The sequence below is a fragment of the Lethenteron reissneri genome, unplaced genomic scaffold (genome assembly GCF_015708825.2).
Source record: "Lethenteron reissneri isolate LAM-NWPU_2019-01 unplaced genomic scaffold, ASM1570882v1 scaffold_1551, whole genome shotgun sequence".
Taxonomy (NCBI): domain Eukaryota; kingdom Metazoa; phylum Chordata; class Hyperoartia; order Petromyzontiformes; family Petromyzontidae; genus Lethenteron; species Lethenteron reissneri.
This window is the reverse complement of record NW_026891280.1, coordinates 1-51028: the sequence shown is the minus strand read 5'-3', so window position 1 is coordinate 51028 and position 51028 is coordinate 1. Positions and strand designations below refer to the sequence as shown.

Here is a 51028-nt window from a genome sequence, read left to right as displayed (position 1 = left end):
TCACGACCTCCTGTAGACCAGGCGAGGTGGTCAACATCTCATAGCCACCGTGATGATGATGAGAGAGAGATCGAACCCACGACCTCCTGTAGACCAGGCGAGGTAGTCAACATCTCATAGCCACCGTGATGATGATGGGAGATCGAACCCACGACCTCCTGTAGACCAGGCGAGGTGGTCAACATCTCATAGCCACCGTGATGATGAGAGAGAGATCGAACCCACGCTCCTGTAGACCAGGCGAGGTGGTCAACATCTCATAGCCCACGGAGCCAGCGGAACGGATAATTGTAATCGATGATAATCGATCATCAGAGAGAGGGGACACGCAAAACGATTATAATCGATGGGAATCGATTAGCAGAGAGAGACGCGCAAACCAACGATTAGAATCGATGAGAATCGAACAAACGATTCCCGGTGACGTCATCACCCGGAGACCATCGCCAAGTTCAAGATGGCGGCACCCAGGTTGGAGGTTGTTGTTGTGGTGGTTGTAGTGGTGGTGGTGGTTGTAGTGGTGGAGGTGGTGGTTGTGGTTGTAGTGGTGGTTGTTGTGGTGGTTGTTGTGGTGGTTGTAGTGGTTGTGGTGGTGGTTGTTGTGGTTGTGGTGGTTGTTGTGGTGGTTGTTGTGGTGGTTGTGGTGGTGGTGGTTGCTGTGGTGGTGGTTGTAGTGGTGGTTGTTGTTGTGGTGGTGGTTGTAGTGGTTGTGGTGGTGGTTGTTGTGGTGGTTGTTGTGGTGGTTGTTGTTTGTGTGGTGGTGGTTGTTGTGGTGTGGTTGTTTGTGTGGTGGTGGTTGTGTTGTGGTTGTTGTGGTGGTGGTGTTGTTGTTTGTGTGGTGGTGGTTGTTGTTGTGTGGTGGTTGTTGTTGTGGTGATGGTTGTTTGGTGGTGGTTGTGTGTGGTGGTTGTTGTTTGTGTGGTGGTGGTTGTTGTGGTGATGGTTGTTTGTGTGGTGGTGGTTGTGTTGTGGTTGTTGTTTGTGTGGTGGTTGTTGTTGTGGTTGTTGTTTGTGTGGTGGTGGTTGTGGTGGTTGTTGTGGTGATGGTTGTTGTTGTTTGTGTGGTGGTGGTTGTTGTTTGTGTGGTGGTTGTTGTGGTGGTTGTTGGGTTTAACGAGGCTGCATTGTGTGAGGAGCTCACAAATCCTTGAAAGATCTGGGCAAAGTCCCATCAGTGAGCTCCTCCGGCAGGCAAGGCTGCGTTGGCTGGGTCATGTAGCCCGCATGCCCAGCCACCGCATGCCTAAACAGCTTTTGTTCGGCCGGATCGAGGGGGCTAAACGGGTGCGGCACGGGCTAGAGAAGAGATGGAGTGATGTGGTACAGGAGGACGTGGAGCTGAGTGGACTTGCCGATGACTGGTACCAGCGGTGTCAAGATCGGCCTCTGTGGTGGAGGCTCGTGAAGGACGCTACTGGGCAGTTGGAGGCAGTCGCCCTCCAACAACAACGGAGGGCGGAGGAGCGACGCTCACAACAACGAGCGGAGCGCCGGGTGCCTAAAGCACGGCAAGTTGGTACAGTAGGGGGCACAGGTGGTGCATCAGCCAGTCATCTCGGTCATCTCAGTCGACCCGTGGCACCTGCTGGGTCTGCCCCGTGACCTGCCAGCGGGCGTTCGACACTTCACGTGGCCTCAAGGTGCACGTGGCCTGGCACAAGCGTCGTGATGACGTCACCGCCACTTAGTGGCGAATTGCGGTTGCTGTTGTTGTAATGTGTGTGTGTCTGTGTGTAATGTCTACACACACACACGCTCACCTCTCCCCACTCCCCCCCTCCCAGGCCAAAGGACTTTGTCACCACCATGGCCACTGCGGCCCTCCTGTCTGACGCTCCGCGCCCTGCCCCTGCTGCTGCTGCCCTGCTGCCCCTGCTGCTGCCCTGCTGCCCCTGTCCCTGCTGCCCCTGCTGCTGGTGATGTTGCCGGTGGTGGCGTCGATTGCGAGCAACCTGAGGAGTTGGCGGTGGTGTGGGCGGCTGGGAAGCTGCGCTCAATATTCACGCTGCTCGTTGAGTGTGAGGAGGACGACCATGTGAGACCACGGGTGGGGCGCATGGGGGGACAAGGATATGTGTCTGTGTGTGTAGGTCGACTCAGCCTCAAATGTGTAAACATCGCTGCTAGGGAGACAAAGGGCGAGGTGTTGGCCACCGACCCCCTCGTGTGCCGTGCCGGCCTTTACAGGTGCTACTCACTAACAGCACTTGCCCCTACAGTCTGTGAAGGCTACACGGGGGATCTTTGTGCACGGCACGGGCTAGAGAAGAGATGGAGTGATGTGGTACCGGAGAACGTGGAGCTGAGTGGACTTGCCAACGACTGGTACCAGCGTTGTCAAGATCGGCCTCAGTGGTGGAGGCTCGTGAAGGACGCTACTGGGCAGTTGGAGGCAGTCGCCCTCCAACAACAACGGAGGGCGGAGGAGCGACGCTCACAACAACGAGCGGAGCGCCGGGTGCCTAAAGCACAGCAAGTTGGCACAGTAGGGGGCACAGGTGGTGCATCAACCAGTCGTCTCGGTCATCTCAGTCAGTTGACCCGTGGCACCTGGGTTTGCCCCTTGACCTCCTGCCAGTGGGCGTTTTTGACACTTCACGTGGCCTCAAGGTGCACATGGTCTGGCGAATGGCAGTTGTTGTTGTTTGTGTATCTCCTCACCTCCCCATGCCCCCACAGGTGCTTGCGTGTGCATGCGAGGTGTTGCAAATCCTCAGCTCCAGCCATGCTGGCGCATTGGCATTTAACAACAATGGAAGCCTCGCGGCCTTAGCCAGCCTGCTGGGACGCACTCACAACCCTCACACCCTGGAGAAGATCACCGGTAGAAACCCACCCACACCACCCACACTCACCACCCACACTCACCATCCACACTCACCACCCACACTCACCACCCACGCTCACCATCCACACTCACCACCCACACTCACCACCCACTCTCACCACCCACACTCACCATCCACACTCACCACCCACACTCACCATCCACACTCACCACCCACTCTGACCACCCACACTCACCACCCACGCTCACCACCCACCCTCGCCACCCCTACCCCAGGCACGCTGTGGAACCTGTCGTGCCACGAGTCTCTGAGGGCTGCGCTGGTGGAGCTTTGCCTCCCGGCACTGGTGGAGCACGTGCTGGTGCCAGAGAGCGGCTGGAGGAGCAATTTTGGAGACTCACCCGCCTCACCCTCCCCACCCGGCTCGTCCGCCTCGCCTTCCGCGGCGTTCTGCAACGCCTTGACGTGCCTGCGGTAAGGGGTACCAAGAGGCGGACGTGACGGTGATTTTGCGGTTGACGCGACTGGGAACGTCGCAGTTGACGCGACGTCACGCGGTTGACGCGACGGGGACGTCGGGGGTTCAGACTAGAGGCTTCTTCAACCCGACGTGGATCTTCATCACCAGCAACACGAAGAACCCCGAGCCCCTCACTCTTTGGTCTGCATCAGCAGCAGGCCACGCTTTCCCACCTGATGACGGACACTTGCGTTGCGCCCGAAACGTCGTGATTTAATTGTTTTCATTTATTTTTTTTCGTGACTTTACCGAAAAAACCAAAGAGTATGAATCATCGCAGTCATGAAAACTTCAAATCTAGAACCCCTCGCCCCGCCCACCTTCTAGATCTCTCGAGATCTTTCCCGAAGGCTCCCCGAGAGCTGTTTTGTACCACGTGACTGCCCAGCAGCCCCGTCCCAATATCATCCGGTCACGTGTCGGCAGGTCAACCAGCGTATCGTGCCCCAACGTAACCCTGGCTGGCTGACGCTCCCTCTCGCTCCCTCGCCAGGATCCCGCACCGCATGCTCTACGTGGTGCCTCCGCGCTGACCAGCGCTCACCCAAGCCCCGCTAGGGCTGGTACTACGCCCTGCTAGCGGGCTACACGTAATGCCAACACATCATCCGCCGTGGCTTCGTAAGCCCGGCACCACGCAGTGACAATCACAGTCACTACACAGGCAAGAACATCTGCTGGACTACATTGTGACGGAACAGTGGATGCGGGCCCATGTCCTTGACACCAGGACCTACCGTGGAGCTGATCTGCCCTCTGACCATCGACTTGTCATCTGTAAGATGCGCCTGCCATTCTTCCACTCCGGTGGTGGGTCTACACCCAGGACCCCATTCCAACCTAAGGTGGCCTGGTCTCAGCTGATGAAAGTTTGAAGCGAGAATTTCATCATTGCTTGCGGCTGGGGTTGGCATCGTCCCTCATTCCTCATGTCGAGGGGAAATGGGCGAGGTTTAGGACTGTGGCTCATGCAGCTGCAATGGCTGCTTTGAGTACACGGTCCAGACCTCCTCAGAGAGCCTGGCTGACAGACGAGGTGTTCAGGCTGGCTGAGAAAAAGCGACAGGCCCACTCTCATCGTCTACAGCATCCCACGTCCGAGAATGAGGAGGCTTACCGCAGCCTTCGTTTAGAGGTTTGGAGAGCCTTAAGGCGCTGCAAGGATGGTTGGTGATTGCAGGTTCCTGAAGAGATGAAGTCTGCCTCAATGGCCTGCGATCACAAATCGTTTAATTCCATAAAAAAGTAACCTGCAGCACCACACCTATTACCATCATTAGGGGAAAGAACGGTGATCCAATCTCCGACCCCCAGGAACAGGTTTGCAGATTTGCTGAGCATTTCTGTGAGGTCCTGGGAGAGGGGAAATCTCCCACCCTGGAAAACATTGTGGGACAAAGAGAGGATAACCCTGCTAAGGCTACGGTGCCTCATTATTTGAAGAGGAAGTCACCCCCTGTAAGTGGCTGGCTGAGGTGCTTACCTAAGGAAGTACTGAAAGCGATCCAGAACCTGAGACGAGGAAAGGCACCGGGCAGAGATGATCTCTCAAGAGAAATGCTGAGGGAGGGTGGCGTTTGTGCACAGACTGCCCTATATGACATCATAACAACAGTCTGGACCACTGGACGGGTTCCGCAGGATTGGGAGGATGCCCTGGTGGTCCCCCTCTTTAAGAAGGGCGACCCTGCACAGACTAACAACTACAGGGGCATCTCACAACATCGCCTTGCTAGGCACGCTGATGAGAGGCTTGCGGAGCCCCAATGTGGTTTCAGGAAAGGGCAGTCCTGCACAGATGCCATATTTTCTGTCCGTCTGCTACAGCAGAGGTGTAGGGAATTCTAACAAGACCTACATCTCTGCTTTATTAAACTGGTCAAGGCCTATGATACCATCAGTAGGCCTGGGCTCTGGGTTGTTTTTCGTGCTTTCGGAGTCCCTGACCCTCTGCTCACGATCATTAAGGACCTTCATGATGGTGAGCGGGCCTGGGTAAAACTACATGGCCGGGAGTCAGAGCCATTCCCTGTACACCTTGGGGTGCGACATGGATGTCCTCTGGCTCCCACATTATTTAACATCTACTTTGACCACGTGGTTAGTGAAGCCTTCAACAGCTGTACCGGGGGAATTTCCATCTGGTACAGATTAATGGGAGGCTGATCGATGCCCCGGTGCGGTCAAGGGATGGCTCCCTATTGGTCAACCACGTTATGTATGCCGATGATTTGGTAATAGCTGCTCATTCAGAGGAGGAGTTGGAGACGCTGCTGCTGAGACTGGAGCGTGCCACTAAGAGGTGGGGCCTTACCATCAGCCCCACCAAAACTAAGCACCTGCCTGGGTATTTTGTACCATCGGACACTCCACCCCCACAACTCCCAATCGGTGATGGGGCATTTGTGGAGAGAGTGGAGAGTTACTCATACCTGGGCAGTGTGCTTATGACCATCTCCAGTTTAACAGCAGAGGTCTCACTCCGAATCAGTCGAGCGGCAATATCTTTTCATCGGTTGCGTAACGCTGTGTGGAAGCTACCTGGTCTGTCGCTCCGCACGAAGCTTCAGGTCTTCTCGGCCACAGTCATTCCCTCCCTTCTCTACGCTTGCGAAACGTGGACCCCCTAATGGAGCATCTTCGCCGGTTAGAAACATTTAGGCTGGCCTGCCTATGATCCATCCTGGGTTTAACCCACAGGCTGGATTGTGTGAGGAGCTCACAAATTCTTGAAAGATCTGGGTAAAGTCCGCGAGCGCTCACACCGCTCCTCATACATGACGGCGTTAACTATTATTCATCATCGAGGTGTTTGGGTTTAGATCACATTATCCACTATACACTACACTATACACTACACGATACACTACACTATACACTACTATACACTACACGATACACTACACTATACACTACACTATACACTGCACTATACACTACACTATACACTACACTATAAACTACTATACACTACACTATACACTACACGATACACTACTATACACTATACACCACACTATGCACTACACACTACACTACACTATACACTGCACTATACATTATACACGCAAATAACCCAGACAAACCCTCTATCATGGAGAGAGAGTGTGTATATTTATTGTTGTTAATGAAAACACTGAAATTCGACTCGTTTCTAGGGTGGCGGATCCCGCCGGCGAGCCGGAGCCCACGGCACCTCCTCCACGGCACCTCTCCACGGCACCTCCTCCCACGGCACCTCCTCCCACAGCAGCAGCTCTCGCAGCAGCAGCTCCACAGCTCCTCCGCGCAGCGGGGGGGGGCGACGCCGAGACCCGACCAGGAGTCCCCAGAGCAGATCGCCGCTGGCGCCGCCGCCGGCAGAGGCACCGGCCGCACGTCTTGGCTCTAGCGCGAGCGAGTTTCACCCTCGCCGCCGCCGCGGCGTCACCGGCCAATCGATTTTTGCCACCTCACGTTCCATTTACTCGCCCCCCCCCCCCCCCCAATGCACCGCCGCCGTTTCCACCGTCTCTTTGCTCAACGTTCTTCCGTCGTCAAGGTTCAATGGGAGGCGACCGTCTGTGCCTTTTGTAAAGATTCTAGCGGCAGAGCGCGGGCACCCCACTCACGCGACGGTGTGGGGGCGGCACGTCGGGCTCCCAGCCTCGTAGCTCGGGGGATTCAGCTCTGCTGGGTTTGTAGCCCAGAGTGTTGGGAGCAGAGGTCGCAAACGGGGTTTGATTCCTTAGCCGTACCCGGCCGCACCAGGGTCGCAAACAGGTATCTGTGTGTGTGTGTGTGTCTGTGTGTATCTGTGTGTGTATCTGTGTGTGTGTCTGTATCTGTGTGTATCTGTGTGTGTCTGTGTGTATCTGTGTGTCTGTGTGTATCTGTGTGTGTCTTTGTGTATCTGTGTGTGTGTCTGTGTGTCTGTGTGTATGTGTGTGTCTGTGTGTATCTGTGTGTGTCTGTGTGTATCTGTATGTGTCTGTGTGTGTGTCTGTGTGTATGTGTGTGTCTGTGTGTATCTGTGTGTGTCTGTGTGTATCTGTGTGTCTGGGTATCTGTGGTGTGTGTCTGTGTGTATCTGCTTACATTATCAGAGTTCTGTTTTTGTTGCATTATGGCTGCAGGTATTGTGGTCTATGCAAACATTGACTCCTTGGTAAAAAAAGGTGTCAGTTTTGTTGCAAGATAAAGGTTAAAAACAATTATCATATTTTCTACTGTAAAGGAGGTTCCAATGGTTTAAATGGTTACTCACCAGGACTCACGGCCTACCCGTACCCGGCCGCACCAGGGTCGCAAACGGGTACCCGTACCGGCCGGGTACGGGTAGCCGGGTATCGGGTAGGGTACGGGTATCGGGTAGGGTACGGGTATCGGGTAGGGGTCAGGTATCGGGTAGGGTACGGGTATCGGGTAGGGTACGGGTATCGGGGTAGGGTACTGGTATCGGGTAGGGTATGGGTATCGGGTAGGGTACGGGTATCGGGTAGGGTACGGGTATCGGGTAGGGTAGGTATCGGGTAGGGTACGGGTATCGGGTAGGGTACGGGCTATCGGGTAGGGTACGGGTATCGGGTAGGGTACGGGTATCGGGTACCTGGTTGCGACCTCTGATTGAGAGTTCAATCTCCTTAGAACGCGTTTTTTGTGGCATCGCGGCTTCCGCATTGGGCCAACGTATAAATGCACGAGTCGGGGTGGATGTTTCATAAAGCAACCAAATCTTTTTGTTACTTTAGCTAACTTCTTAATTTGCGTGAGTTTCTGTTTCTGTTTTAAATTTTTTCGTTATATTTCTCACTCCATCGGTTGGATACGAGGGCTTGAGTTTAGCGGGCGCACGTCCTTATTATACCGTAGCAGCCGGCTCGATTTATATTGACAAAACAAACGGCATTTAAGATGTTGGCTATGCGGTTTGTGAACAGCTGTGGCCAATTGAACAGCAGGTGACGTGGTGTTGTGTATATTGTTTTTTTGAAAAATATAAAAATTGGGATTAGAGGAGTCACGCGGTATTCTCATCCTCTTATCGGCGAGGTTATCTGTCATTTTGCTCCTTTAGCTGGAAGGTAAAGATTCGCAGATGGCCCCACAGATATAAGATCAGCAGCTCTATTGGTGTTCCCCCGTGTCACAGCGTATCACAGGAGTTCTGCATGAATTTTGCGCAGTGTTTGAAAGCTATCATTCAACCATTATGCACCAGATATACACAAAAACTGCGTTTAAACGATCTCCCTTGTACAGATAAAAAAACATACGCCCACAAACATCCCATTACCACACAATCAACGCAAATGCAGTGGGTTTCTCATCAGGCGCACGCCAAGACTGGGAGGCAGCAAGTTTTATTCTCTCACACACCAACACTATTCAACGTTCCAAGGTGATTCTAGATTTGAAGCTTTCGTGACCGCAAAGATTCTTAGGTTTTCTCGGCAAAGTCACCGTGTAGGTAAAACATTAAATTAATAAAAGTAAAATAAAATAAAAATCACGACGTTTCGGAGGCAACACAAGCTTCCGTCTTCAGGTGGAACCGTCACAGCCACGACAGCTGTATCAAGTAAATGAGAGATCGCAAGAGCTACCACTCCGTATATATAATGGTTGGAGAGGGGGGAAGGGCCAAGTACGGCACACTTTTATTAATTTGGTAAGGTGAGGCTTTAAGACTAGAATAGAATGCAGTCTATTGCAATCTCTCATTTACTTGATGCAGCTGTCGTGGCTGTGACGGTTCCACTGAAGACGGAAGCTTGTGTTGCCTCCGAAACGTCGTGATTTTTATTTTACTTTTATTGATTTCAACGTTCCCAGGTGAACCAAGCACATTGCGAGCGACTGCGCTCATCGCGGGCTAAGCACGTAAGGTTGGTGGCCGCCGTCCCTACCCACTTCGCCGTTTGAGCGGAACCCCTTCGCTACCGTTGGACGGGAACAGGCGACGCGTACGGAGGCTGAAAAGCGAAGATGGAAGGTGGACGACTTCTTTCCCGCGGTTGAAGAACCACGCGGGGGACTCCGCACCCCCCCCCCCCTCCCCGTCAGTCACACTCTGGGTCCACATCACGATCTTAAATTTGGAGCTTTCGTGACTGCAGGAATTACTCTTTGGTCTTTCGGTGAAGTCACGTATAAAGATAAAATAATAAATTAAATACTAGCATAATACGACGTTTCGATTGCAACACAAGCAATCGTCATCGGGTATAAATGAAATAGCGACATAAAATCTAACCAGAAAACTATAGACAAACATATAAGCAGACAGACATCACCAAGGTACACAGAGAGAGAGCAACACAGGCACAGAGAGGGGGGATCGTCTCTGTGGCGAGGCCTTAAATAGACAGAGGGGGGCGGAGGCAGAGAGAGGGAGGGGTTAGAGAAAACATTAACATGTCAATGAGTACGAAGAGACGCGTAGTAAAGTACGCAGGCTTGAACATTAGGAGAGAGGGGAGGAAGAACACACTAAATTAAATAACCTAGCAAAATATCGAAATGTTATGTAATACAACACAGAGAGTCGGTCAACACACAACGCATAGCCTGGTCGATTACGTATTCAAAGATTGCTGAGTCAGCACGTGGCCATCCCCTTCTGGGCCACGTGCTCCGTCACATCTGGAATGGCCCTCTAGTGAGCCCTTGTGTCTAGTACACCCCACTGTCGCCATAGAACAGCCCATTTATACTACAGGTGCAGTGCCATGAGAGGGGCCACTGTGCCAGCCCAAGAGGGGAGGGGCTGCTGGGGGCTCTGGGATCCCGGGCGGGTCCAGCGCTTAAGCTCTGGGCGCCAGGCGCTGGGTTCCCAGGGGGTCCAGACGCTTAAGCCTCTGGGCGCCAGGCGCTGGGTTCCCAGGGGGTCCAGACACTTAAGCCTCTGGGCGCCAGGCGCTGGGTTCCCAGGGGGTCCAGACGCTTAAGCCTCTGGGCGCCAGGCGCTGGGTTCCCAGAGGGTCCAAACGCTTAAGCCTCTGGGCGCCAGGCGTTGGGTTCCCAGGGGGTCCAGACACTTAAGCCTCTGGACGCCAGGCGTTGGGTTCCCAGGGGGTCCAGACACTTAAGCCTCTGGGCGCCAGGCGCTGGGTTCCCAGGGGGCCCAGACGCTTAAGCCTCTGGGCGCCGCCAACGGGGGGGGGGGCTGTGTGTGCTCTGTGGGATGTCTGGTGGCGCACACGGCCCCACCGCTCGTTGGACCAGGCATAAAAGGAGAGCTCCCTGGACGATCGGGGCCCAGTTGTAACTCAAGACCCAAGACCCACGACCAGCCATCTGAAGACCCTGGGATGCTGTGAGAGCCAGCGCTGGGACTCTGGAACTCCCGACTCTACGACCTTGTGAGGGCGAGTTCCGGAGCGTAGCCAGAGTAGAATATCTAGGCTGTGTAGCTAGGCTGTGTACCTAGGCTGTAACAGAGTATCAGGACTGTTGGAGAGTTGGACTGTTGGAGTGTTGTATTGTAATAAAGAAGTTACATCTACAAGTGTCTCCGGAACCCGTTTCACGTGTACCATTCTTAAAGTATCAGGAAATAATTTACGAGTCGCTTGATTCAACCACACTGACACTGCCTGCACACCAGCACACCTCCAACCATTAGGATGCTCCCTGCATCTGTGGAAAACTGCCAGCCTCAATTTCTTGCAGTGCACCACAGCTCAATTGTAGACCCTGCTGCTCCGGGAACATGCTTCACTCGCTCCGTTGAAAAACATTACACCAGCCGCCTGATACACGCACTTACCATTCTCTCTCCCAGTGCCAACTCCACAGCAAGGGGTACACCAGGGGTCGGGAACCTTTTTGACTGGGAGAGCCATAAAAGCCAAATATTTCTAAATATATTGCATTGAGAGCCATATAGTAATTTTTTACGTATAATAAATTAAATGTCTTACTTTTAATGCGACTTCTGGTGCTGCGTGGTTTTGCTGATGGCCTTGTGTAGTCTGGTTCGTACGTGGTGAGGCTGAGCTTCATGCAGGCGTTGAGGCCCCGTGACCCGTGAAATTTATCTTCAAAACTAATTTGTGTTTACTTTAAAATGAGACAGTATTATTAAGCAATATCACAAGTATTTTAAAATCAGTTCCAAACTGATTTTTATTTATTTTTTCAACTCAAAATTGTCTGGGAGCCATATGCCGTCACCAAAAGAGCCATATATGGCTCGCGAGCCATAGGTTCCCGACCGCTGGGGTACACGGTACAATGCTTTTCTCTAGGTGTGTGTGTGCAGCTTTGCGCCCATTACATGATTGTGTGTGGCCGGAGGAACAGCAAGCCTTCTACCCTACTATTCATAAAGCAATGCATCGTGTACCCCTGACCTCTCAATACACCTAAAGTAGGGTTGCCCAGACTTCTCAAAACGTGGTTCCATATTCATGCTTCAGTAGCGCTGCTGGTACTGTTCATCCCAGCGGGCCTGCTGTTGGAACTGCGGGTGCTGCTGCCGAAAGGCTGGCTGCTGCTGTCTGGCCCAACCTTTCTCCTCTCCATAGCCCTGCTGCTGGCCCATGCCGTGGGTCGGCTGCGAGGGCATTTGTTGCTGCTGCATCAGTGGCCGCTGTTGCTGCTGTTGCTGCTGCGGTGGCGACCGAAACACGGGTGCTTGCGGCTCCACCAAAGCCGCCGACTGCCCCTTCTGCGACACGGCAGCCGATGCCTGCTTAACGAGCTGCGATATCGCCGGAGCGCTCTGCATGAGCATGTCAAGCGCCTTGCGCACGTTGGGGTTATCCAGGCCGAGAGACGACAGGTTTACAGTGGTGGGACCGAATGTCGTGCTGGTGGTGACGCGCTCCTGCTGTTGCGGAGGCACCAGTTGCTGCTGCTGCTGCGACGGCATTCGCACGCCTTGGTCCGAGAAATCCCTGCCCATGTTGCCGTAGTTGCCGTAACCACCGACCTGACCCTGAGCTCCCTGCGCAGAGGTGGTGGCGCGCGGCTGCAGCGCATCCTCCATGGGTGCGTGGCTCAACTCGGACTGCGCGCCTACCGACGGCGTTCCTGGCAGCCAGCGCGAGTTGCGTCGCAGCGGGGAGAGAGGACGCGACGCCGCCACTTGCCCCATGTTGTTCGCCTGCTGTCTGCCGCCGTGTGGCCGATGGGGGCAAGCTCCCCTGCCTTCCCATCCCCGCCGCCATTGCACCTCCACCGCCGCCGTCGTTGTTGTTACCGCTGTTAAAAGCAGCGCCGGGCGCGTCGGCCGCCGCTCTGTTAGCGTACGCGCCTACGGCTTTGCTTGCCATGTTGGGCAGTTGTGGTCAAGTCTCGGTGCTAGCCGGTGGTGTGTTCTGTTGAAGATGGTGCATTCCAATCCCTCCCTCAGCCAAGCGTGGCGGGGCGGCTGGCTGATTACGCATTCCTGGCACACAATTTGAAATCAAATATGTGACGTGTTAAAGAGGCTACATTGACTATTTTTTTCTAGAAAATGTTTTCTCTTCGTCGTAGAGGAAAGCTGCTAGATGTGAAAGGATGTAACGCCTTACCAAGTTTTAGTTTCTGTACTGCAGTAATAAAAATGGTGAAATTCTAAAATCACCCTTGCTGAAGGACATAAGAAATGACAAATTGAAAAATGGGAATTATCAAAAAAAAAACTCTAAAATATATTCACATACCCTGAGCCAAAATGAATGCAATGCAGAAATAAGTATAACCCGTAAAACAAAGTTTTTCACTATAAATCCTTTATATGCGTGGCAGCGAACTTAATATAAAGGATTTAAAAATATATTCGCCTGTGGAGGACGCGGGGATCGATCCCGCGACCTTTGGCATGGGAAGCGAGGGGCGCTAACCAACTGCGCTACTCCGCCACGGCCTGTGGATGGGGTTACGCTCTGGCTCCTACACTGTGACGTTCAGCCAAAGCCATGAATGCGTTCTAGTTGAATATATGTAAATAATTTTTTTTTGCCTAAACAGTGTAAAATTGGAGAATTTTTGTTCACGAACAATAATTGGTCTGGCACAACGAGTCTGTGTGGAAAATGTCAGCTCGATTGGATCACGGGAAGTGGGTTAAAAACGACCGAAATATTTTGCACGGTCGTAAGCAAGCAAGCACGCAAGCAAGCAAGCGAACTTAATATAAAGGATTTTAAAAAAGACACTGAAAAACACACCATATGAAGACATCTTAAATTGAGCCTCTCCACCAAATTTGCCTTTCCTATTACAAACTGAATATTAACATTAGGGCTTGAGGCAGGTAATACAACAGCTTATGTAAACACTGCAAACATATTTCTTCAAGGCAGAATTCAGAATTTAGCTGAAGGAAAAAAACCTCGTGAGATGGGACATCTCGCTTACTCGGGTGTCCATTTAAAATGTTGATTTTGCACAATCGTTTCAATGTTGCGAATGATATCACAGGGTCTTTAACTGCAACATTACAGCATTAGGCAAAGACTGACAATTATCTACAACAGCGGTCGGGAACCTATGGCTCGCGAGCCATATATGGCTCTTCTGGTGACGGCATATGGCTCCCAGACAATTTTGAGTTGAAAAAAAAAATACAAAAATCAGTTTGGAACTGAATTTAAAATACTTGTGATATTGCTTAATAATACCGTGTCATTTTAAAGTAAACAGAAATTAGTTTTGAAGATAAATTTCACGGGTCACGGGGCCTCAACGCCTGCACGAAGCTCAACCTCACCACGTACGAACCAGACTACAAGGCCATCAGCAAAACCACGCAGCACCAGAAGTCGCATTAAAAGTAAGACATATTTAATTTATTATACGTTACAAATACTATATGGCTCTCAATGAAATATATTTAGAAATATTTGGCTTTTATGGCTCTCCCAGTCAAAAAGGTTCCCGACCCCTGCAATATACTATACCAACAATTAATCACTTCCTAACATGGTTCACTATTGACGAGATAATCAACTGTAACATGAGCAACGCTGCTGTGCTTACCTCTGCCACGCACGCACCTTAATGCGCAGCTACCGCTAAATTGTGGGTTAATTTCATGGAAACGGACACCCGGATTACCAAGTGGCCACCCTCAAATGTGAAGTTCACTCCTCTCCCAAGAGAAACGGAGCTGATGCTGCTGCTGCTGCAGCAGAAGCAGCGTCCATGGAAGTGGTGCCAAATCCCTGTTGCAGCCGACCGGGCCGGTGGAGTGGGAGTGATGACGTGATCCATAGCAAAAGCCAACGAGCTGATGCTGCTGCTGCAGCAGAAGCAGCGTCCATGGAAGTGGTGGCCAAATCCCTGTTGCAGCCGACCGACCGAGCCGGTGGAGTGGGATGATGACGTGATCCATAGCGAAAGCCAACGAGCGATGCTGCTGCTGCAGCAGAAGCAGCGTCCATGGGAAGTGGTGCCAAAATCCCTGTTGCAGCCGACCGACCGGTGGAGTGGGAGTGATGACGTGATCCATAGCGAAAGCCAACGAGCTGATGCTGCTGCTGCTGCTGCTGCAGCAGAAGCAGCGTCCATGGGAAGTGGTGCCAAAATCTCTGTTGCAGCCGACCGGCCGGTGGAGGGGGGAGTGATGACGTGATCCATAGCGAAAGCCAACGAGCTGATGCTGCTGCTGCTGCTGCTGCAGCAGAAGCAGCGTCCATGGGAAGTAGTGCCAAATCCCTGTTGCAGCCGACCGACCGGCCGGTGGAGTGGGAGTGATGACGTGATCCATAGCGAAAGCCAACGAGCTGATGCTGCTGCCGCTGCTGCTGCAGCAGAAGCAGCGTCCATGGGAAGTGGTGCCAAAATCCCTGTTGCAGCCGACCGACCGGCCGGTGGAGTGGGAGTGATGACGTGATCCATAGCGAAAGCCAACGTGCCATCCACGTCTGTAAATTCGCTTTTCTCACTACGACTTTTCGCGGCGTACACCGATCCGCGTCCTGCTTAGATTACGCAATGTTTCTGTGCCCAGGCCCCTGGCCTCCGTAACAAGATAATCTCACCTTTGATGTGGTAATGACGATGACTTCAAGATTTCTTGCCCTCTTCAATCTGGTAGGCTTATGTTGTTATAGATGTAATGTCATTATACTAATAACTTACAGCCGTTTGTAATAACTACACGTTTCGGTGATTATACTAATCTACTTGTAAAGTGTTCAAGTTATACTTTGAGTGTAAGGTTAAGTTTTTGTTTGTTACTATATGAATAGAGTGGTGCTCTTATTCATATAGTAGTTATACATGAAAATTTAAAGTTATTCTAGAGGTGGAATTCAACTTACGAGGTATTGTTAGTCTTATTTTATTGGTTTAAACTCATCATAGTATGAGCGTATGTGCAGTGTTCATATTATATACTGTAGTTTCGTAGTACATATATGCTATTCTCAATAGTTTCCTCGAGTGTTCCAGTAGTGCCGGAATTCAAGTCAAGTTTCATGGCTTCAGTCACAGTTAACCCAAAATATATTTTACAATCTTCCCGGATAATGCCTTAACATTGCCTACGAGACATCACCAATGCCTACCACTTATCTGCAGCAACCCCAAGACACACAGCACCAGTGCCCCTAGAGTCCCCGCACGCTGCCACCGTACCTCTTTCGTCGAGCGCCTTTCACGCAGAAAGCGCACTTGCCTCCGAGATGCGATCCAGCTCTTCCAGGGACATGTCCTTCGCCTCGCTCAGAGCGCTGCGTAGCGACGACGACGGCGAGTTGGCATGCTGCGAGTAGGCCGCTGCCGCTGCCGCCCCGCTCACTCGGGTACCTGGACGTGTTGCCGCGCGCGGGACCGGGCCGGTGAGGTGAATCTGTGGGCGACGCTCGCGCATGTAGCGGTGGGGCCAGGGTGTCCGGAGCTGGTGGGGCACGCGCGGGGGGGGCCTGTGTCGAAAAGCCAGTTCGAAATTCCGGCACTTGCGAGAAACGGTGCGGCCGCTGCTGGCGCCGCAAGACGCTGTCGGCGCGCTCGGCCGCTTGTCTGGCGATCTCACTCCGCCGCCGCCGCCGCCGCTCGCGTAGGTCGCCCATGTAAGACTCAAACTCGCGACCCACGAGCTCCATGGCCACGGGCAAAGGCGTGTGGTGGTGTTCCTGGTGGAAACGCGATGTTTATGGCGCCACATCGAAGCTACCCGGATAAAGTCAAACACTACAAACGCCACCTTCAGTGGCATCGAAACAGAGAATTTTTTTTTTCTCTGTAAGCCCAACAACATAGGTTTATTTAATCTTTGTTTCCATTATTTGAAAGGAACACAAGGCGAAAACGATATTGCATTGCAAATAAGTATAACCCGTAAAAACAAAGTTTTCCACTCTAAATCCTTTACATGCGTGGCGGCTAGAGTCCTCTCGTCCTCTGGCTTGAGATGGCTGCCACCTATGGGTCAGATGATTGCATTGCCCATTAAGCAATTGGTAATTAAATATAATATTTTTGTCCTAAAAAGTGTAACATTCGGAAAATGATTTTCACGAACATTAATTGTCACGCACAACGAGTCTGTGTGCAAAATGTCAGCTCGATTGGATCACGGGAAGTGGGTTTAAAAAACGACCGAAAGATTTGCACGGTCGTAAGCAAGCAAGCGAACTTAATATAAAGGATTAAAAAAAATACTGTCATACATTGCACCTATGGATGTACGCAAAATTATATTTTGCCAATCGATAATTACGTATAATTTGAAATTAAAAACGAACAATGCACGTGGAACTAAAAAATTCAACTTCCCTATTGGGTGAAAAACATTTTCCATCATGGCTGGTGACACCAAACGCAAGTTAACATTTTGCTGTGAAAAAAAAATTAGGTTTGCACAACTTTTACAAGACCAGCGTTCATCATCAGGCCTACAGAAAGCCTTCACCAATTTCAACGATTCTCCCATGGCGGAGTGCGATTCCCTTCGCACTTTTTCTGACTTTATGGAGCAGCAAGCTAGCCGGCCACATCCACAAATGAAGCTTGCCTTTCGGTTGCCACGATGCATACGGGGGTCGGAGGGCTTACGTTGCTTGTTCCCCTGAAGGACGTGGACAGAGCAACAGTTGTCCGTCACGTGTTGGGGCTTCACGGCGATGGCGAAGGCGGAGCCTCCATTCCTTACATCGTTCAGGGCCTGGCCCAGGAGGTTCTGCGAGCTCAGCATGATGAGATCCACAGTGAGGCCCATATTCCGAGCTTGCTTTCCTATATTCTCTGCATAGTCCCTGCAACACCACAGAACCAATAAGTCAGGAATGGAGCAATAATAAGTATAACCCGTAAAAACAAAGTTTTTCACTATAAATCCTTTATATGCGTGGCAGCGAACTTAATATAAAGGATTTAAATATATATTCGCCTGTGGAGGACGCGGGGATCGATCCCCGCGACCTTTGGCATGGGAAGCGAGGGCGCTACCAACTGCGCTACTCCGCCACGGCCTGTGGACGGGTTTACGCTCTGGGCTCGTATACTGTGACGTTCAACCAAAGCCAAGAATGAGTTCTATTTGAATATACGTAAAATAAAAATTTTTGCCTAAAAAGTGTAAAATTTGGGAATTTTTTTTCACGAACATTAATTGTCTGGCACAACGAGTCTGTGTGGAAAATGTCAGCTCGATTGGATCACGGGAAGTGGGTTAAAAAACGACCGAAAGATTTGCACGGTCGTAAGCAAGCACGCAAGCAAGCAAGCAAGCATGCAAACTTAATATAAAGGATTTAAAAATTGTGTCACATACTTAAATGAGTACTTGGTAGCAGTCATCGTCATAGGCAGTTTCTGAGTCAGTCTCTCTTCCGAAGATCCACCACCGAATTCCCAAAAACTGATACTATTTTACAGAACGCAGATGTCGTATGGGCTGAGTCTCTTTCTGACTGGGCTATCAGTTCGCAAACGCTTGATTGCAATGCGAGCAGACTTTACAAGATGCCCTCCCAGCTAAATAAGAAAAAAGTATAAGGAATTCATGACAATATAGATTTGAGAGGCTCTAAGGGTTAACGTGTGTTTATATCAAATCACCAACAATGATATTACAGTGGGCCTGAATTCCAGACTCTCACCAAAAATGTACCTTCAATTATAGTAAGTTTTCCAATTTCAGCTGAGTTGATAATTAGAAGGAAGCATCCATTGTAAAAGTTTGATTTTGCAATTCTGCAAATATTATTTCTACTGACAAGTGGTTGACCACGTCAGATACTCAAAGTTCCGTGAAAGAACTGGACTGAGATCAAGCCGGTAAGAGAATGGTGCACGGAGATGATAATTTTTGGTAATTCAAAATTCGCAATTTTTTTCAGTGTTGAAACTCCAGTCAAATAATTTTACTTAATTATTTTCCAGCAGGAATAGCCAATCCATTGCTATTTCATCATATATAAACGTTCAAAAGTATCAACTAATGACTTTGTGTAAAAGTCAAGCTTTTTTGTTTAAACTCAAAAGCGCTTGAAGCTTTCGTGAAATAGGAACGTGATTGTAAAATTTTACACGATAAAATATTAGGAGTTATACTTCGTTACGTGTGTAATTCATTTTCAGTTACGGAATGTAAAATTCTACATTTCCGAATGACAATTCCTCCAGCCTAAAGTCTCCACCTAGTGTCAATACAGCATCACTGTAAGAATATCCTTTTCTCATTACATGGGAATTGTAGCCAAATATGACGTAATCACTTACTTAATGGCAGGGTAAATAAAATCTTGATTTAAAGCTTTTGTGACTGCAGGGATTGATATTCTTTTTAAATCCTTTATATTAAGTTCGCTTGCTTGCTTGCTTGCGTGCTTGCTTGCTTACGACCGTGCAAATCTTTCGGTCGTTGTTTAACCCACTTCCCGTGATCCAATCGAGCTGACATTTTGCACACAGACTCGTTGTGCGTGACAATTAATGTTCGTGAAATTTTTTCTCCAAAATTTTACACTGTTTAGAGAAAACAAATTAAATATTTAATTACCAATTGCTTAATACTGGCAGACAATCATCTGACCCATAGGTGGCAGCCATCTCAAGCCAGAGGACGAGAGGACTCTAGCCGATGCCACGCATATAAAGGATTTAGAGTGAAAAACTTTGTTTTTACGGGTTATACTTGTTTCCCTTCTACGTGACTTTACCGAAAGAACTAAGAGTATGTAAATAAAATCCTGCAGTCAATATGGAGCAGATGCCAGTGGCAGATCCACACGAAATGTCACCACTCACTTTTGCTGCCGTGAAGCCACAATGACAACACAGTCCACAGGTCTCTCACTGTCATACTGTTTAGAGATTTCATCATAAAACTTTAGGTAGAGCTCTTCACGCTTGATTTCATCTCCTGACCAAAATATAGTTGAAAGCATTCAGCGCAAGACAACTGCACATAGTTAGAATATTACAATTTTCCTCAAATTTCTATGCTGTCTGAAGCAAGCTGCAATAATAATAAAAAAAATCCTTCATCACATTTGACTACATATCTAATGCACCCTAAATGTTAAAAACTGTAACATACTCGATAAATGTCATCTTAATAAGTGACAAGTTAGAACTGAAGAGTTTGGAGGGCAGAATTATAGATGGCACCAGCAAATAAAACATTAAAAACTGAACCTAAGTTAGTGTATGCACGAGAAAAAAGCTAAGCACATTACATAATGCGCGGTAGTCCCTTCATCTATATATATTTTTTGAAAACTTTTTGAATAGAATTTATATCTAGATCACACACATGAAATAATAATCTGACAGACCTGATGAAGGCATGTCTCTGGCTGGTCGCTGGTCTTCATCATCGTATGATGGCCCTCTATAAAATAAAAAAAACACCATTACACCATTTCTCACAATCAAAAACATCGCTCAAAATACCAATCGTGCTCTGTAATGAATACTCCAGTTACCTGAAAGGCGGCTCGTTCTGGTCCTCTTCACCCCACAGCGAAGTGTTGGGTCCCTTTTTTCCATAGCCTCCCCTGCCGGACATGCCCCCCCGACCGGGCATGCCCCCCCGACCGGGCATGTCCCCTCTTTCGTGCATGTCCCCTCTTTCCTGCATGTCCCCTCTTTCGTGCATGTCCCCTCTTTCGTGCATGTCCCCTCTTTCGTGCATGTCCCCTCTTTCGTGCATGCCCCCTCTTTCGTGCATGCCCCCTCTTTCTCGCATGCCCCCTCTTCCGTAATTATCCCGTCTTTCGTGCATGCCTCGTCTATCAATCATACCTCCTCTGCCAGCCATGCCCTCCCTATCGAACATGCTGCCTCTACCACCCATGCCCTCCCTATCGTGCATGCCGTCTCTTCCACCCATGCCCTCCCTATCGTGCATGCCGTCTCTTCCACCCATGCCCTCCCTATCGAACATGCTGCCTCTACCACCCATGCCCTCCCTATCGTGCATGCCGCCTCTACCACCCATGCCCTTCCTATCGTGCATGCCGTCTCTTCCACCCATGCCCTCCCTATCGTGCATGCCGTCTCTTCCACCCATGCCCCCTCTGTCGTGCATGCCCCGCATGCCACCCCTATTGGGCATCCCCCCTCTGCAAGGCATTCCACCCCGGCCAGGCATGCTGCCCATCAGTGGTTTGCTGTTCATTATGTAATGGGGACCCGCCATGGAACACAGGCTGCTCATTCCGCGAGGCCATCCTGTCCTGGGATGGGAAAAGCCGTGGCACCCTCCTGTCATCCCTCTCCCGCGAGCTCCTCCGCTCACGCGACCCCTCCTTTGAACGCCTGCGGTCGTCACGGCGCTCCCGGCTGGCACGTTTTTCTCTGCCACTCCTTGCTGATGAGTCGCGGTGGCCATCGCGAGACGAGGGTGGTGACCGGGACTTATCACGGGTCGAGCGGTGCCTCGAGTCTTGGCTCGATGACCGCTCAGGCGAACGCCTGAGGAGAAAGCTTCCATGCATTATCGTGCGTGCAGACGCCACCTGAAAATAGACTTGCAAACATTGGCCTAACTTTTGCGAAACACAGGTGCTGAGTTACTGGAATTAATACATAGCTGAGCATAAAGGCAAATTATTTATTTTAATGAGAAATAAGACATGCAAGGATAACTATAGAACCATTATATATTTTTAGGAACATTCTATAAAAAATTGCCATCTTTTTAAATCCTTTATATTAAGTTCGCTTGCTTGCTTACGACCGTGCAAACCTTTCGGTCGTTTTTTAACCCACTTCCCGTGATCCAATCGAGCTGACATTTTGCACACAGACTCGTTGTGCGTGACAATTAATGTTCGTGAAAATTTTTTTTCAAAAATTTTACACTGTTTAGGGAAAACAAATTAAATATTTAATTACCAATTGCTTAATGGTGCCATGCAATCATCTGACCCATAGGTGGCAGCCATCTCAAGCCAGAGGACGAGAGGACTCTAGCCGCCACGCATATAAAGGATTTAGAGTGAAAAACTTTGTTTTTACGGGTTTATTTTTTTAACGTTGCATGTTTTTGACATTGACTTAACTCAGGTGCTCAAAAATGCATTTAACAATCAAACAATGGTCACTAGATATATCATTCAGCTTGCTATAAAAAAAACAGCAAAAAAACAAACACTGACCTCTTTGAATCATCATTTCTGTAGAAATAACAATTATAACAATGTTAAATAATATAAAAACAATTAAACATGAATCTTACCATCAGCCAAGGGAGGTGTATTCACAACACTCAATAGTAAAAAAAATTAACCCGTAAAAACAAAGTTTTTCACTATAAATCCTTTATATGCGTGGCGGCTAGAGTCCTCTCGTCCTCTGGCTTGAAATGGCTGCCACCTATGGGTCAGATGATTGTCTGCCAGCATTAAGCAATTGGTAATTAAATATTACATTTTTTTCCCCTAAACAGTGTAAAGTTAGGGAAAATGTTTTCACGAAAATTAATTGTCACACACAACGAGTCTGTGTGGAAAATGTCAGCTCGATTGGATCATGGGAAGTGGGTTAAAAAACGACCGAAAGATTTGCACGGTCCTAAGCAAGCAAGCGAACTTAATATAAAGGATTTAAATACCAAAGTGTGCATCTCACTCTTAAAATGGTGTGAAATTGAGAATTTCCATTAAAACCTAATGGATATACACAAATGTCATCAAAACAAGTGGTGTATGAAGTGATAGATATATACTGAACTATTAAACACACTTGATGCAAAAACTATTTAATGAGTGGTTTATACACAGCACTTCAAATTAAAATGGGCATTTTCAGTTAATCTTGAATGACTTTTCTAAGGCTATCCAAAAGGGTGTCCTTCTGAAATAATATACCCAGACAATTCCACTGCAGATTTTATGCATCCGTGTAAAAATGTCATTAAAGTCTGAAGTGTAATTATGTGCTCCATTAAGTAAACTGTATGTCAGAGGGGCAGAAAGGCCACTTGCGATTTGCCGACACGAATGAAGATGCTTTGTGACTAGAACACAATAACTGTCTTGCAACTACACATGCAAATTTCATGTGAAAATAGTTTAACATCGGCAATGCCAGAAAGCTGTTTTAAAGATTAAAACATTTTACAAAGGTGGCTAAACCACGGATTTTTGCTTGTGATTCAATGTTAACAAAATTTTGTTTAAATGTTGAACATTGTAAATAAGATTTGACTTAAAGCTTTCATGACTGCAGGGATTCATATTCTTGGTTCGTTCAGTAAAATCACGTAGAAGGGAAATAATAAAATAATATAAATATAAAACAATAAAAAATTATCACGACGTTTCGACTGCAACACAAGCTATCATCAATAGTCAACGTGTTTGGGTTTAGATCGCCGCGTTATTTATAAATGTGTCGTAACCCTCCACCACCCGACACGGCCAATCGGTAAAAAAAGTGTCACGTTGACAAAAGACAAATAGTTCACTGCTTTAGCCCCCACACCGGTGTGTTGAAGCGTGAAACCACAACATTTACAAATTTTGAGTAGTACGACGTTTCGCTGGTAATTGCATCCAGCATCATCGGGCAATTCGCCAGAATGGTCGCGAAAGCCTACGTGTTAAAATCATCATCATCAGGTGTGAAATCCACAGCTATTTATATTATTTTATTATTTCCCTTCTACGTGACTTTACCGAAAGAACCAAGAATATTGTAAATAAACTAAGTGTATGCCAAATTCAGATTCTTTGGGTCTTTCGGTACAGTCACGTAGATAGGTTCAAAGTCACGTAGATAGGTTCAAATAAACTATCTACGTGACTTTACCAAAAGACCCAAAGAATATGAATTCCTGCAGTCACGAAAGCTCTAAGTCAAGACTCATGCCAAATTAAATTTCATATCTTTAGGAACCTGCATAAAAATATGACATTGGTTAAATGGTTAGGCTCTTCTGTAGAATAATTATGTAACTTTCAGAGAAACCACTTACACATATATGAATAATATTCTTGACAGCAAGCAACAACAACAACAAAAATATTAGAACAAGTTTTTCAGTAAAAAAATGAATAACATCATTTAGTAAAATTTCCAAATCACTATAGAAAGTGTGACAAGCTCCAAAGTGAAATGTGTTTCCATTGTTTGACAATATGGTAGCTAAAATTGTTAGAATGGTTTTAGTTACATGAATGTATACTTGAGGACAACACAAAAAGGCTTTCATAATTAAAAGTGAATCTCGACAAGTTATGACAGGCAAACAAGTGGTTAATAAGTATAACCCGTAAAAACAACGTTTTTCACTATAAATCCTTTATATGCGTGGCAGCGAACTTAATATAAAGGATTTAAAAATATATTCGCCTGTGGAGGACGTGGGGATCGATCCCGCGACCTTTGGCATGGGAAGCGAGGGCGCTACCAACTGCGCTACTCCGCCACGGCCTGTGGACGGGTTTACGCTCTGGGCTCGTATACTGTGACGTTCAGCCAAAGCGATGAATGAGTTCTATTTGAATATATGTTAAATAATTTTTTTTTTGCCTAAAAAGTGTAAAATTTTGGGAATTTTTTTCTCGAACATTAATTGTCTGGCACAACGAGTCTGTGTGGAAAATGTCAGCTCGATTGGATCACGGGAAGTGGGTTAAAAAACGACCGAAAGATTTGCACGGTCGTAAGCAAGCAAGCACGCACGCAAGCACGCAAGCAAGCGAACTTAATATAAAGGATTTAAAAATGTCCAGATGGCATAGAAACTAAAATACTTTTCAACCCTTTAAAACACATGCGTGCACACTGTTTGTAGAAATGTTGGTGTTTGGGGCTGAGGACTGATTTCTTTTACCTTTTGTAACTTTTTTGTGGACTGACTTTAGGCATTGGTCTCTTTTCACTCTGAAACCACACAAATCTCTGCAATAAAATAGTGATGACAGATATTTAATAAGACTGCATGTCAACACAACAGGTAAAAAACTGAAAAAAGCAAAGTCAAATGTGGTGCAGTGGTCATAAATCACAAATACTAAGCCTGTATGATTTAAGAATTTAATGTTATAACGTGGGATGAATGCTTGTCTTAATTGGCTTACCAATGATGTTGCATGCATAACAAATTCTAAATGTGTACTGTAATTTAACAAAATATATGCACTCGTTGGATTATAAATTATGGAACCTTCAGCGAAATCCATGTAATTTGGCATCAAAAATTGTCTTGAAATGAACCATCTGCACATAACCATACCCCGCCAGTGTTTGGTAATGCAGGGTGGACATTACTCATGAAATAATCAGAGGCACTAATGAATACTTTTTTTAAAATGTCCTGCAACGCATTATATACAAGAAGATACGGTGCAGTATAGCTTCTTTTTTGCTAAATATATTTTAACCATGACAATCTCTCCAAGCTTTTGTGTCAACTGAAAAGTGGAAACAGCAAAGTATAATGTCCATAGTGCACCACACTTTGTAAAAGCACTCAATATTGCTGCGCCATCTTGGCCGCGTCGTCGTCGTCAGCGTCTTTGAGGTGAAAATAAACAATTTCATTTCAATTTAAAAGCGCAGCCATCGCGTTGTCATTGTGCGAGGACGGTGTTGGGGGCCCCGGTTGACAATCGAGGTTGAGCAGAAAGCAAACTGCGCGGGCCAAATCGGAACGCCCCGAGGTGGCGAGCGCGGCCTTTGTGCGGACGTGGGGTTATGGCAGTAGTCACCATCACTACCATCATCATCATCACTACCATCATCACCATCACTACCATCATCATCACCACCATCACTACCATCATCACCATCACTACCATTATCACCATCACTACCATCATCATCATCACCACCATCATCATCACCACCATCATCATCATCACTATCATCACCACTATCATCATCATCATCACTACCATCATCATCATCACTACCATCATCACCATCACTACCATCACTACCATCATTATCATCACCACCATCATCATCACCACCATCACCACCATCATCATCACTATCATCATCATCATCACTACCATCATCATCATCACTACCATCATCATCATCACTACCATCATCACCATCACTACCATCATCACCATCACTACCATCATTATCATCACCACCATCATCATCACCACCATCATCATCACTATCATCACTATCATCATCACCATCATCATCATCACTACCACCATCATCATCATCATCACCACTATCATCACCACCATCACCATCACTATCATCACCATCATCACCACCATCATCATCATCACCACCATCATCACTATCATCATCATCACTATCATAACCACTATCATCATCATCATCACTACCATCATCATCATCACTACCATCATCACCATCACTACCATCACTACCATCATTATCATCACCACCATCATCATCACCACCATCACCACCATCATCATCACTATCATCACTATCATCATCACCATCATCATCATCACTACCACCATCATCATCATCACCACTATCATCACCACCATCACCATCACTATCATCACCATCATCACCACCATCATCATCATCACCACCATCACTACCATCACTACCATCACCACCATCATCATCACTACCACCATCACCACCATCACCATCTACCATCATCACTACCATCATCATCACCATCATCATCACCATCACTACCATCATCATCATCACCACCATCATCATCATCACCACCATCATCATCACTATCATCATCATCACTATCATCACCACTATCATCATCATCATCACTACCATCATCATCATCACTACCATCATCACCATCACTACCATCACTACCATCATTATCATCACCACCATCATCATCACCACCATCACCACCATCATCATCACTATCATCATCATCATCATCACTACCATCATAATCATCACTACCATCATCACCATCACTACCATCATCACCATCACTACCATCATTATCATCACCACCATCATCATCACCACCATCACCACCATCATCATCACTATCATCACTATCATCATCACCATCATCATCATCACTACCACCATCATCATCACCACTATCATCACCACCATCACCATCACTATCATCACCATCATCACCACCATCATCATCATCACCACCATCATCACTATCATCATCACCACTATCATCATCATCATCACTACCATCATCATCATCACTACCATCATCACCATCACTACCATCATTATCATCACCACCATCATCATCACCACCATCACCACCATCATCATCACTATCATCACTATCATCATCACCATCATCATCATCATCACTACCACCATCATCATCATCACCACTATCATCACCACCATCACCATCACTATCATCACCATCATCACCACCATCATCATCATCACCACCATCACTACCATCACTACCATCACCACCATCATCATCACTACCACCATCACCACCATCATCACCACCATCACCATCTACCATCATCACTACCATCATCATCACCATCATCATCACCATCACTACCATCATCATCATCACTATCACCATCATCATCATCACCACCATCACCATCTACCATCATCACCACCATCAGTACCATCATCACTACCATCATCACCACCATCACTACCATCATCACCATCATCACCATCATCATCACCATCATCACCACCATCATCACCACCATCACCACCACCCACCCACTCACCCTCTCACTCAACCCCCCACTTACCCACTCACCCACCCACCCACCCAATCACTCACTCACCCACTCACTCACTCACCCACTCACTCACCCACCCACTCACTCACTCACCCACTCACTCACCCACCCACTCACCCACCCACCCACTCACTCACCCACTCACTCACCCACCCACCCACCCACTCACTCACCCACTCACCCACCCACTCACCCACCCAATCACTCACCCACTCACTCACCCACCCACCCACCCAAATCACTCACTCACCCACCCACTCACTCACCCACTCACCTCACCCACCCACTCACCCACTCACTCACCCACCCACTCACTCACCCACCCACTCACCCACCCACCCACCCACTCACTCACTCACCCACCCACTCACCCACTCACTCACCCACCCACCCACCCATCACCCACCAATCACTCACCCACTCACTCACTCACCCACCCACCCACTCACCCACCCAATCACTCACGTCACTCACCCACCCACCCACCCACTCACCCACTCACTCACTCACCCACCCACCCACTCACCCACCCATCACTCACTCACCCACACCACCCACCCACTCACCCACCCACTCACTCACCCCCTCACTCACTCACTCACCCACTCACTCACTCACCCACTCACTCACTCACTCACCCACCCACCCACTCACCCACCCACCCACCCACTCACCCACCCACCCACCCACCCACTCACCCACCCCCCCACCCACCCACTCACCCACCCACCCACCCACTCACCCACCCACCCACCCACTCACCCACCCACCCACCACTCACCCACCCACCCACCCACTCACCCACCCACCCACCCACTCACCCACCCACCCACCCACTCACTCACTCACTCACTCATCCACCCACCCACTCACTCACTCACCCACTCACTCACTCACGCACCCACCCACTCACCCACCCACCCACCACTCACACCACACTCACTCACCCCTCACTCACCCACCACCCACTCACCCACCCCCCACCCACAGCACCACCCACCCACCCACTCACCCACCCACCCACCCACTCACCCACCCACCCACCCACTCACCCACCCACCCACCCACCCACTCACCCACCCACCCACCCACCTCACCCACCCACCCACCCACTCACCCCCACCCACCCCCACTCACTCACCCACCCACTCACTCACCCACCCACTCACCCACCACCCCCACTCACTCACCCACCCACCCACTCACCCACATCACTCACCCACCCACCCACCCACTCACTCCTCACCACATCACCAACCCACTCACCCACCATCACTCACCCACTCACTCACCCACCCACCCACCCAATCACTCACTCACCCACTCACTCACTCACCCACTCACTTAGCACCCACCCACTCACCCCCACCCACTCACCCACTCACGCACCCACCCACCCACCCACTCACATCACTCACCCACCCACCCACTCACTCACCCACCCACCCACTCACTCACCCACCCACCCACCCACCCACTCACTCACTCACCACCCCACCCCCACCACTCATCACTCACCCACACCACCCACCCAATCCACTCACACACCCCCCACTCACCCACCCAATCATCACTCACCCACCCACCCACCAACTACCATCCACTCCCTCCACCCACCCACCCACTCACTCACCACCCAATCACTCACCACCCACCCACCCACCCCCTCACCCACTCACTCACTCACCACCCACCACCCACCCACTCACCACCCATCACCCACTCACCCCACTCACCACCCACTCACCACTCACCCACCCACCCCCCCACTCACCAACCACCCACCCACTCACCCCACCCACCCACCCACTCACCCACCCACCCACCCACCCACCCATACCACCACCCACCCACCCACTCACCCACCCACCACCCATCACCCACCCACACACCCACTCACCACCCACCCACTCACCCCACCACCCACCCACCTCACTCACCCACCCACCCCCTCACCACCCACCCACCCACTCACCCACCACCCACTCACCCACCCACCCACCCACCCACCCACTCACCCACCCACCCACCCACTCACCCACCCACCCACCCACTCACCCACCCACCCCACTCACCCACCACCCACCCACTCACCCACCCACCCACCCACCTCACCCACCCACCCACCCACTCACCCACCCACCCACCCACTCACCCACCCACCCACCCCTCACCCACCCACCCACTCACCCACCCACCCACCCACTCACTCACCCACCCACCCACTCACCCACCCACCCACCCACTCACCCACCCACCCACCCACTCACCCACCCACCCACTCACTCACTCACCCACTCACTCACTCATCCACCCACTCACTCACCCTCTCACTCACCCACTCACTCACTCACTCACCCACTCACCCACCCACTCACCCACTCACCCACCCATTCACCCACTCACCCACCCACTCACCCTCTCACTCACCCACTCACTCACTCACCCTCTCACTCACCCACTCACTCACTCACCCACCCACTCACTCACCCACTCACCCACCCACTCACCCACTCACCCACCTTCGCTTCTTCGCGATAAATGTTGCGAACATAAACTTCCCTTTGGCAGCGAGAAGGGCTTGAATCGCACGCAATGTTCAACATGCAAGGAGGTGTATCGGGTGGAAATGTGTAATAATCGACTGTTGCGGTGCACAGACGCGTGAGAAAGCGCGGGAAACCGCCGGGGGGGGTTCACTTCCGGATCGGAGTCGATTCGATTCGCGGTAGGAATCGATGAGTTCGATTCATTAAGTCTGTTGTACTTACACTGCGGAGTCGATTCGATTCGCGGTTGGAATCGATGAGTTCGATTCATTAACTCTGCCGCACTTACGCTGCGGAGTCGATTCGACTTCGCGGTTAGAATCGATGAGTTCGATTCATTAACGGTTAGAATCGATGAGTTCGATTCATTAACTCTGCCGCACTTACACTGCGGAGTCGATTCGACTTCGCGGTTAGGATCGATGGAATAATTAACGCTAGCGTAGAGTTCATTAACATTTAACGTTTTTAAATCCTTTATATTAAGTTCCAATCGAGCTGACATTTGGCACACAGACTCGTTGTGCGTGACAATTAATGTTCGTGAAAAAAAATCAAAAATTTTACACTTTTTAGGGAAAACTAATTAAATATTTAATTACCAATTGCTTAATGCTGGCAGGCAATCATCTGACCCATAGGTGGCAGCCATCTCAAGCCAGAGGACGAGAGGACTCTAGCCGCCACGCATATAAAGGATTTAGAGTGAAAAACTTTGTTTTTACGGGTTTACTTGTTATTGATAATCCCGTTGGATCAACACATTCATGAGAATTCTTAGCCGGGGTGCACGCACCCCCTGAGTGTGCGAGATGCCCTTTCTGGGGGGTACGAGGCATGACCAGATTTTAATTCTAGATTTGAAGCTTTCGTGACTGCAAGGATTCATATTCTTAGGTTTTTTTCGGTAAAGTCACGTAGGTAAAAACATCAAAATTAATGAAAAAAAAATAAAATAAAAATCACGACGTTTGTGTTGCCTCCGAAACGTGATTTTTGTTTTATTTTATTTTCATTAATATTGATGTTTTTTACCTAAGTGACTTTACCGAAAAAACCTAAGAATATCATATACGTATTCTATACAGTATTATGCTTTTCTTAAGTTTTGCTGGCTGGCTGGCACGCGGTGGGGACGTCACAGGCACCCCCACAGCGTTGAGCCGGGGGGCTCGTGCGTGCTGGAGGAATCCGATGAGCTTTAAAGCTCTTTTACACAGACGTCCAGTCGGGGTGGGTCAGAGCGTTATTACAACAACAATACAAAAAAACGATATGAGTACAAAGTATAGAGCACGTAAACAAGTCACTTTAAATATATATGAATAAAACTAAACGTTTGTTTTTATCTTAACAGGTAAATCCAACTGAGGTATTAGCTTATTTAAAAATCTTTTATATTAAGTTCACTCGCTTGCTTGCTTGCGCGCTTACGACCGTGCAAATCTTTCGGTCGTTTTTTTAACCCACTTCCCGTGATCCAATCGAGCTGACATTTTGCTACACAGACTCGTTGTGCGTGACAATTAATGTTCGTGAAAATTTTTTTTCCAAAATTTTACACTTTTTAGGACAAAAATATTATATTTAATTACCAATTGCTTAATGGTGCAATGCAATCATCTGACCCATAGATGGCAGCCATCTCAAGCCAGAGGACGAGAGGACTCTAGCCGCCACGCATATAAAGGATTTAGAGTGAAAAACTTTGTTTTTACGGGTTATACTTATTTAATCCTTTATATTAAGTTCGCTTGCGTGCTTAGGACCGTGCAAATCTTTCGGTCGTTTTTTAACCCACTTCCCGTGATCTAATCGAGCTGACATTTTGCACACAGACTCGTTGTGCGTGACAACTTATTTTCGTGAAAAATTTTTTTGCAAAATTTTACACTTTTAGGAATTTTTTTTTGTATTTAATTACCAATTGCTTAATGGTGTCAGGCAATCATCTGACCCATAGGTGGCAGCCATCTCAAGCCAGAGGACGAGAGGACTCTAGCCGATGCCACGCATATAAAGGATTTATAGTGAAAAACTTTGTTTTTACGGGTTAATTTTTCACTTGTCCAAAGGCAATCATGATCTCTGTAACCTTCAACATCGTCATCAGTCAACGTTAAAAAAATACATATAACTGGTATAGCTCAGAAGTAATCCAATGGGGAAAAATTTACTCTATATCATCAACATGGGACCTCCATATCGCTCAGCTTTAATTTAAGAAAAATCATTACAAGACTACACGTACCAACAACTCCACCTACTGCGAAAACTTGACAGGACCCTTTTGGAAGAGTTATGACTTGAGTCTTTCCTGGTTCAGCAAGCAGAATGCCACGTGCCATGCAAAGCATGCTGGAAAGACCACGTTTTTACTCACAATAGCACATGTTACTGTTTGATGTGTTTTCATCATTTACAGAAAGTCTTAGAATTGGGTCAATTTATTTTATTTGCTCACGATACACAGAAGCTATCATTCAGTCACTATCACAACTCCTCCGGGCATGCTCCAATAATTGCCAGCAGATGGCATCCTCGGCCAGATCATTTTCACGCATTTGTAACCACGAATTCTGCGAGATTTGTCGCGTTAAGAAGCTTGGGACCCAAATCCATAATCCTGTACAAAGCCGTTGAGCCGACTACCAGCCACCAACCCAGTATAAAGAAGAAACACGATGTTTTTTATGTAGTTTATACTTTAGTTTTCTACGTGGTTGTTGAGTAACTGCAGCTACATATCATTAACATTCCTTTCCTTTGTTACTGCTACTCCCTGCACCCCCCTTGGTGCTGCTGATCCTGCATAATGCATGGGCATAATATGACTTTGAAACCCCCCCCCACCTCCTACGCATTTCCCATGAATATGCTAAATTCCTCTTGATGTGCACATTCTTTTTGTTAAGGCGCTCTTCTTCCACCTCCAACGCAGCTTATATATAAGCTCCTAGCTTGGCAGTGTCTCATTCTTCACCTGAAGACGGCTGCTTGCGTTGTGGCCGAAACGTCGTGAGAATTATTTTATTTTATTGTGTTTTATTTTTATTATTTTATTACTTCCCTTCTACGTGATTTTACCGAAAGAACCAAGAAGATGAATCCCTGCAGTCACGAAAGCTTTAAATCGAAATTTAACGAAGCAATGTTTTATGAGTCAGTTCGGTGTCGTCAGATCTTAGAAGCGAAGCAGCGTTGAAGCAGGAAAATACTTGAATGGGAGACTGGCTCGGAAAACCAGGTGGTTGTTGGCTTGGGCTACAAGGTGGCTCGAAAATGGCAGGACAGTATACAATGCATATATATAGATCGTTTATTGTCATTGTCACCAGTACAACGAAATTTAAAATGCTCACCAGTCAGGGCATCATTCATAAATTTAAATTAAATGAAACAAGAAAATAAAAATAAAATTAAATGAAAGATAATCAATTTATACTATATATAAAAACAGCCCAAGTATACCCACATGCCCACATAAGGTTACATTTTGTCATTGCACATCTCTATTTCACAATCAATTGTAAACACTATTACTTAATAATTAATTAGCATTATTGAGTGTGCTGATCGCTGTAGGATAAAAGCTCTGTTTGAATCTGTTTGTCCTTGTTTTGACTGATCTGAATCGTCTGCCTGATGGCAACAGCTCAAACAGTGAGTGTCCAGGGTGAGAAGAGTCCTTTATATTAGAATCTGTACAAAGCTTTGAGTATTATCCCATCGATATGCCAGAGTTTCTCCGGGTTATCTGGGTTCATCTCACTCCAAACATTCATAAATGAATTGGCCATATACTGTATCTAAATGAAGGACCCTCAGGGTTTCCCGTGTAAAGTGCATTATTAGTCCCACCTGATGACGGAGACTTGTGTTGCCTCCAAAACGTCGTGATTTTTGTTGTATTTTATTTTCATTAATTTTGATGTTTTTTACCTACACGGTGACTTTACCGAAAAAACCTAAGAATATGAATCCTTGCAGTCACGAAAGCTTCAAATCTAGAATGCATTATTAGTGTGCACAAACAAAAATGAACCCACTGACGGCTCGCTCGCGTCGGTTTTAACGCCCGCCTCGAACCTCTCCCGCCACAGTTTCGTAACGGCGGCGGGCAGCGGCCTAGTCTGTTGAGCGCGATTAGATTTGATACAGCGCATAGGGAGGCGGTGGGGGCAAGGGGCGTCGCGATTGGCGGAGAGTCGCGATTGGCGGAGAGTCGCGTCGCGATTGGCGGAGAGTCGCGATTGGCGGAGAGTCGCGATTGGCGGAGAGTCGCGTCGCGATTGGCGGAGAGTCGCGATTGGCGGAGAGTCGCGATTGGCGGAGAGTCGCGATTGGCGGAGAGTCGCGTCGCGATTGGCGGAGAGTCGCGATTGGCGGAGAGTCACGTCGCGATTGGTCGAGCTCGGGGTTGGCCGACCAACGAGTGACAGGGCGCCGGCCGAACCGCTCTGGGAAATGCATTTGGGTGGATCTTGTGGCACCTTTCCTGAGTGAGGATGACGCGAGGAAGAGGGAGGGAGAGAGGCCGTTTTAGGGGACATTGGGGGAGAGATGGGTTGAGAAGACATGCAGTCAGGGCCTCGTATGTGGCATCTGTCCTGAGTGAGTAAAGACGACGCGAGGAAGAGAGGACTTTTTTGGGGCCATCGTGAGAGAGAAAGAAAGGTGGCGAGGGGAAATTAAATCGTGGCACTAAACGGCGTTTCACTCGGTTGAAACTGCCGGTGAGGCGGGGGCCCGCACGTTGTGGGTGTGGACCGTTGTCAGAAATCCGCGTTGTTGTTGTTGTTGTGTGCTTTACGTGGTTTGCCGGGCCGTGTGATTGTTGTTGTTAATGTGCGGTCGTGGCTACGTGCTGCCCGGTAGGAACGTCGCCGGCTCATGAGCGAGCGCCCCGGCCTGTGTGTCTATAGCCGCTGTTGTTAAACAGAGAACCTAAACCCCAGCGTCTAGTGCAGACAGGTAACACACCACTCCGGACATCCCCGGGGCTGTCTTCCCACGTAACTTCAATTTTCGTTCATGTTTAAAAAAAACAAAGCAATACTTTTTGAGTAACGCGAACGGTACTTCCGTTGTGACACACTTAAGGTCGTGTTGCAAGGCGCGCTCATCCAGTACAGGGATATCCACCACAAGGGAACACAACAGGTGTTGTGGGTCTGGCAAAGGTACGGTTCGGGAGTCGTTAAGTTCCCAGGATGCGTGGTGCCAGTTGCTAGTTTGCTACATTTGCGTTATAGGAATAGCTAGTACTAGTAGTAGTGGCTGATTGGAAATGTCTTCGGGTAGAACTATTTGGCCGTCTGGTGAGAGTTAGGGGTAGAACTAGGAGTGACTGGCTGGCTAGTTCGCGTTAGAACTATTTGGCCGTCTGGTGAGAGTTAGGGGTAGAAGTACGAGTGACTGGCTGGCTAGTTCGCGTTAGAACTATTTGGCCGTCTGGTGAGAGTTAGGGGTAGAACTAGGAGTGACTGGCTGGCTAGTTCGCGTTAGAACTATTTGGCCGTCTGGTGAGAGTTAGGGGTAGAACTAGGAGTGACTGGCTGGCTAGTTCGCGTTAGAACTATTTGGCCGTCTGGTGAGAGTTAGGGGTAGAACTACGAGTGACTGGCTGGCTAGTTCGCGTTAGAACTATTTGGCCGTCTGGTGAGAGTTAGGGGTAGAACTAGGAGTAGCTGGCTGGCTAGTTCGCGTTAGAACTATTTGGCCGTCTGGTGAGAGTTAGGGGTAGAACTAGGAGTGACTGGCTGGCTAGTTCGCGTTAGAACTATTTGGCCGTCTGGTGAGAGTTAGGGGTAGAACTACGAGTGACTGGCTGGCTAGTTCGCGTTAGAACTATTTGGCCGTCTGGTGAGAGTTAGGGGTAGAACTAGGAGTGGCTGGCTGGCTAGTTCGCGTTAGAACTATTTGGCCGTCTGGTGAGAGTTAGGGGTAGAACTAGGAGTGACTGGCTGGCTAGTTCGCGTTAGAACTATTTGGCCGTCTGGTGAGAGTTAGGGGTAGAACTAGGAGTGACTGGCTGGCTAGTTCGCGTTAGAACTATTTGGCCGTCTGGTGAGAGTTAGGGGTAGAACTAGGAGTGACTGGCTGGCTAGTTCGCGTTAGAACTATTTGGCCATCTGGTGAGAGTTAGGGGTAGAACTAGGAGTGACTGGCTGGCTAGTTCGCGTTAGAACTATTTGGCCGTCTGGTGAGAGTTAGGGGTAGAACTACGAGTGACTGGCTGGCTAGTTCGCGTTAGAACTATTTGGCCGTCTGGTGAGAGTTAGGGGTAGAACTAGGAGTGGCTGGCTGGCTAGTTCGCGTTAGAACTATTTGGCCGTCTGGTGAGAGTTAGGGGTAGAACTAGGAGTGACTGGCTGGCTAGTTCGCGTTAGAACTATTTGGCCGTCTGGTGAGAGTTAGGGGTAGAACTAGGAGTGACTGGCTGGCTAGTTCGCGTTAGAACTATTTGGCCGTCTGGTGAGAGTTAGGGGTAGAACTAGGAGTGACTGGCTGGCTAGTTCGCGTTAGAACTATTTGGCCGTCTGGTGAGAGTTAGGGGTATAACTACGAGTGACTGGCTGGCTAGTTCGCGTTAGAACTATTTGGCCGTCTGGTGAGAGTTAGGTGTAGAACTAGGAGTGACTGGCTGGCTAGTTCGGGTTCATGTGAGTTGGGCTTGTGTTTGGTGGGCTGGTGAACTCTGCCTTGAAACTGTGCAACAGGATCTTTAACATCGTCGTCATGGCACCTCCGATTAGTACGGCTGGCTACGTACGGTGCGAAAGAAGTTCAACATACATAGATACGTAGCGAGGCGCTCACTAGGCATGTGACAATTCACCCTCTCAGCGATTCGATGAATTGTCAAAATTCTAGATTGCTATTCGCTTAAAATAAACGGTTACTTTTTGTCTCATTTTACCCTCTCGTTTTGTGCTGCTTCTCACTGTGGCTTTCTTTCCCGTCCATGCCGTTTCGTTTACCCGATTAGTCTAAAATGCAAACTCGTAATTGAATGTAATCCATTCTCACGCGTTTCATTTGTCGCGTGGGACCTGAGCGGAAGAATCCACGAAATGTTTTTGTTCCACCATAGATCGGATGCCCTGTTGCATCCCTCATCTTAACACTTTATATATAAGCTGGGTTCGAGGTGGAAGAAGAGCGCCTTGACAAAAGAATGTGCACATCAAGAGGAATTTAGCATATTCATGGGAAATGCGTAGGAGGTGGGCGGGGGGGTTTCAAAGTCATATTATGACCATGAATTATGCAGGATCAGCAGCACCAAGGGAGGGTGCAGGGAGTAGCATTAACAAAGGGAGGGAATGTTAACAGTATGTAGCTGCAGTTACTAAACAACCACGTAGAAAACTAAAGTATAAACTACATAATAAAAACTAAAGTATAAACTGCATAGCACGAAAGCTTTAAATCGAAATTTATTGTTTTTTTATTAATTTTGGTTTCATTTTTTACCTACGTGACTTCACCGAAAGAACTAAGAGTATACATCCCTACGTCCCCCTACCGATCCATCAAAGGGAGGGGGCAGGGGGTAGCATTAACACAGGGAGGGAATGATAATAGTATGTAGAAGCAATGAAACATGTGAATGGGAGAACGGTGGCAGGAGACCCGCAGCGGAGCAAATAATGCATTCCCTGCGGAGAACACAAGATGCACAATCTTAATTTTGGAGCTTTCGTGACTGCAGGAATTATTCTTTGGTTTTTTCGGTAACTTAGCAATCTTTGAAATACGTAGTCGACCAGGCTGTGCGTTAATTGTGTGTCGTTTTACATAACATTTCGATTCTTTGCTAGGTTATTTAATTTAGTGTGTTCTGTCTCCCTCTAAGCCTGCTTACTTTACTACGCCTCCCTTCGTACTCATTGACATGTAAATTTTTTCTCTAACCCCTCCCTCTCTCTGCCTCCGCCCCCCTCTGTCTATTTAAGGGCTTCCCCACAGAGACGATCACCCCTCTCTGTGCCTGTGTTGCTCTCTCTCTGTGTATCTTGGTGATATCTGTCTGCTTATATGTCTGTCTATAGTTTTCTGGTTAGATTCTATGTCGCTATTTCATTATACCTGATGATGATTGCTTGTGTTGCAATCGAAACGTCGTATGCTATTATTTAATTTAATTTATTATTTTATCTTTATACGTGACTTCACCTAAAAAACCAAAGAACAAGATACACAGTCAATGCCAGTGAGTGGACTACGAGATGATGAATCCCTGCAGTCACGAAAGCTTTAAATCGAAATAAAATAGTTGTATTATAATAGTAAAATAATGTTATTACGTGTTTTATAATAAAATAATTGTCTTACGTAAAATGTTTATTATTTCCCTTCTACGTGACTTTACCGATGGAATCAACAATACAGGAGTTTGATTTTCTTGGTTCTTTCGGTAAAGTCGCGTAGAACAAATGTGACCTAAGGTCTACACTCATTTACCAGCTTCACATTCCCTATTGCCGTACAGATACTGGAGGAAGGGCCTTTGCTATTGATGCCCCCAGGGTCTGGAATGCTGTTGCCAATAAATTGAAACTTGAGTCACTACCTATGAGATCTTCACTCAAAACTGCTCTAGAGGAGTTGTTACACCCCTAGCTGCCAGCGCGATTCAGTGGCAGTGGCGGCTCCTGCAAAATCTCTCAGGGGGGGCAAATGTCTGGATGATTGATAAGGATAAGGTCCACCCATGCAATGGATAAATTAACAGCTTAAGCATGTAAAGGCAACTTCACTTGTTTATTATTAATGAAAAATAAAGTGACTCTTACAATACATCTTGTTTGTTTCTATACTCACTATTATTACAATCCACTCAGTTTATTTTATTAAAGATTCCACTAGGTGGCGACAAATAATATTGTTGGATGAAACGTGCTTACGTATGATGACGTAAGCACGTTAGGGCGAGCCCTCCCGGAAGCCGTAGAGAATGCATTGCAGCGCCCGCCGTTCGAAAAAAAACATCTTTGAATGTAAGTCTATGGGAACACTCGGGGCGATTCTCAGCCAGAGTGAAATCGCCCAAAAAGAGGCGGTACTCCACAGAACGTAGCATGACGCTGATTGGACTATATCCAGAGGCTGCAGTGACGGCTCGCGTGACTCTGTGGTTGAATGACATTGGTGGTGCGTCGCCCAATCGCCCTAATGAAGAAACCGCCCCTGGCTGGGACCGACTGCAAGATAAGCCACACTGCGTGGGTGGAAAGAGATCCGAGGAGTGCACAAGGACATTGGTTGGGGTCTTTAGCAAGAGGTTGGGGAGGGGCTAAGATGGAAAGACTGCAACCCTGGAAGGTACAGCTATGCGGTCACTGGTGTGTTAAACAAAATAAGCTTGTTTCTTATAAGTAGGGCGGTATTCAAAAATATTGACGGGTTTTGTTAACGGAGTACCGCCGGAGTTGTGTGTTATAATCAAAACAATGTCACTTGTTTATCCGGTAAAGCCTCAACGGGTCTCAGTACCACTTTTTCAGAAAGGGTCCTGGCCAATTCATTTTACGAAGAAGGGGGGGGGGGCGGTTGGGCTTCCGTGTTGGAAGGAAACTGGAGTGCCCAGAGGAAACCCATCAAAGATGTTCACGAACACCTCGTCCTGCTGCGGAGGGAGCTGGTAGGAACGTTGGGTTGCTCGGTCAGTTGACCCTGGCCATTGACCCCACCCACTCACTCACCCCACCCACTCACCCACCCACTCACTCACTCACCTCACCCACCCACTCACTCACCCCACCCACTCACTCACCCCACCCATTCACCCACTCACTCACCCACCCACTCACTCACTCACCCCACCCACTCACCCACTCACCCACCCACCCACTAACCCCACCCACTCACTCCCTCACTCACCCACCCACTCACTCACTCAACCCACTCACCCACCCACTCACCCATTCACTCACCCACCCACTCACCCACCCACTCACTCACTCACCCACCCACCCACCCACTCACCCACTCACCCGACCCACTCACTCACCCACCCACTCACTCACCCCACCCACTCACCCACCCACTCACTCACCCACCCACTCACTCACCCCACCCACTCACCCACTCACTCACCCACTCATTCACTCACTCACCCACTCGCCCATCCACTCACCCACTCACTCACCCATCCACTCACCCACCCACTCACTCACCCACCCACTCACCCACTCACTCACTCACTCACCCACCCACTCACTCACCCCACCCACTCACCCACCCACTCACTCACCCACCCACTCACTCACCCCACCCACCCACCCACTCACCCACCCACTCACTCACCCACTCACTCACCCACTCACCCAATCACCCATCCACTCACCCACTCACCCACCCACTCACTCACCCCACCCACTCACCCACCCACTCACTCACCGCACCCACTCACTCACCCACCCACTCACTCACCCCACCCACTCACTCACCCCACCCACTCACCCACTCACTCACCCACTCATTCACTCACTCACCCACTCGCCCATCCACTCACCCACTCACTCACCCATCCACTCACCCACTCACTCACTCACCCACCCACTCACCCACTCACTCACTCACTCACCCACCCACTCACTCACCCACCACCCACTCACCCACCCACTCACTCACCCACCCACTCACTCACCCCACCCACCCACCCACTCACCCACCCACTCACTCACCCACTCACTCACCCACTCACCAAATCACCCATCCACTCACCCACTCACCCACCCACTCACTCACCCCACCCACTCACCCACCCACTCACTCACCGCACCCACTCACTCACCCACCCACTCACTCACCCCACCCACTCACCCACCCACTCACTCACCCACTCACCCACCCACCCACTTCACCCACTCACCCACCCACCCACTCACCCACCCACTCCCCCACTCACTCACTCACCCACCCACCCACTCACCCACCCACTCACTCACCCACCCACTCACCCACCCACCCACTCACTCACTCTCCCTCCCACCCACTCACCCACCCACTCACTCACCCACCCACTCACCCACCCACTCACTCACTCACCCCACCCACTCACCCACTCACCAAATCACCCATCCACTCACCCACTCACCCACCCACTCACTCACCCCACCCACTCACCCACCCACCCACTCACCCACCCACTCACTCACTCACCCCACCCACTCACCCACCCACCCACTCACCCACCCACTCACTCACCCCACCCACCCACCACTCACTCACCCACTCACTCACTCACCCACCCACCCACCCACTCACTCACTCGCCCACCCACCCACCCACTTACTCGCTCGCCCACCCACTCACCCATCCACTCACTCACCCAACCACCCACTCACTCACCCACACACCCACCCACTCACTCACCCACCCATCCACCCCACCCACTCACCCACCCACTCGCCCACACCCATCCATGACGTCATGCCCCCCCCCCTCACGTCCCCCGCGTCCCCAGAGTTGCCGGGCAACATCCTCCACTCGGTGAGTCGAGCGGCGTTTTAGTGTTATTCCTCGCTGACTAACAACAACAAGAACGAGAATAAACTCGCAGCATGTGCTCTAAGTAATACTCGACCCCCCAAGGCTCTCCGTGATAATACAACGTCAGTGATTGAGTTCTAAATGCGCGAAGTCTGCCGAGTGGTGCAGCGTAGCCCCATTCGCTAGGCCGCACTCAAGCGCCTCGAATTGTTGATTTTAATTCGAGTTTAATTTTTATTGCTTTAAGCTATAACTTGAATGTATCGCTTTTCAAATGTCGCGTTGGAATAGTTCGTTTATTGTGAGCTTACATTACGTTCTCGTCGATAATTGAATGCAACTTTTTTATATTTCAACGAATAAAAACGCGGCCCGGTTTTTGCTCGTAAGCCTCGGTCTCGCCTGAATCTTGGCCGCAAATCGGGGCACGCGGCCCCGCATGGGAGAGCTCCGTGTAGACGCGTACTTTTATTATTTATATAACCAAGGCCACGTAAAAATTAACACCGTTTAACAATCGCATTCGTTTACAAGTACAGTTCTTTTCTACAAGTTGAATTACGTGTTAATAAATGACCACTCACTCACTCACTCACCCACTCACTCAACCACTCATCCACTTACTCACCCACTCACCCATCCACTCATTCACCCACTCATCCACTTACTCACCCACTCGCCCATCCACTCACCCATCCACTCACCCACTCACTCATCCACCCACTCACCCACTCACTCACCCACTCACTCACCCACCCACTCACTCACCCACTCACTCACCCACTTACCCACCCACTTACCCACTCACCCACCCACTCACTCACCCACTCACTCACCCACCTACCTACTCACTCACCCACTCACCCACCCACTCACTCACCCACTCACTCACCCACTCACCCACCCATCCACCTACCCACTCACCCACTCACCCACCCACCTACTCACTCACCCACCCACCCACTCACTCACTCACCCACCCATCCACTCACCCACTCACTCACTCACTCACCCACCTACTCACTCACCTACCCACCCACCTACTCACTCACCTACCCACCCACCTACTCACTCACCCACTCACCCACCCACCCACTCACCCACCCACCCACCTACTCACTCACCCACTCACTCACCCACCTACTCAGTCACCCCACCCACTCACCCCACCCATTCACTCAACCCACCCACCTACTCACTCACCCACTCACTCACCCACCCACTCACTCACCCACTCACTCACCCACCCACCTACTCACCCACTCACCCACTCACCCACCCACTCACCCCACCCACCCACTCACCCACTCACTCACCCACTCACCCACCCACCTACTCACCCACTCACCCACCCACTCACCCCACCCACTCACCCACTCACTCACCCCCTCACTCACCCACTCACCCACTCACCTACTCACTCACCCACTCACCCACCCACCCACCCACTCACCCACTCACCCACCCACCCACCTACTCACTCACCCACTCACTCACCCACCTACTCAGTCACCCCACCCACTCACCCCACCCATTCACTCAACCCACCCACCTACTCACTCACCCACTCACCCACCCACTCACTCACCCACTCACTCACCCACCCACCTACTCACCCACTCACCCACTCACCCACCCACTCACCCCACCCACCCACTCACCCACTCACCCACTCACTCACCCACTCACCCACCCACCCACTCACCCACTCACTCACCCACTCACCCACCCACCCACCTACTCACTCACCCACTCACTCACCCACCTACTCAGTCACCCCCACCCACTCACCCCACCCATTCACTCAACCCACCCACCTACTCACTCACCCACTCACTCACCCACCCACTCACTCACCCACTCACTCACCCACCCACCTACTCACCCACTCACCCACTCACCCACCCACTCACCCCACACACTCACCCACTCACCCACTCACTCACCCACTCACCCACTCACCCCACCCACTCACCCACTCACTCACCCACTCACTCACCCACTCACCCACCCACCTACTCACTCACCCACTCACCCACCCACCTACTCACTCACCCACTCACACACCCACCCACTGCTATAAATTTACACGAAATGAATCGCTTCGTTAGGCTACCATCTGTGGCCAGGTCGCTTCTGAAAAAGAGCCGGGTAGCTCAGCGGCCCTTTCCTGGTGAGAAAAGAGTTGAGTGTTTATGGCCTCAGAGCAGCGCTAGAAAATGGACAATTTGTAATGCGTGTAGTTTAATCGATCAGAATAGCTGGAACAATCCCCAATCCAAAATGCTTTCATAGATCCTAGACAACATACGTACATCTATCATCTCCCGCCGTAATGATCGTGTCTCCTCGATGTGTGCGACGTTGCTACTTTAGCGAATCGGCGGCGTTGCGGTGGTGATAACAAAGGCTCAGCCTCTTAAGCCTCACCTTACCATATTAATAAAAAGTGTGCCGTACTTGGCCCTTCCCCCCTCTCCAACCATTATATATACGGAGTGGTAGCTCTTGCAATCTCTCATTTACTTGATACAGCTGTCGTGGCTGTGACGGTTCCACCTGAAGACGGAGGCTTGTGTTGCCTCCGAAACGTCGTGAATTTTTTCATTTGTTTTATTTTACTTTTATTCATTTAAATGTTTTACCTACATGGTGACTTTACCGGAAAAAAAAACCTAAGAGGTGATTACACCGTGCTGCAGTCTCTAAAAGCCGAGTTCAGTTGTGGACCTTGATGCCAACCAACAGCAGCACCCCCCTTGATTGGTGGTCATTATCAGGCAGGATCCTCACTGCGCTTCAGGCTAACCGACACGTCCCTGTGTGTCTCTGCAGTTGTCATCATCGTCGTCGTCGTCGTCATCATGAGTGGCAGCCCCTCCACCTCCATCTCTTCAGCTTCGGGAGTTTGCGAGGAAGCTTTGGTCAGTGTTTGCGATTGCGTTCATGTCGCCGTGTGCTTACAATGCGTTTGAGACAATCGCTTTAGGCCGAGTGTTGTTTCGTGTTTGAGTGGGTTGTTGGGTGAACACAGCCTGGTGGTGTAAGTTATGGAATCTACATCATGATACCTCCTTTGCCAGTAACAAGATATAGTAATAGGGGTTTACCCTTTTTTTCTGGCAACACAACCGACACCTTTATACAAGGGATCGTGTTTGCAATGACCACAACACTTGCAGTCAAAATGCAAACGAAATAGAGACGACCCTGATAATGATATGCACTGTCCTTGAAATTGATTGGTCCACACCCGAGACGGCTTTCATTTTTATCACATTGGTATTTTAAATTAAATATGAAATTTTTTTTTTCCTAAAAAGTGGAAAATTTTGGGAAAAAAATTTTCCACGAAAATTAATTGTCACGCACAACGAGTCTGTGTGCAAAATGTCAGCTCGATTGGATCACGGGAAGTGGGTTAAAAAACGACCGAAATATTTGCACGGTCGTAAGCGCGCAAGCAAGCAAGCGAGTGAACTTAATATAAAGGATTTTAAAAAATGTAACTACGTGACGTTACCGAAAAATCCAAAGAGTATGAATCTTTGCACAGCAACGCGCGCATTGAGGGGTGTTGCTCACTCCTAGTGGCTTGTGTGTGTGCGCGTTTGCTTTGCGTGTCTGCGCACGTGTGTGTGTGTGTGTGCGTGTGCATTGAATTTCTTCTGCACCATACTTAGCCGACTGTGCGCTCACCGGAGATGCGCGTGTTCTTGGTGTCGGCGTGTCTCTTTTGTAACAAGCCGGCGAGCAGATAAAGTGTTGCGTGATTACGATTTGCGCAACGATTGCTTCGAGGGCGATTTCAATGCGAGGGTGACGTGTGACGACCACCTCTCTCTCCGTCTGTCCCGCAGGCGGTGAGGCCTGTGCCTCTGCTGCTGCGTCTCTTGCGCTCTGTCGGTGCGACAGGCGACACGTTCACGCTGCCGCAGGTGAGATGCGGACGCTCGCTCGCGACGCCTGTGCCGAGGCGTGGGCGGTTTGCCCGCCGCTTTGCCTGGCATTGCCGCAAAATGATAATTGTGTTTTTTTATCCTTCTATCTGGCAACAAAACTGACACTTTTTTTTTGCATAGACCACAATACCTGCAGTCGTAATGCAAACAAAAAACACATAACTCTGATAATGTATGCACTGTCCTTGAAATTGATTGGTCCACACCCGAGACAGCTTTCCTGAGAGCCTAGTCTCACGTGGTGTTGGACCAGATGACGCCAAAAGGCGCACAACTCACTCAAAAACAGCGCACTGTCAGAGTATTGAGAGCTTGGAGGAGGCTTCTCAGTTGACGGAGGCATCCTCCCGCGCAGGTCTTCCATCACCTGGGCGGCTACATCAAGACGAAGCAACTCTACGACAAGCGGAGGCTACACATGGTGCACTGCAAGGGCGACCCTCTGGGGGAGCTGTTCGGCGTGGAGAGCTTTTCCCTCAAAGAGCCGAGGTGAGGAAGACCGGTGGCGTGTCGAGGAGTTTGCCAACCGAGGGTTGCGACGGTATGTGCCACGGGTGAACTGTGCGCTGTTGTGACCACTGGATCATCGGTCCTGTGGCGTGATGGGAGAGCTCATCTGATGGGCACAACTTTTCCAATTTGCCGTGTAAAATCTACCTTTGCGTTGTTGATATTGTTTGTGCGACAGCTTGTGCTTTACCCCGAGCTCTCGTACTCTGTTGGTGCGTTGTCTTTGAGTTGTGCGCCTATTGGCGTCATCTGGTCCAACCCATGTGAGACTAGGCTCTAAGGAAAGCTGTCTCGGCTGTGGACCAATCAACTTCAAGGACAGTGCACACATTATCAGAGTTGTGTTTTTTGTTTGCTTTATGACTGCAGGTATTGTGGTCTATGCAAACATGACTCCTTGTAAAAAAGGTGTCAGTTTTGTTGCCAGATAGAATGGTATAAAAACAATTATCAGCTTGTGCTAATTTAGAATGTTCATTTCACACACATCCTGTAAAACAATTACGTAACTTAATTGTAATTGTACTATGATCAGTTTGAAAATGTGGCTGAGCCAACACAAAGAGTGTGTATTATTGAACATTGATTTATATCTGCCATATGTTTTTCCATTTCTCATATGACACCGTTTTTTCTCAGATGTTTCTATTTGATTGCTGTATTTCACGTGATTTGATTTGGTTTTGTCAGCTTGGTTACCCAGGTGTCACCACCCTTGCGTATGAAACTAATCCCCGGACTATTGAGTTCTCACCTGGTGAAACAAATAAACTCTCGTTGTTTACAGGAAGTGTTATACTCGGTTTAATAGGTAAACCGGCATGTGCGTGAAATGGTTGTTCGGTAGCTTGCGTTCAATGATTGACTATCAGACGAACATGCGCACTTTAACCCTCGGTTGGAGTTGCAAACGGTGAATAAAATCGAATGTAACACGATGAATTATCAAACATTGGTTCTGTCAGTAAAGTCACGTAGAAGGGAAATAATAAAATAAAATAAAAAATAGAAATAACTAAATTAAATCACGACGCTTCACGACGTTTTTTAATATTTTATTTCTTCAAAGAAGCAAAGAGTATGGATTCTTGCAGTCACGCAAACTTCCACCCCACAAACATCTCTCCTCTGTCTGCAGCTCGTCGCCCAGGTCGCTGGGCGCTCTCCTGGCCAAGGCGCTCGGCAGAGCCGCCACCGACAGACGCAAAGGTGGAGCCAGGCCTCGGCAAGGTAACGTAAAAGTTTAAAGGTAAAAACAACGAGCCTACCTTTACCCTACCATTTACCTTAACATAATATAATCACTCTACCCTTACCTTAGACCCTTTAGCAGGTAAGGTACAAGTTAAAATGTAATAGTAGTATCATCAGCAGTAGTAGTATCAGCAGTAGTAGTATCATCATCGGTAGTATCAGCAGTACTAATATCATCACCGGTAGTATCAGCAGTAGTAGTATCATCATCGGTAATATTAGTAATAGTATCATCAGCAGTAGTAGTAGTATCATCACCGGTAATATCAGCAGTAGTAGTATCATCATCGGTAATATTAGTAATAGTATCATCAGCAGTAGTAGTAGTATCATCACCGGTAGTATCATCAGTAGTAGTATCATCATCGGTAATATTAGTAGTAGTATCATCACCGGTAAAAAGCAACGAGCCTACCTTTACCCTACCTTTTACCCTTACCCCATACGAATTACCCGATTACAGGGTAATTACTGGGGAACTACTACACATGAACAAGGTTTATAACGGTAAATGCTATAGGTAGAGCGCTTTGTTCATGTAGAATACTCTCCATGATTCCAATTTTACACGCTTGTCGTTGTTGTCGTATCAAATCTTGTAACTCAATTTTAACCCACTTCCCAATGTGGTATCGACTGCAAACTTGGTATACTTATGTCATACTGATGACAAAAATATATAATGTTTTAAACATTATTTTTTATATGTTAAGTTTCGGTTTGGGTCTAATTGTCCACAATCAACTGGCGTTGGCTGCAATCGGCCACGCCCCCTTACGTTGTGGCTACTTCCTGGAGTCGTGGAGTTTTTTAAAATATTACTTATTGAATAGAGGCCACAGACTGCTCCACGGAGCTTCTAGCGATAAACAAGGCACCGTATTTACCGGGTAATACTTCGCGCTACCTTTACCCTACCGGGTAATTCTTCCGAACTACCTTTACCCTTTAACCCTTTACCTTACCCCTTGGCATGTCGACACCTTTACCCTTTTACCCGTACCCAGCCGGGTACGGGTAGCCGGGTACCCGTTTGCGACCCTGGTGCGGCCGGGTACGGGTAGGCCGTGAGTCACTGGTGAGTAACCGTTTGTCACTCATTTCCCAACGTCTTGTCTCTTCTCACAATTCAAGTTCCTAGAATCAACCCACCCGCGCCTGCAACATGGCTCTATCCCAGAGGTCGCAATCGGGTACCCGATACCCGTACCCTACCCGTACCCGGCCGGGTACGGGTAGGGTACGGGTACGGCCGGGTACGGGTACGTGAAAGGAATCAAAACCCGTTTGCGACCTCTGCTGTCGCGGTGCTCACGTATCGGTGCGCGTGTCGTTCTGCGGCATGCAGATCACGCGGCGGGAGCCGTGAAGGGAAGCTCATTGGCGACGGCCGACGGAGACAAGCGGCAGGTGAGTTTGGCGGTGGCGTTACGAGCACATCGGAGCGCGCGTGCGCTCGCGCGTGCGGCCGGTGCGAGCGTGGGGATCGGTGGCCCACACACGCTTTGATTGACTTTTCCGTGTTTTTCATAAAAGTAAGTCTCTCACAGCAGCGTAGCTACGCACAGCCTCCTCACCCAGCCCCTCCCCATCCTCCCACCCAGCCCCACCCTCCCCTCTCCACCCAGCCCCACCCCTCTCCCACCCCCCACCCAGCCCCACCCTCCCCACCCCACCCAGCACCTCCCCATCCTCCCCACCCCACCCGGCCCCACCCCTCCCATTCTTGCATGCACGACTGACGGACGGACACAATAATCCCCTGTGGGCTGGGTGGAACCAGGTGGTTCCTACCAGTGTAACCGTCGACTCTGCTCATCGTGTCCGTAGCCCAGAGCCAGTTGTGGTCAGTCCCAACAGGAACCGCAGCGACGAGGAGGAGACGGACACGAGGAGGAGGAGGAGGGCGTTGACGACGATGTCAAAACGAAGACGTCGTCGGACGCCGTCTCCGCCGCTCCCTCGGCTCCCGCGAGCTCCGACCGCGACGTCAGCAGCAGCGGCAGCAGCAGCAGCAGCAGCAGCAGTGACAGCAGCAGCGGCAGCAGCAGCGACAGCAGCAGCGACAGCAGCAGCGGCAGCAGCAGCAGCGGCAGCAGCAGCAGCAGCAGCGACGCCAACGCCGCGTGCCTCGCGTGCCTCGTGTGCCTCGTGTGCCAGCACCGGCCCAGGAGCTGCACGCTCGTGCATGGAGAGACGGGCCACCTGGTCACGTGCTGCGCGTGCGCCAAGAAGCTAAAGCGCCGCAACGAGCCTTGCCCCGCGTGCGGCAGGCCCGTCCACGCCGTCGTCAGGACGTACCTGCGGTGAGAGAGACGCCAGCTGACGTCACCGTCCACGCCGTCGTCAGGACGTACCTGCTGTGAGAGAGACGCCAGCCGGTAGCGGCGGCGTCTACGCCGCGGGCTGCGAAGCGGTGCCCTGGCTGAGCTCCGCTTGCCCAGACGGCATTTGGCATCCGCTGGGAATCGCGTCGCGATGGCCGACGGATTGTTTGTCCATCTGCTTCGTTTCAAAAGACCCCCACCACCACCATCACCACCACCATCACCACCACCATCACCACCATCATCACCACCATCACCACCATCACCATCATCACCATCACCACCACCATCACCACCACCACCATCATCATCACCATCATCACCACCACCACCATCACCACCACCATCACCACCATCACCACCACCACCCACCACCATCACCACCACCATCACCACCACCCACCACCATCACCACACCACCACCATCACCACCATCAACACCCACACCACCATCACCACCATCACCACCCACCACCATCACCACCCACCACCATCACCATCATCACCACCACCATCACCACCACCACCATCACCCACTACCACCATCACCACCATCACCACCACCATCACCACCACCATCACCACCCACCACCATCACCACCCACCACCATCACCATCATCACCACCACCATCACCACCACCTTCACCACCACCATCACCATCATCACCACCACCATCACCACCACCACCACCATCACCACCACCATCACCCACCACCACCACCATCACCACCATCACCGCCATCACCACCACCACCCACCACCATCACCCACCACCATCACCACCACCACCACCACACCGCCTGTTGAGTTTTTCTATCTGGAAGTTGATACTGAAAATGTTATCGACTATGAGACATCTCCTTTACCAGTGGCAAAAGGTAGTGGTAGGTTTTTACCCTTTCAACTGGTACTACAACTGACACCTTTATACAAGGCATCATGTTTGCAATAACCACGACACAAGCAGTTGTTTCTTTTTGTTTGCATTTTGACTGCTTGTGTTGTGGTTATTGCAAACATGATGCCTTGTATAAAGGTGTTAGTTGTTGTACCAGTTCAAAGGGTAAAAACCCATCACTATGTTATCAACTATGTAAAAGGTGGCAGATTTTTGTTGTGTACAGGATTGGATGTCAGAATAGCCTCGGTCAAATATGATCGAACCGGGTCGGCGGGTTCATAGCGCAGCGTAGCGCTAACCGCTACACCACCGCTCCCCACCCACACACAAAGATAAAGATCCCCGTGTTAGCCTTAACAGACTGTAGAGGCAAGTGCTGTCAGCGAGCACCTATGAAGGCCGGAACGGCACACGAGGGGGTGGGTGGCCAGCACCACGCCCGACCGCCTTTGTCTCCCGGTGGTGATGTTTACTACACACCGCACCAGGTTCTCATTTGAGGCTGAGTCGACCTAGGGGAGGCCCTGGACCGGTTCAGATAATCGTCACCGGTGTTGGCCGTGAGCGGGGATCGAACCCGGGGTCGCCGGGTTCATAGTGCAGCGTAGCGCTAACCGCTACACCACCGCTCCCCACACACACGTACACACATGTGT

General features: G+C 49.4%; 1 protein-coding gene, 1 long non-coding RNA gene and 1 pseudogene across 3 annotated transcripts; 2 read left to right on the top strand and 1 right to left on the bottom strand.

Annotated features, from left to right (window-relative positions):
- The first annotated feature begins 1887 nt into the window (after window positions 1-1887).
- LOC133362623 (uncharacterized) lies at window positions 1888-6512 on the top strand. Of its 2 annotated transcripts, XR_009757517.1 has the most exons (4): window positions 1888-2035; window positions 2680-2824; window positions 3065-3263; window positions 6468-6512. It is a non-coding gene; the product is annotated as an uncharacterized LOC133362623 (long non-coding RNA). The 2 variants fall into 2 exon arrangements; XR_009757516.1 differs by having other exon boundaries at window positions 1888-2824.
- Window positions 6513-11554: 5042 nt separating this feature from the next.
- On the bottom strand, window positions 11555-20620 carry LOC133362622 (nuclear receptor coactivator 5-like; annotated as a pseudogene).
- A 20765-nt stretch (window positions 20621-41385) lies between these two features.
- Window positions 41386-50392, top strand: LOC133362621 (E3 ubiquitin-protein ligase Mdm2-like). The gene is made up of 7 exons (XM_061581539.1): window positions 41386-41416; window positions 44252-44340; window positions 45277-45354; window positions 45734-45867; window positions 47027-47118; window positions 48491-48552; window positions 49003-50392. The coding sequence occupies exons 2-7, from the start codon at window positions 44281-44283 to the stop codon at window positions 49450-49452; spliced, it is 876 nt and encodes a 291-aa protein (XP_061437523.1). The 5' UTR covers window positions 41386-41416; window positions 44252-44280; the 3' UTR covers window positions 49453-50392.
- The last annotated feature ends 636 nt before the right edge of the window (window positions 50393-51028 follow it).

What these genes read in the sequence shown, in the direction of transcription:
- LOC133362621 (XM_061581539.1), top strand. Translation starts at nt 44,281, where the DNA reads ATGAGTGGCAGCCCCTCCACCTCCATCTCTTCAGCTTCGGGAGTTTGC. An exon ending in GAGTTTGCGAGGAAGCTTTG is followed by an intron (nt 44,341 to 45,276) that starts GTCAGTGTTTGC and finishes TCTGTCCCGCAG; the next exon opens with GCGGTGAGGCCTGTGCCTCT. An exon ending in TGGAGCCAGGCCTCGGCAAG is followed by an intron (nt 47,119 to 48,490) that starts GTAACGTAAAAG and finishes TGCGGCATGCAG; the next exon opens with ATCACGCGGCGGGAGCCGTG.